The following is a 72,089-nucleotide window of genomic DNA, read 5'->3' as shown; positions in this document are numbered from 1 at the left end:
GTTGTGCCCCTATTACCCCCATATTGTTATTTCTGTGCCCCATAGAATCCCTCTATGGTTATTTTTGTGGCTTTATATTATTATTGTTAGGTCGGCTGGATTATATTGTGACTCCTTAGACTCCTATATATAGAAAGGAGGTTTTGTCATTTGTATCATCCAAGAATTGTTCATTTATGTAATGTAAAGGAGGTTTCCCCCTCGAAGAGGCTGAATTCTAAGGCGCTGATCTATCTTTTCTATCTTTTCTTGAGCTGGTTTCATAACATTTGGTATCAAAGCTTTGGATTCTAGGGTTTCGCTGCTCCAAACAGGCCATCGTGGCATTTTCGCTATAACTTTTTTTCTGTGATGTTTCAGAAGTTGCAAAAAAATTCCATTTGAGAAGAAATCGCACTGAACCTTGGGTCTGAATTTCAGAGCTTTTCACACGATATTTACGGAGATATGATCTGAGGAAGTTGGTCTTTTTGCAGACTCCTGAATTACATTCAAAACAGGTGACCTGGGGAAAATCGTCATAACTTTCTCTCTGGGGATCGGATTGAAATTTCGTAAGAAGGTATAGAAAGAGGATGGACTGTAGTTTCTTGTATGTGTGTTTCAGATTCAAAGGTTGAAACAGTGACTCGTGGCACGTTGTACAAGTTTGCTCTACTGAATCAGTCTAAAAGCAAGTCACTATGGGAGATTTCACATAACTCTTCCTTGGAGAATCCAATTTGGCTCAGACTTGTGGCATTGGAAAGAGGACATAGAAGGCTACTGCAGATAGAAATTTCAGAACTGGATGATCCGAAATTACAGAGATACATCAGATTCAATATCAGGCTTCTATAAAGTGAAAAAAGGTGTGTAGTTTTTTTTTAAATTTTTGTGTAAGCTTGGTTTAACGGAATTCAAAGGGCATAGTAAAGCATTATTATCGGTAACTGATGCCCCGAGGAAAGAAAATGCAAACACCTAGTAAGGAACCTGAAAGCTCTAGCATGACTCATGAAGAAGAGGAAGAAATGCTACATGATATATCAAAATTACAAGAACAAGTGCAACAAATGTCACGCTCACAAAAGCTAACAGAAGCTAAGATAAGTGGCGTGGAATCTAAGATAAATGGCATGGAAGCTAAGATGGATGATTCGAAGATAGATTTGAAGAGAAAAATGGCAGATTTGAAGATAGATTTGAAGACAGACATGGAAGAATTGAAGAAGTTGCTACAAGAAAGGGTCACTAATGGTGAAAAGGTAGTAAAGGAAACTCATGATGAGAACAAAAGAAATGTTAATCATGATTCCATAGATGCTAATGTTGGATCGAAGAATCACCATATTCCAAAAATCGATATGAGGAAGTTTGATGGCAAGGATCCCACCACATGGATATTACAGATGGAGCAATTCTTCGATCTCAATAATGTGCAAAACGCACAAAAGGTACGTATGGAAACTGTATATTTGGAACCAAATCAGTTTGTATGGTATCAATGGCTTTGCTCTCGTAAACAATTTATCACTTGGGCAATTTTTACGGAAGAATTGATAGCACATTATGAAGATACAAAAAGCAACACTTTTTTTAGCCAATTGATAAGTCTCAAACAAAAGGGTTCAGTAATGGAGCACATTGAGGAGTTCCAAAAATTGAACATAAGGGTAAAAGATATTCCAGAGGAGCATAGGATTGATGTGTTCATAGGGTCTTTAAAGGATAATATCCAACATGATGTTCGCCTTTGGGAACCTGATTCATTAGAGAAGGCATTCAGGTTAGCAAGAAAAATGGAAAGCAAAATTATGGCAACCAGGAAGCATACCACTCACAACTATAAAGACGGAAGTGTTGTTGCCCCTAGTCTTCCACAACCTATAAGGTTGACACCACAACAATTGGAAGAAAAAAGAGCAAAAGGGCTTTGTTACAGTTGTGATAGCAAATACACTAAAGGTCATAAGTGTGCTGAGAAGAAATTATTCTACATAGATTGTGAAGAGGAAGAAGAAAAGGAGCAAGAAAGGTCAAAAGAAGAAGATATACTCCAGGAACAAAGCCTAGATGAAGAACAAATAAATCCGACCATATCTTGTAATGCATTGGCGGGAATTACCACTCCTCAAACCATCAAGATAGAAGGACAAATCAAGAAGAAAAAGGTAATAGTGTTGATTGATTCAGGAAGCACCCACAATTTTATTCATTGTAGGGTAGCAAAAGAATTGAATTGCTTCCTATATCCAGCACCAGAGTGTCAAGTGATGATTGCAAATGGAGGAACAATAAATTGCTCTGGAAAGTGCCATAATATCAAGCTATCCATGGGAGAATATGTATTGACTAGCCCAATGCTTTCCATTCCAATGGGAGGTGCTGATGTTGTACTAGGAGTCCAATGGCTACAATCCTTGGGTACAATAGCTTTTAATTTTCAAGAACTTTTCATCAAATTTTCTACAGAAGGAAAGGAAGTTGAATTAAGGGGTATTGCAGGGAAACCAGGAAAGATAATCAGCTCTAATGGCATGACAAAGCTTCTAAAAAGGGAGCAAAGAGGTGTAATTGCACAATTATGTTCGCTAGATGTTTCCACATTGGAATCATCTATTTCTCCAGATCTCCAAAAAGTCCTGGACAATCATTCCAAGGTATTTGAGACTCCAAAAGGTCTCCCACCTATGCGTGATCATGATCATGCTATTCATCTGATTCCAGGAAGTGTTCCTCCAAACATCAGGCCGTACAGATATCCCTATGTCCAAAAAAGTGAAATTGAACGTATGGTTGCAGAAATGCTAGAGGCTGGTATAATTCAACCGAGTCAAAGTTCTTTCTCAGCTCCAGTAGTATTGGTGCACAAGAAGGATGGATCATGGCGCATGTGTCCGGATTATAGGGAGCTCAACAAGCTCACTATTAAAGATAAGTTCCCCATTCCTGTTATTGATGAATTACTGGATGAATTGCATGGATCAATTTACTTCACCAAGTTGGATCTTCGTTCGGGATATCATCAAATCAGAATGAAGATTGAAGACATTCCGAAAACGGCATTTAGAACTCATGAGGGTCATTATGAATTTTTGGTCATGCCTTTTGGCCTTACCAATGCACCTTCAACATTTCAAGGTTTGATGAATTCAATTTTCAAACCATTCCTTAGAAAATTTGTGTTAGTATTTTTTGATGATATACTAATCTACAGCAAGTCTTGGAAGGATCATGTTGAACATGTTGACAAGGTGCTACAACTATTGGAGGAGAAACAATTATATGCAAAAAGATCCAAATGTTTCTTTGGAGTCCAGGAGGTGGAATATTTGGGTCATATTGTATCTCATGAAGGAGTTAAGGTAGACCCTAGCAAAATTAAAGCCATTAAGGAATGGAAAATCCCCACATCCATAAAGCATCTGCGAGGATTTCTTGGTTTGACAGGGTTATTATCGCAAGTTTGTTAAGAATTATGGGAGAATAGCAGCACCTCTAACAACATTATTGAAGAAAGATTCATTTTCATGGACTCCGAAGCAACAAAGGCCTTTGAACATCTTAAAGAGGCAATGTGCCAAGCACCGGTCTTAGCTACACCGGACTTCACAAAAACCTTTATTGTGGAATGTGATGCTTCAGGAAATGGAATTGGTGTTGTTCTAATGCAAGATGAAAGACCCATTGCTTTTGAAAGTCGTCCAATCAAGGGAAAGTTTTTAAGCAAAGCTATTTATGAGAAGGAAATGTTGGCAATACTCCATGCACTTAAGAAATGGCGACCCTACCTAATGGGAAGACACTTCAAGGTAAAAACAGATCATGATAGCCTTAAATACTTTTTAGAACAAAGATTATCCTCTGAAGAGCAACAAAAGTGGGTCACAAAGATGTTGGGTTATGACTTTGAAATCATCTACAAAAAAGGGAAGCAAAATGTGGTGGCAGATGCACTCTCAAGAAAGGATGAGGATGTGGAAGCATTGTTGTGTGCCATTTCTATTATCCAACCAGATTGGATAAACGAAGCAAGGGAGGAATGGAAGAATGACGAAGAAGTGTGGGCACTTATTCGAAAGCTACAACAAGATTCCAGTACTTCTGATACATTTAGCTGGCAAAATGATTCGTTATGGTACAAAGATCGCTTATACCTCTGTAAGAATTCCCAGCTAAAACAAAAGATTCTTATGGAATTGCACACTTCTCCCTTAGGAGGGCACTCAGGATTTTTAAAAACTTACCACAGGGTTAAGAAGGAATTTTTTTGGGATGGCCTTAAATCAGATATTCAAAAGTTTGTGGCGGAATGTTTGGTTTGCCAGCAAAATAAAGTTGAAACAATTAAGACACCGGGTCTATTACAACCTTTATCCATTCCAAGCCAACGTTGGGAGGAGGTTTCAATGGATTTTATCACAGGTTTACCCAAGTCTGAGGGAAAGAGTGTCATCATGGTGGTAGTTGACAGACTTACCAAGTATGCACACTTTTGTGCATTATCACATCCATTTAAAGCCAGTACAGTTTCTACTGCATTTATGGAAACAGTTCAAAAGCTACATGGAAACCCAAAGATTATTGTAAGTGACAGAGATCCCATTTTCACTGGAAATTTTTGGACAGAATTATTTTCTTGTCTTGGTACTCAGTTAGCTCATAGCTCATCTTATCATCCTCAATCTGATGGGCAAACTGAGATAGTAAACAAATGTTTGGAAGGATATCTTCGTTGCTTTGTATCTGATAAACAGACACAATGGGTCAAATGGTTGCCTCTGGCTGAATGGTGGTATAACACTTCCTTCCATACAGCAACAAAAATGACCCCATTTATGGCACTTTATGGGTATCAACCACCATCCATCACATCATATTTAAGAGAAAATTCTAAGGTTCAGGCAGTGGAACATCACATCGAACATCAACAACAAGTCCTCCAACTCTTAAAGGATAACCTCGTGTTGGCACAAAATAGAATGAAACAACAGGCAGATCAACATCGCAGTGAAAGAAGTTTTGATGTAGGTGATTGGGTATTCCTACGGCTACAACCATATAAGCAAATGTCCCTAAAGCAAGCTAAGAAGGATAATAAATTATCACCAAAGTATTATGGTCCGTACAAGGTGTTGCAAAAGATTGGTACTATGGCATACAAATTGGAGCTTCCTGCAGCTTCTCGATTGCACCCAGTTTTCCATGTTTCATGTTTAAAGAAGGTTATAGGTGACAAGCTCCCAATTCAAACAATATTGCCAGAACTTGACGAGGAAGGAAAAATTATATTGGAAACGGAAGCAGTCACAGAAACAAGAACTCGACAGCTACGAAATCGATCAATTTCAGAGTATCTTATCAAGTGGAAGAACTTATCTACTGAAGATTCCACATGGGAGGATGAGAATTTTATGCAGAAGTATCCAGAACTACTCAAGCATTGAGGACAACACTTTTTTGAAGGAGAGGGGCATGTTGGGTCCCTATAATAATAGTGATTACCCCATTACTATTGTAGTTATACCCCTTATTTATATTGTTGTGCCCCTATTACCCCCATATTGTTATTTTTGTGCCCCATAGAATCCCTCTATTGTTATTTTTGTGGCTTTATATTATTATTGTTAGGTCGGCTGGATTATATTGTGACTCCTTAGACTCCTATATATAGAAAGGAGGTTTTGTCATTTGTATCATCCAAGAATTGTTCATTTATGTAATGTAAAGGAGGTTGCCCCCTCGAAGAGGCTGAATTCTAAGGTTTTGATCTATCTTTTCTATCTTTTCTTGAGCTGGTTTCATAACAATGATGGTGTACTTACTTGTTCCTTGGCTTAGAAGGCAATTAAACCAAGCTTGCAAGCGAAAATTTGAAGTTTGGGAGAATTTTTGTGAGTTTCGGGGCACTCTATCCTGCACACATTGTAGTGTTCCTACGCACATCGGCAAAGCACAACATGGTTCATGGAAGCGCAGCGCCTACCTCCTAAGCGTAGCATAGTGTATCTACATGCAAAGCCTCCAAATTTTGGCTATTTTCTCCTAGGGAAACAAGTTTTTTTCTTTTTTGGGCGAGTGAGCTCGATGATAAGGAGTGAATAGGATATGAATGAAAGAGTTATGAGGCTTTTTGAGTTTATATAGGGAAAATTTCCTCACTTTTTCAAAAAGAAAAAGAAACCTACCCTCCTTTAGGAACTGATTTCACTTTATGAAGACAGATTTTACCTTTACCACTGCAAATGTGCTTTTTCTTTCCTGAGTGTTGGAGCTTCCTCTTCTGAAACCTTTGATATCATGAGAATATGAAGAGTGTGTGAAAATCATGATCAATTCTTCAACAGTTGCTTTGTCATGTTTGACTTATTGCTGGTTTTTTATAGAAATGATGGACCTTGGAGACCCTTGTGACCTAATGGATGGCCTAAGACCTAATGGAATGATGATGATGACTAACCCATTTTCATTGTGAAACCTTCATAAAGTGTGATAAGCAACCAACATGAGTGAAACTTCAAACGATGACTTCATCTTTGGACTGACCACACAATGACCAAATTTGTTGTGTAAACCTAGTAACAGAAAAATTTGATGGTGAAAGCCTAAAAAAAACATCGTAAAAGCATTTTTGATCCAGGTGACAGGCTAACAAGGCTGACACTAACAAGGTCCATAGGTGCCACAATGAAGAATAGGACCCTTAAAAGAAGTGGACAAGGGGTTGGCCCCTTGCAATAACCTGTGATGCTCCAAATGACATGTGGGGCCACACAAGTGTCCTCATGGGTCTCCAAGCAAATCGAAGATTCATGTGGGTTGCCTACAAGGGCTAGGATGATAGTATAGGTGATGTCACATTATCGTACAAGTCTTGGATCACTGTATGGTGTAGATTTGAGGCCAGCTGGGCATGATAGATCAGGTGCATCCTTCTCGTCAAATAAGTGAACCACGAGCAATCTCTAAATGGTTGTGGGGATCCCTAGGAGTGAAATATGTTGCTATGGGGGCCCATGGATCTCAATTCTCACCCTACATGTGTCAATGTAGTCCTCTACAGGATTAGGACCCTGTATAGGGAGACCAAACCCAAGTAGAAACCATCTGCAATTCTGCATAAAATCCAATGTGTCCCCTAGCCCTTTAGTACAACAAGTCCATAGAGAAATCGAGTAAATGAGCTTACCTAATCATGGACCACAAGTGGGAACTTCATAATAGCCTTCCCTTCCATAATGGGTTTTAGGGTGTGCTAATATCTCCTAAACTCCAAATGGGGTTAACCAAGTGCCCTATTAGGTGGTTTCTACCTCTAAAGGGGATAATATAGTCTAGGGACATCCATCAAAAGGTGGTGGCATGTGAAAAATAGGTGAATGAAGTAGGGGATGAGAAGGGGCAACCCGGGTCACATGCTGGGGTACAAGAGTAGCTAATAAGTGTTGAAAATGGCAACAATAAATGCTAAAAATAGAAGTGCTAAAAATAGCACTACTATAAATAGAAGTTCGGGTACCAATGTTGGACATAGAAGCAAGGAATGAAAATGGAAGTGCTATAAATAGAATTGCTAAAAATAGCAATTCGAGATAGATTCCTATTTTAGTTAGTCCCTGAACTAAAATAGTGAAGTAAAATTCGAATTTGATCTTAGCAGCTATTTGTAAAATAATTAATTAATTCATATTGAGTTAATTAGTTAAGGAAAATCAAATATGAAGTCTATGTGAAGACATGCAACAGTTTCTCCATTAATTGAGGAATTTATCCATCAGTTAAAAAGATAAGGATGAGTTGTAATTAGTTGGCTCAGTTAACTGAGTCAAGTCCAATTAGATTAATTCAGATAGTTTGTTGAATTAATTGTGAGTTCAGTTAGTTAGTGCTTGCATGCATGTAACTTTTGCACTTCAGATAACTGAATATTCTCTCATAAATAACTCATGCATGTCAGTTCAGAAAGAGACCTAGTTGAGATCAGAGAAGGGACATTGTACTATCAGTTGGATGAATTTTTCCTATAAAGGAAACTCATCCATGCAGAAGGATTCATCTCCTTCAGGTTTGTGTAGTTATTTCTGAGCCAAGTGAGCAGTGTGAGGTGGGAATTCACACAAGTGGAATCACTGGACCCCAGGAAAAACTACACAAGTTAACAAGAGGCTTGGAGGGCAGAGGAGAAGTTTGTGAGAGCCTTTGACTGTCTATGAGTAGCATTGTTTGATCACAGAGAGAGCATGATAGCTTGTGAGTTGATTCTTTTTGTAACTTGAACAAGATTTCCACTTGTATGATAATACAAAGATTGGGGTTTTAGGCTGAGGCTTTCCCCAGGTTATTTCTTCTATGTTATGTGTGATTGATTTCTCATTCTTAGTTATATGTGTTCTCTTGGTCTTGCTCAATTTGATTAAGCTTCCACAAAGTGTTGTAGAAGTAGATCTTGTATTGTGTTTTAGTATATTGCATAATCTGTTGATCTACAGTGGGAATTTCTACATGGTATCAGAGCAAAGGTGATCAAGGTGAAGAACAGTATACAAGAAGGAGAAGTTCGAAGTTTGTGGTTCTTGAATATAGAAATCGAGTTCTTATCACATCTCAATTTCACCAATGGCGTTCAGTGGTTTAAGACTCGAGTATGCCCTTGATGGCAGCTTGAATTATATAGCCTAGAAGGATTGCATGGAAGCAGTATTAGAGGATAACGGTCTAAAGGACTTCATTGATCAAGAAGTCCCCAAGCCAACTGATGCTACTCAACTGGCGGAATGGAAGAAATGTGTGGCTAGAGCAAGGAGAATCCTCCTAGAGGGAGTTCGATACCACATTATCTCGAGCCTCCATGGGAAGGAGACATCATTTTCGATGTGGAAAACATTGAAAGATCTATATCATAATAGCAGCAATCAAAGGAAGCTTGCACTGAAAGACAAGCTTCATAAGATCAAGTGTGAAAAGGGCAACTTGATCTCTACATATCTGAACAAGCTCACCACCTGGAGGGATGAGCTTGGAAGTGTAGGGATCATGACCACTGATGATGACATGGTGAGTCTTGCTCTCCTCAGTCTTCCTAAGAGCTAGCATAGCTACCAAGAATCGGTTAATGGAAGATAAAAACTGCCAGATTGGGAACAAATTTGGTTGGATCTGATGCAGGAGGAGATAAGAAGAAGCACCAGAGATGGATCTTCATTATTCAAGGAGGATGAAGAAAACTGTGCCTTGGCGAGTAAGGAAAAGAAATGGAAGGAGAAGGATTCTCATTCCAATTTGAGTTCTTCCCATGGTGGGAAGAAGTTTGACAAATCGAAAGTGTGATGCTTTTGTTGTCATGAGATGGGCCATTTTGCTACAAATTATCCACTAAGGAAATCCAAGAAGGGATTTGTGGAAGGATCAGAAGGTGAGGCACTGGTCTCACAGTTCGAGTTCAATTTCACACTTTTCACATGCATGGTTTCATCCATGGTGGGAAGTGGTTGGTTTCTTGATAGTGGAGCTTCTTTCCACATGACCGGTGACAAGAGTTTGTTCAATACCTTGGAGGAGAAGGATCTCCAGATGCGGATCGGAATGGGTAATGATGAAAATTATAGTGTCTCAGGTGTAGGCACAGTTGTTTTTCAGAGGGAGCATGGAGCTCACATTACCTTAACCGATGTCAAGCATGTACCAGGACTGACGAAAAATTTGGTGTCAATCGCCATGCTGGAAGACAAGGGCTATGATGTAGTCTTCAGTAAGGGAAAGGTCTTCCTTCAACACATCACCACGAGATAGGTGAAGCAGATTGGTTCATGAGTCAAGAACCTGTATGCTCTTGAGGTTCAAGATGCATACAAAGCCTTGAGGAGCAAGGAAACTAATGGAGACTTGGTGGTTGAGAGGGAGAGTACATTACCTCTCAACATGCAGCCATAAGAGAAGTCTCAGATGATTGTGGAGGAGCCACGATTGGTGAAGCAACTTCAGGAGGTTGTGGAGCAGCCACAACTGGAGAAGCTGAGAGGAGATAGAGTGGAGGCATCCACTCATGCAGAGACCTCTAGTAGGGGGAAATTTTGAGCCCGGTGGGCAAAGGGATCACATGCATCCATACCTCCAGGTCGGAGGTGGGGCGATGTGGAGTGACAGTCCCAAGAAGGCTAGAATAGGGGCATGATCCTTGAGGTACCCAACCTCTTTGATTCGACTTTGCTACAAGAGCCTCGATGAGGAGTGGCAAGACTGAATGATTAGGTAGAGACAGATGTAGATGGAGCGGCAAAGAGAGCTACAGTGCAGGAGTCCCAAGACTGTGTAGAGCTAGTAGGCTATGCCAATGCGAGAGGCACAGGAGTGTTGCACCTGTGCAGGATGGCATAGAGAGGTGTGCAATGGTGCGAGATGCATGGAGACATTGCAACAACTTAGAGGTCAGAGAGGGAACACTTGTCAGTGGTAGAGGGAGCTTCAGCATCATAGTATGTTTCTAGCCCAACGGAGAGGTCAGTTGGGAGTTTTTTTTTGTTTCTAGAGTTGCTAGAGCATCCACACTTGGAAGAAGTGTTGCATGCAAAACATTCCAAAGGTTCAGGATCAGGTTCGATTTGAAGCCTTTCTTGTTGAGAGGGAGTGTTGAAAATGGCAACAAGAAATGCTAAAAATAGAAGTGCTAAAAATAGCACTGTTATAAATAGAATTTCGAGTACCAGTGTTGGACATAGCAGCAAGGAATGAAAAATGGAAGTGCTATAAATAACATTGCTAAAAATAGCAGTTCTAGATAGATTCTTATTTTAGTTAGTCCCTAAACTAAAATAGTGAAGTAAAATTTGAATTTGATCTTAGCAGCTATTTGTAAAATAATTAATTAATTCATCTTGAGTTAATTATTTAAGGAAAGTCAAACATGAAATCTATGTGGGGACATGCAATAGTTTCTCCATTAATTGATGAATTTATCCATCAGTTAAAGAGATAAGGATGAGTTGTAATATTGGGTTGTAATGAGTTGGCTCAGTTAACTGAGTCAAGTCCAGTTAGATTAATTCAAACAGTTTGTTGAATCAATTTTGAGTTTAGTTGGTTAATGCTTGCATGCATGTAATTGTTGCACTTTAGATAATTGAATATTCTCTCATAAATAACTCATACATGTCAGTTCAGACAGAGACCCAGTTGAGATCAGAGAAGGGACAGTGTACTGTCAGTTGGATGAATTTTTCCTATAAAGGAAACTCATCCATGCAGAAGGATTCATCTCCTTCAGGTTTGTGCAGTTATTTCTGAGCCAAGTGAGTAGTGTGAGGTGGGAATTCACACAAGTGGATGCACTAGACCCCAGGAAAAAATGCACAAGGAAATAAGAGGCTTGGAGGGCAGAGGAGAAGGTTGTGAGAGCCTTTGACTATCTATGAGCAGCATTGTTTGATTGTTGAGAGAGCAAGATAGCTTGTGAGTTGACTCTTTTTGTAACTTGAACAAGATTTCTAGTTGTATGATAATATAGAGATTGGGGTTTTGGGCTAAGGATTTCCCTGGGTTATTTCTTCTATGTTATGTGTGATTGATTTCTCATTCTCAGTTATATGTGTTCTCTTGATCTTGCTCAATTCGATTAAGCTTCCACAAAGTGTTGTAGAAGTAGATCTTGTATTTTGTTTTAGTGTATTGCATAATCTGTTGATCTACAGTGGGAATTTCTACAATAAGAGGGAATCCCACACTTGGGTTTATAATGTGTAGGAGGGATCAATCGTGGTACATGAAGTGCCCCAGCCTTGGTATTTCCACCCTTCTTTATATGCCTTTTTCCTTTTTATGATTTTCTTTGATTAACTGCTTCGGGCTCAAGGGGTTGGAGCATGATGTATAAGATATAGCAGTGAATTCCCCCCTTTTTAAGGTGAGACGGTTCATCATCCACCAGGGGTTGGGATAATCATGGGTTCATATATGATGAAGAAGGCTCATAGAACCTATAGGAACCAGGGTGATGGCTACGATGATGGGGTAGAGTTCATGTATTGGCCTTTCCCCACGTGCTAAACGTTTTTGTCCCAACAATATTTTGTATTTTGTGGTACTTTTCTTGTTGAATGTGACCATATATGATTTTGGATTTCTTTTCAGCTACATCAATCTTCGGGCTTCATTCCAGGCCATGACCCAAGGTGTGGGCAAGGGGAAGGGGTGAACTGACCCTATGTGGACCTAATAGAGGAATGTGGACCCAAGTGGGAGAAATGATGGATGGGGTAGTAATGAATGGAAAGAGGGTAATATGATCGAATAAGGGAGCGAGACCACACAACCAAAATTGGGGTTTCCCATGAAATACCATCCTTGGAACCAAATGGTCAGTAAAAGAGGTCCCACAGGACTAGAATCCAAGGTTAATTCCTAAAAGGGGAATAAGGGACAGAAGCACAGACCTGGCCCATTCTTTTTGTTGAATCCCCCCATTAATCCATACCCATAAGTGTCCATGATAATCAAACTACAATACTCAATGTCCAAATGGAAAGGCATACCTTTAGATTCGTGAGACCCACCTTCAAACATATAATCATGGTAAATGGACAAGGGACCACACAGTTGGCTCAGGTGGCAAAGAAATAGCACAATGAGCTAGCTAATGGTTGTAAGGGGTTGTTGGCTATCAGCTGAGGACCATCTTGGAGAAAACATTTCTCCTAGGGATATTACCCACAAAGTGGTGGGTAACATCTGGCTCCAATTGGGACATGATCTCTCGAAGAAGTGAGTAAAGCTGCTTGAACGGGAGGTCATGAGAACTCTAGCAATATCTTGGTTGTCATAGACCTATCACCTGCACATACAATTTATGGAAAAAAAATGGGGTAACATGCTTTTGCAATGTCTCACGATCGCATATGCTAATATGTTAGGCCATAAAATCAACCAAAAATGAATATATGCAAATTTTAATATAAATGTAGCTAATCTACCATGAGAAATATCATATGGCGTTATTTCTAATGAAAACATCAGCATGAAATGCATCCTTCTCTACCATGCATATAATACAATGTCAAGTCTCAAGGAAGGAGGTGATATGACTTAATTTGACCAGCTCGGGCCAAAGTTCATCGTTAAGCTTAGAAATGTAGTAATAGTGATCCCCAACCCTTCCATGAATCTTAACAAGTATGGGATCCTTATCTACCAAGACTAAATCCCAAACCTTGTATTCTCTCTTAGGCTTCCACTTTTTTCTTGTTTGATAGATTTATCGCTTAAGGATTTAAATTTCCTTGGTAGGGAGGATATGAGAATGTTTCTCACCCTTGCATGTCTCATAATATAGTCCCGGATTGATCATATGCGGCAAATAAGCAGGCTCCCTATAAAGGATAAAAGGGGTGCCATCGAATTGGGGGATGGTTGCGTATGATAAATCCATTTGAACATGTCCCCCAACGGTAGCTCCCCATTTTACGGGATAACAACATCCCCCACACATCAAGTATATCAATTACAATAACATCCATGAGGAGGGATATCTCGGATTCCTAACTAAATAGACCTTAAGATCTTTGATGATTCCTTCAACTTCCACAGGTTTGTAATTAAAACCTCACACCCTTTTATATGGTCGAGTGATGTTGAGACCCAATTTCTTCATAACAGTCAAAGGCATGATATTGGCGAAAGCACCAGAATCTAACATACAATTGTGTAAGAAGAGGTCATTGACGACCAAAGTGAGCAAGAAAGGTTTATACCCCGAGTTTCGATAAGGTATGTGAATTTTTTTCATTTCTTCAATTATTTCTTCATATTGAATCCCGAGGGATGTCTTAAGTTGTTGTTGTTTCTCGAGAAGCTTAAAAATTTCCTTTAGGGGAACAAGTATAGTCATATTTCCCATGGAATCCCCTATGTGGATGTCAAGTTTAACTTCCTTCCCATTTTCCTTCTTCTTGTATTCTTTCCTAGGAGGATCCTTTTTTTATTGACCTTTGTTGGTGGATTCTTCTTGGGAGGAACTTTGGGGATGGATTATTTAAGAGGGGCTTTCTTAGGTGATGGATCTTCCTTAGGTGATTCCTTAGGAGGTGAGGGGTCTTTGTCCTTTTCCTTTCAGGAATATTGGACCCCTTTGAATCTTCCATGGTTATCAACATTAAGAATAGATTATTCCTTTTCTTCCTTAAGGGTGACCTCACTAATGGGAGGATGTGTGTATGATCCTCCTAGAAATATGTTGAAGACATCAGCTTCCACAAGATTGGATTTCTCATCTGTTTTTTCATCCTCACTTTCATCCTCTTCACTCTCCTCATCATCAGATGAAGAATTTGGCTCAATAACATTAGTTGGGGCCAATGTGTTTGGGATTTGAGAAGAGCTTAGCCTATCTTCTTCATTTTTATTTTTGGGAAAAGGCTTTCCTTTAGGGATGTAACTTGGTTTTAGGGCCCTTTCTAAGGTGGTGATTGTATTCATGATAACCCTGTCATGTGCATTGGCTTCTTCGGTGAATATTTCCACCTTTTCGAGAATAGCAAGGAGATTTTCTTTGTGTTGATATTTGGACTTCACCTTCTTGGTTTCAAATTTGGCTCTAGGGTGGCCATTGATATCAACCTTGAAATTCGTAAGTTTTCTTTAACTTCCATTTCCATTTCCATAGCCTCGACTAAAGTGGATGGTTTCTTATCCCTCAACACATAGGTGAGGTGGCCACCCACAACCTTTATAAATTTGTCAATAATGTTGGCTTCATATGGCTTTAAACAATTATGTATATCTTTGAGTACCCTATCAAACTTTTGAATGAATTCCCACACATCTTCCCTTCCCTTGGTTGTTTGGTAGAACTTTTCAATGTTGAATGTCCCTTGGGCATTGCATGACCACCTTTTCATGAATAGTTCCTTAAATTCATCAGAGTCCTTTATGCACCCAGGGGGAAGGCTAAGATACCAATCTCTTTCTTGTCCCTCAAGTGATAAGGAAAAAATCATCATGATCCTATCTTCATCAAATATCAATCTACGAGACAACTTCTAGTAGAATTCTTCAATAAACCATGGGCAGTGCAAGTAGCATCCCCTTTGAATTTGTGCAACCATCAATTAAATTTTTTAGGTAATGGTTTGGGATCATTCCTCAATTTCAAAGGGGCAAAGATTCTAACCAAGTGTCTTTCGCTCTTGGTCATCTTGGGTTGATCCCTTTGGGAGTCAGTGCTTGAAGTTGATCCCTTAGTTTGTTCACCAGAGACTTAGATTGGTACAAAGTCCCTAACTTGTCCCACAAATCCTTAATCGTAGCTCCACCTGATACATTCAACAATATTAAATATGAGAGACACAATAATATTTTTCTCTTTACATTCCGATCTAACTTCGCCCAGTCTTTTGTCGACATTCTGGCTAGTGTCGTTCTTGGATCTACAAGAATCCACTGATTTGGGTCCACCAAAAGATGCTCCTTCTTGAGCTTCCACAACTCAAAACTCTGACCATTAAATTTATTGAACTCTCTCTTTCCATTGCTCGCCATCTTCTTTCAGCGCAAGAATCGATCCTGCAGATCTCCGACTGAACAGGGTCTACCACAGGCCCGAGAAAAACCCCTCAGCAACAAAGGCATACCCTTGAAGCTGAAACATATCTAATACCAAATGTAGGTTTAAATCCTATACGAAAATTACCCACAAATGAATTCTTAAAACAAAAAAATATACAATGGCGAGAACATAAAATAAATATATATATAGATATTTTTCTCTGGATCCCAAAATCGAGAGTACCAGATTGATTTTTCATTATCTTCCTTTCGATGTTACAATACATATATATACATGTCGGAGCATTCATAAACCCCGATCCATTAACCATGAATTATAACATAATCATAGTTACCTTGACTAGATCTACAAAATACCCTGGGCAGAGAACCAGCATGCCCAAAACCATATGCAAAACCCATGCACAAAACCATGGGTAGGTCCGCCCACCATCTTTGGGTCTGCCCCCCATCCTTGGGTCCCTTCAACTATTATTGGGTCCACATAAAAAAATAAATCAGGGCACTTCCCTGGATCTACCACCCCCTACTAACCCCCCAACAAGGGGCTACGACTCCCCTGTGACTCCCCTATTGTGCCTGACACAACATATAGGAGGGGTTATTGTCCCCCTGTGCATGAGACTAGTCATGGAAAGAATATAACACACACCCAACAAGGAAAAGGCCAAGGTACAACATTTTATGTGCAACTTACTAGCATTTATGAAAGAAGCACCTAGAATTCAATAATCTTAAGGCCATGGATGAGGCTATTCAAAAGGCATAGACATTTTATCAGTAGATGAAATAGAAAGGAGAGGATGATAAGGGTTGGATTGATAAAAAGGACAAAAAAACTCTCTAAACATAAAAAATACAAAAGTGGTATATATTAGAAATGCATTCTGAAACCAACATAACAAATTTGTTGGAAGGAATCAACAAAATAATAAGTCTCAAAATGAAACTAAATTGATGGAAGTAACTAGCAAACCAAATGTTATCACCTAAAAATGATCACCTAGCCATTTCTTTCTAGTTCGATCAAAATACACCATGTAGGATTAATTTTACCATAGTAAATTCACTTTCACAATGGGAAATAATTTAGTAAACCATTTTTCCTAAATTATTTCTCATTAAAATCCAAAAACCCCATGAGAATAATTAAATAAATTATTATTTATTCAATTTTCTCTAAAAATAATTATTAATTCATTATTTGATAATTATTTATGGTCACCTTTGACTTAATCACCTTGGAATAATTAAATAAATCACTAGTTATTTATTATTGCTTAATTTTATTTTTGGAATAATTGTTAAACCGCTATTTAATAATTATTTCGAACTCACATTTTAGTTCTCACAAAATAATTAATAAATTATTTTTATTTGTTAATTACTTGATTTTCTAAATAAAGATATTTGACCATTTTGAATATCTTTTCCCTCTCGAAGAAATGTGATAAAGTATTCTCAATGGCTAGATTTTAATTTGGTCAATAATATTTTATTATTTTCCAATTCCTAATTTGGCTCAATACTTTGTTATAAATAGAGGTGTTTTCCATTCATTCTTCACCATCATCATTATCATTGTGAACACTATCGTTTTATCACATTTGAGCTCCCACTTAAATTCCATCTTGGTTTTGGGTTTTCTACATACTGAAAGAGAGAAACAGATCGATGAAACACAAGGAGATCAAAAGGACCCATCCCATGGAGGGGGATCTATAGACCCATGTTGTAAATATACCTCAGAAGATGTTTTAATAAAAATATTATTCATTTGAAGTCCTCCATTGGGTACTACATTGTTTATCTTTTGTTGTTATATGTAGAAAATTGGCCACTAGGGAAAAAAGAAGAGTGGAGGCAAAATTAGATAATTGCCCTGTTCAGATAGTTGGCCAACAAATTAGCCTATATATGAATGTATTACCCTTAGAATCTTATGATATCTTAATTTGTATGGATTAGTTATAAGGGCATTGGTCCTTAGTAAACTGCAAGGATAAAACTATCAGTTATCTCACTAAGGAGGGTTTCAAACAAGAGATCCAAGGGGTAAGGAGACTCATTAAGTTGCGACCAATCACTACCTCCCAGGTGGGAAAATGTATTAGGAAAGGATGTCAAATATATGTTGTGCAAGTAGTATATTCCAATTCAAAAGATAAGATTGTCACCTTAGAAAATCTGTTGGTTGTTCAAGATTTTGTGGATGTGTTCCCAGAGGAAATTTGTGGATTACCTCCCAAGCGGGACATAGACCTTACCATAGAATTAATTCTGGGGGTTTCACCTATGTCAAAAACCCCTTCTCGAATGAGCATACCTAAACTAAGTGAGCTAAAGATGCGGCTACAGGAACTGATTGATAAGAGATACATTTGCCCAGGTGTATCACCTTAGGGAGCTCTTGTGTTGTTCGTGAGGAAAAATGATGGTACTATGAGACTATGAATTGATTATAGGCAACTTAAAAAGTTGACCATTAAGACCAAGTACCCATTACCCAGGATTGACGATTTATTCGATCAAGTTAAAGGATCTACGGTATTCTCTAAGATTTATCTACAATTAGGTTACCATCAAATAAGCATAAGGGAAGAAGACATTCCTAAAACAACTTTTGGGACCTAATATGGACATTACGAGTTTTTGGTTTTTCCCTTTGGGTTTACCAATGACCCAACAACATTTATGAGCTTTAAGAATGGTATCTTCCACCCTTATCTTGATAAGTTTGTTTTAATTTTTATTGATGATATTATTACATATTCAAAAAATTTGGAAGAACACAAGGAGCATCTGCAGATAGTTTTACAGACACTGCGAGAGAACCAACTGTACGCTAAATACAATAAGTGTGAGCTTTATAAGAATCAAATACAATACTTAGGACATAATTTATATTGAAGGCATAGTTGTTGACCCTAAGAAAACCAAAACCGTCATGGAGTTCCCTATTCCTTGTAACGTTGCTGGTATTCAATCTTTTATGGGTTTAGATGGTTATTATCATCATTTTATCGTGGGGCTCTCTAGAATAGCCTATCGTATAACTTCCTTGTAGGAAAAAGGAAGAGCTTTTAAGTGGATTGCTGAATGTCAGCGCAACTTTGAACAATTAAAACATTTGTTGACTTCAACTGTGGTGCTAAAGATAGTAGTTCCAGAGAAGGAGTTCGTCGTCTGCAATGATGTGTGTCAGGAAGGAGTGGGAGGAGTGTTGATGCAAGATGACAATTAATTGCTTATGAATCTCGAAATTAAAAGAACATGAAAAAAGGTACTCTTATGATTTGGAATTAATTGTTGTGGTACATGCTTTAAAAGTATGGAGACATTATTTATTGGGTAAAAAGTTTGTGTTGATGACTGACCATATCAGTATAACCAGTTTCTTTAAGTAGACTAATCTCAATGTACAATAAGCCAAATGGACAACTTTTTTAAGTGAATTCGATTTTGATATCATACATGAAAGGAAAGGAAAACTATGTGGTTGATGCATTAAGTAGGAAAGTACACTATATATACGAAATTTCTTATAGTAAGGTAGAGTTTGAATTCTCAAATCAGATCAAGGAGGTTGTGAATAAAGATCGAGAATATATGTTCTTATGGAAGAAAATTAAACAATTAAACAACTCTAAAAATCAAAAGGAATATGAATCAAAAGGACTATGACATAAATAAATACAGTTTGTTGACCTTTAGGGGAAGGGTATATATCCCTAATCAAATGGCTGTTAGGAAACTAATTTTGGATGAGTATCATAGAATCCCTATGTTGCCCACCTTGGGTATCAGAAATTATTTTCTACTATAAAGAGAAATTATTTTTGGCCTAGAATGAGAAAAGACATTAGTGAATATTTAGTTAAATGCCTGGAATGCCAACAATTTAAGGTTGAGCACCAACATCCAGTTGCTTTACTCCGCCCTGGAGTGGAAATGGGAAGTTATTACATTAGACTTTATAATTGGGTTGCTAAAAACTAAGAAACAAAATGACTCAATCGTGGTAGTAGTTGATAAACTAAGTAAGCGAGACGAATGCAATTCATTTGGTGGAGTTCACTTATAATAATAGTTATCAAGAATCTCTTAAGATGATCACTTTTGAAGTTCTCTACGGGAGAAGGTGCAAAACATGGGTCAATTGGAACAGCCCAGAGGACAAGCTACTTTTAGGACCAGAAACGCTGGTGGAAATGGAACAAACCGTGAGAAAAGTCTGGCAGAATTTGAAAGATGCCCAAGATAGGCAAAAAATATATGCAGATAGAAAAAGGTCCTACAAAGAATATCAAGTAAGGACCGTGTATAAAATTGAGTGAAGCCCAGGAAAAACACTCTACGATGGGGTGGGTGTGCAAAGTTATCCCCTCAGTATTGTGGACCCTTCCAAATATTGGAAAGAATTGGACTTGTTTCATATTAACTTGGATTACCCAACAATATGCGAACACATAATGTATTTCTTGTCGCTTTGTTAAAAAAATATGTGTATGAATCTAGACATATTATTAACTAGCAAGATGTATAGGTGAGAAGGAATAATTAATTTTCTTTGTTTTTTTGTTAATTAATGGTACTTGTTTATAACTGTTATGAATTAATAACATTTGTATAATGTGAACCATGTCAAACTGGACAAAGAATACCTGATAGAACCCCTATGCATTCTTGATCAGAGAGAAACAACATTATGGAGGAGAGTTATCACCCAGGTTAAAGTGCAGTGGAGGACACCTTAGCCCTGAAGAGACCACCTGGGAGGTTGAAAGATTCAAGTGGGAAACATACCCAGACGTATTCCAAGGGCAAGGATGAACACCAAGGATGGTGTTTCTCTCAAGGGGGGAGGGAATGTAACACCCTCCCTGGCTGTGTAAATATTTTTCATTTACTTTACTATGGAAAGACATGGTGAATTCTAGATTAGGTAAAAGTTTAAAAATAACTCTAGAAGTTAAAACTTATTATTTTTTTTCTTTAAAAAAAAAAAAAAAACATGCTAAATAATGGAATTACGGGAGAATATCTTAAAAGAAAGTCTTTAATTTTCCAAGCAGTTTGGATAGTTACATCCTCCTCCCTTAGAGATGAAAACATCTCAGTTTTGGAAAATCTAAGGGAGGTAGAGAGGAGGGAGAGGTCGAAGGTGAAAAGGGAGAGAGAGGAAAGACATTGAGAAGGATGTTACCAAGGTGAAAACACTACTAGGGTGTTCTTGATTTGGTCAGGAGCTAGTGGAAACCTTGAAGCTAGAGAGTTCTTGGCTGGACTAAGAGTCTTGAGGTCCAAGAACCAGTATTGTCTGCTAAACAACTCTGGAAAATTACAAGAGGCTCAGGAGGGGGAGAATTGGACATAATCGCCAATCTCACTGGTTGGGTGGAAGAGTCTTCTATCCTAGTTAATTCCCTGATAGGGTTAAGTTTGTAGATAAGTACCTTGAATTTTCATATTAAAATTATTATTATAATCTTGTTCAAGTAACAATGTATTTATATGTTCCTCTGAATTGAAGAACTGGAATACTAGGTCTTGAATTAACTATTCTGTAGAGAAATTGTTTTGAGTACTTTTTAAAATAATCCTACTTTGTTTTAGATCATTTATCTGTGTAAGAAATGAGGTAGAAAAGTTTGACCTGAAAGAATATGTTCTAGGAAGGCTTCTGGTGCAAGTTCCCCCTATTTTAAAAGAGAAGGTAATTTTATGTGTTAAAGGAACAAACATGTTAAGAACTAGAGGTATAGTAAACGTGGTCCCTCTTGAAAATAGAATAGGAACCATGTACATTAATTACCAACCCCACAATTTAAGTGGTATGAACAGAGATAACGAACTCGGAAGAGATAAAAGACCCAAGTTTAAAAGGGAATAGTTATTTCTCTTTAAAAAAAGGGAACTTGAAAATGAAACTAATTTACAGCAAGGATTAGCACTTAATGTCATCGAGGTATTTCTAGTAATAAATTCTTGATGTAGTTAAGGTAAACTGGGAGTAGGTTAGTCCCATACTTGGAACCAAGGGGGTCTATTTTGAGGACACCCCCACTCCCAAATAAGTGCATAAATTCTAGATGCGGTATGGACAAATCCTGACAGGGGTCCGGCTCCATCTATCTTACTAGGACTTGTAGTAACTACCACAATAAAATAAAGAAATATATATGCACAACTCACATATCATTTCCAGCATTGCAACAAGTCATGAATGAACTTGTTATCACTTACTACAAAATTGTTTGAATGGTGCCAAATGATGTCAAAAGAATGAAAAATAGCATAGAAGCTTGCAGTCATCTTCCAAGACAAAGAAGGACTCAACCCCTACATCAGGCCCTCTCTAGTAGAAAGTTCTTTGAACAAGCTTTCTAATGACACGTGGAAGTCTGAAAATGGACTCCTGGATTAGAATACTGCACCACTATGAATATTACGATATGGAATTCCTCCAATAAGCATGATACAGAGAGTTAAAGGCGTATGGGTCAGCATATGCAAGATTGAATGTAGGAACAACGGAGTTGGTCTCAAGAGTAATGGAAACTTTGAAAGATCATTTTGTCAAGGAAGCAAGAACCACGATCCATACAAAATAGTGTTGGGTCTTCTTCGAAGTGGTACAAGCCATATTTGTGCTTCGATGCACATCTTCAGTGAGATAAATGGAGGTATGGGACTTAGGAAGTAGTGTGCAGGTCACCTGAGAATTAATTTCTTAGCATGGATATCCACGCTACCAGGCAATGAAAGACTTCCGGTTGATCTTTGTTTCTGCATTGTGACAAGAAACTGACAGTTGATCTCTCCTAGCTCCAGAAAGTGGGGAATTCAAGTAGTTAAGGTGAAAATGACATATGAACTTGTCAAGTAATAGAGGAGGTACATCATGGCAAAGGCATGTCCTAATCAGAGGCGATCACAGGAATTAGCATGGAGATATTTTGCTATGGTTATCATTCAATTTTCCCATGTTTTGTTATTTTGTACTTTGTTTCATTTTAAAGAAGCATCCAAATCTATTGTAATCATTTTTGGCAGCGGAGCCATCACATGCCGAGACATCTAGTCGATCAGATAGCTGGAGCTGGACTAAGATATTTTGTAACCATTGTTCAAAGCTCCCCTCTCCTTATAAATAGAGGGAAGAAACACGTAAACAAGGTTCATAATTTTTGGAAAGAACTCTTGGAAAGGGCCTTTTCCTGTTTTCATGAAGGCAGTGTTATGAATCTTGATGTATGCACATTTCTTAGAAGATTAATACAATATTTTTGGTGATTACAACTTATTGGTTTGCATCATATTCATCTCCCATTATGTTTTCATATATGTTAAATATTCTTCTCATATTTCATCTCACGTGGCTGCTAGACATATTTCTCATTAGATACAGATTCATTTCGATCAAGTTATTAATGGAAACTACCTGTATAAGATTCATTTTGATCTAGTTATTGATGGATAATGCCTGTATTGATGAGGAAACTAAGTCTTTAAAAATCTCTCCACGTATCTTAGCATTCCATAAACATTCCCTTTCTCTCGTTTCTCTCTAAATCCTTATATATAAAATTCTTAAAGTTTAAGCTCTATATGATGGATTTCTCCTCTATTATCTTCTACCATTACATTTATCTTAACATATGATTTGCTGCAAGATCTCAATATGATTTGGCCACCACTAACTGAGGATCATTTCCTGTGTATTCCTACGTGTACATTGGTTCATACATCATATCTTTATGAATGGTTATAAATCAACCTTATTTGAATTACATGTAAAAACTATGGTGCTATAAGTCTTTAAGATAAATTTGACAGCACTAATTAATATGTCCAAGGCACTAGTCCCCTATCAACCTAGAGTCTATCTCTAGGAGTGACAACATCTTTCTGGCACCATTGTCGAGGAACGAATTAGAATGTTTTTCCCTAGGTATGACAATTTTTACATTCCCTCAATCGGGTGAGCAAGGGAATTTTGGGTTGAAGATGTCTCACCATGGTGACTCTACTATTTGAATCTTATTGTAAACACCCTAGAAACTCCACTATCTATATCCTTATTTTTTAATCATGGCTTTCAAGAGGCCTCATACTTGCTCTAATGCTAAACAATAGAAAATTTCCCCTACATCTGAACTTGAGATCACTCACCTAAAGGGGTTTTCAAAATGTCCATTCCTACATTCTTGGCAAACAAATTTTCCCCACTAGATGTTTCTTTTGATGTTTGTTATCCCCATCATGTCCCTTTAGTTCATGAATGGTATACCTATTTGCCTAGATTTAGTGGAAACACAAATAGAAGGTCGGACCAACACCTCAAGGATTTTCATGAATGCATGGAACAACTGGGTATTGTTTTTGAAGATGTGAAAATGAAATTGTTCATGTATTCTTTAGCTGAAGATGCTAGAGTTTGGTACAGAACAATACCTCATGGCAGCATATCTTCCTTAAAGAGCTTTCACATAGCATTTAATTTTTTTTTCAAAAGATTATATCCACTGGGTGCTCTGTTTGAAGATTGTTGTGCACATTTTAATGTTGAAAATATTTCTAAGGTTAATCATCCTGTTGAATATTTTTGTGAGGCTAACCTCCAAGAAAACATATACTTTCATCAAGAAACATCACCCAGCGATCAAGAAAGCGAAGAAGGAGACATTATCAAGCTATAAATAGACCCTCAGAGATCTTATTCTGCCGAATTTGATGATTCTCCTTCTTATGATTCATATGACTCCGATGGGATGTTGAGCAATAAAAGAATACAACAGTCCTAGTCATGGGAAGTTGCACAAAAAGAGAAGGCCCCAAAAGAGGTTAATAAATAGGCTTCAGTTTATGATCAGCATCCTTCAAATGGAGAACAAGTTCAATGAACTGATATTAAAGTCGATAAAGATTCTAAGATCTATACTTCAGATGAGGATGAGATTGTTGCAGACTGTCAAAGGGATCTGCTTACAAACAAGTGGGGAGAAGATTACAAACAACAACTCCCTCAAGAGGAGCCCAAATTTGAAGAGCCCAAAAATGTTGGTGGTTCCTTGTTATAGAAAGATTCCTCCCTGGAAACTGTTCAAGAAAGGGAGACAACCATCAATTTTTCTCATCAGTTCCATGATCCAGTAGGTGACTATATGTCATCTTTCTTTTCTCAACAGTCGATCTCAATTATGAGGTTCATGGAAGAGATTAAAATAACTGAGCATCAAATATCAGTTTAGGGTAGTAGTGCATGCCTATTTTAGTTGCTCACTTTCAGGAGAACAATGGCATAAGGTCTAGTACTCAGATGTTGGGCTGGTGTCATTGGAAGGTTGACATCACTTGGGTGAATTGAGACCTATGCATAAGCAGGAGTTGTATATAAATAAGCCCACTATGTGAGTGTTTAATTTCCAATTTTTAGAGTTTGTAGTTCTGCATTTAAGTTTTATGAGGAAAGGACTCCCAAAAAATAAAGTTCCATAGAGATTTTTTGCTTTTGTAGGTTCATTATATTTTTGACTCCATGCAGGCTACTAGTCTGCAGGTTCTCAGCACCTTTCTAGCAAGCAATTGTCCCCAACTGGAGCCAATGTTATCACTTACTGCAAAATTGTTCGAATGGTGCCAAATGATGTTAAAATAATGAAAAATAGCATAGAAGCTTGAAATCATCTTTCAAGCCGCAAGACTCAATGGCTACATGAGACCCTCTCTAGTAGAAATTTCTCTAAACAAGCTTTTTAATGACATGTGGAAATCCAAAAATGGACTCCTGGATCAAAATATATGGTCTGCTAAACTTTCAAGGATTAAAGCCTTAGGAAGGAAAGAATATTGATGATCGCATATCACAGGTCCAGAATATCGGAGATTGCATATCGGAGGTCCAGAGATATTGACGATCCTAACATCAGAGCATCAGAGATATCAATGATCGCATATCGGAGGTCGGGAAAACCAGTGTATCACAACATCAAGCATATTGGCATATCGCATATCAGATGTCCAGAGACATCGGAGATTGGTAGTCGCAACATCGTAGCTTAGTGGAGATCAACGCATCGAAGCATCAAGCATTTCGGCAATCCTAGAATCAGAACTTCTGAACGTGAGAACCTTTTAAAATTTGTGACATGGGTAAAGCATTTATAGTGTTAAAAACTGTTGGGAACGCCGATAAAGGATTAACAAATGATTTCATTGCAAAACTAAAGGTGGGCAAACCCTTTTCTCTCTAATATAGCAGGACACATGGCTGCATATGATTAGTATTGATAAAGCTACAATGGTATCTGATGTCAACATGATGTGGTGGTATGGAAGGATAGGTGGCAAGAAGTTTTGGCATTTTGAGGTGGCCTAAGGAGACAAATATGGGTGACACGTGTCACCACTCATGAGGTTCCACATGGAGTGATGACATCATATCGAAGATCTCATATTGAAGGTTGAGGATGTCGGCACTTTGTAACACTTGATACTTTAAAAATTTCCAATAAGGGGGCTTCGATATTGGGTTGGCACGACGGTCACAAAGACTCAAAGAACCAAGGGCGCTAAGCACTTAACAAAGGAAAAATAGCCCTCGATGGGAACAAAATCGCTCTAGCACCTCAAGTATAAGTGGTAGGTCACGACAATTGGTCCTATTGTGAGAAATGTGGGAAGGGCTAAGTGAAAGGAGTTGGTCATATCGGAGGTCGACAATTGAAAAATTAGAATACTACACCAAAATGAAGATTGCGATATGGAATTCCTTCTATAAGAACGGTATAGAGAGTTAAATGTGTATGGGTTGGAAACTGCAAGATTGAATGCAGTAACATAGGAGTTGGTCTCAGGAGTAATGTTGAATATCAAATATCATTGGGTCAATGCAACAAGGAACACGATCTATAGGAAAGGGTGTTGGGTCTACCAGAAAGTTATACAAGCCATATTTATGCTCCGATGCATATATTCACTGAGATAAATGGAGGTATGGGACTCAGGAAGCAATGTGCAGGTCACCTAAGAATTAATTTCTCAGCATGGAGCTCCACACAGTCAGGAATTGAAAGAATGCCAAGTCGATCTTTTTTTCTGCACTATGACAAGAAACAGACAGTTGATCTCTCCTAGCTCCAGAAAGTGGGGAATTCAAGTTGTAAAGGTGAAAATGATAGGTGAACCTTCCGAGTAACAGAGAAGGAACATCATGGAAAAGGCATGGCCTAATCAGAGGCGATCACAGGAATTGGCATGGAGATATTTTTCTATGGTCGTCATTCAGTTTTCCCATGTTTTGTTATTTTTTACTTTGTTGCATTTTAAATAAGAAATCAAATATGTTGTAATAATGTTGGGCAGCAAAGAAATCACACGCCGAGACAGCTATTCGATCAAACAATTGGAGCTCGGCTGAAATTTTGTAATTGTTGTTCAAAGATCCTCTCTCCTTATAAATAGACAGAAGACACACTTAAATAGGGTTCAGAATTTTTAAAAGAACTCTTGGAAAGGGACTTTTTCCTATTTTCATGAGGCCAGTGTTATGAATCTTGATGTATGCACATTTCTCAGAATATTAATACAAGATTTCTGGTGATTCCAACTTATTGGATTGTAGTATGTTCATTTCCCTTTGTGTTTCATATATGTTAAATATTATTCTCATATTTCATCTCACGTAGCTGCTAGACATATTTCTCAATATATGCAGATTCATTTCGATCAAGTTATTGATGGATAATTCTTGTATTGATGAGGAAATTAAGTCTTTAAAAAGCACTCCATGTATCTTAGCATTCCATAAACATTCCCTTTCTCTTGTTTATCTCTAAATCCTGATATATAGAATTCTTAAACTTTAATCTCTTTATGATGGATTTCTCCTCTACTGTCTTCCACCATTACAATTATCTTAACAAATAATTTTCTGCAAGCTCTCAATCTGATTTGGTCAGCACTGACCGAGGATCATCTCCTGTGTATTCCTGCGTGTACGTTGGTTCATACATTATATCTTTATGAATGGTTATGAATCAACCTTATTTGAATTACATGTAAAAACTATGGTGCTATAAGTCTTTAAAATAAATTTGACAGCACTAAGTAAGATGTCCTAGGCACTAGTATCCTATCAACCCAGAGGTTGTCTCTAGGAGTGACAACATATTTCTAGCATCATTTTCGGGGAACGAATCAAAATATTTCTCCCTGGGTATGACAATTTTTACATTCCCTCTGTCGGGTGAGCAAGGGAAGTGTGGGTTGAATATCTCGCACCTTGGTGACTCCACTATTTGAATCTTATTGTAAACACCCTGGAAACTCCACTGTTGTTTGGATATTCTGACACATAGGAAATAGTTAAGTATAACTTGCTCTAGTATAGAGTTAGGTAAAGTGTGTTTCTTTACTATGTACATTTTGTAACTTACAATCCGACGGTCACAATATGTAGTGATCCAACGGTTCATTCTCTCCTCAGTATTACCGACACTTGATCTATGGCTTAACACCTGATTGGTCCATGATCTCCAATTAAAGAGCATGGAGGGTCATTTGTAGGTTAACCGTTCATGAGAGAAGCTTATGTAAATTTTCATTCTTTTATTAATAAATTGCCTGAAGTGGCCGCGTTGGCTCAGGCCGTGGACTGTTTCCCTCTTTGAGGGTTTTAACCACGTCAAAAGTACTGGTGTATTGATCTATGATCTGTTTGTGAGTGGTGTCCTTTGGTGTTCTGTCTGAAGAACTTACCCTGTAAATTCCTACATGGTATCAGAGCTATTTGAGGGCCGCGTCCGTTGGTGATCCAAATCTGAAGCCGGTAGAACTGCATCCGCATAACGTTTCCTAGATATATTGTTTCTGACTGCTTTCAGGTCGAGAGGACTGCTCTGTTTTGTTGGGAGCATTTGTTCCAGTGAGGAACCCCTTTCGTTTCATGCGAAAAGGTTTCTGGTAGCCCTAGCTGCATCATTTTTAAGATCTAGAGGTATACAGTGTTTATTTGCAGTTTACAGTCATTTTCTCTCTGTTTATTTCGGTTTCGATTTATTTAGTTTTTTTTATTACCGTATCTATACCTTTCATTTCTGCGTATGCTCTTTGCCCCGCGACTCTGTGCGATCTGGGCAAATCAGAAACAGAAAGGAAGGATTTTTCTCATGTGTAAGCTCTTTTCCGTTGCGCCTTAGTGTGATCTCGGAAAATCAGAAACATTGAGGAAAATATTTAGTTTCTGGCTAAAGCTAACTTCGAGCCGTAAGGTTCATTTTCTTTTGTATGTCTGTGTTGGGTTTTGTGTTTTTTGTTTTGTAGGGAAAAGGAGGTTTCTCAAAGCAAGCACGCAACCCAAAGCTTCAACCCCCCCCCTCTCTCTCTCTCAAACTTTTTGTATAGCTCACTTGGTCCAAAGCTAATTTATGAGAGTAGAGGTCTTGAGTTCAAGTCTCCTTTTTGTGGGGGTGGATTTTTCATTTCCGCACATTCCCGCACTTCGTCGACGACTTCATCAAATTTTCTTCAAAAATCCATAACTTCTTCATCCAGAAGCCGTTTTCAGAACCGTTTTTTTGAAACAGCCTAATTTTTCAAGATCTTTCCATTGAAACACTTAGTTTCAGCATCTATAGCTTCAGTTTCTGTTAAAATGGAAAGTCCATGCCAAGTTATTCTTGACAGCACCAACTACTTCCAATGGTGGTCCTACATTGTGGATTTACTTAGAAGTAAAGGTCTCTACAGAATAGCCACAGGCCAAGAAACCAAACCGAAAGATGAAGATAAGGCAGCTAAATGGGAAAATAGGCAAGATCAAGCACGTGGATTGATAGGGATGTCTATTTCTCCAGATCTTAGATTCCATATTACAGAACTTGATGCTCCTGATGAAGCAATGAAACAGATTACTAAAGTCTTTGGAATTAAAAATGAACTTAGAGCCCATCAACTTGAAAATGAGTTGCTTACATTGGACCCCAATAATTTTTCTTGCATTGAAGATTTTTTGTCCAAGTTCAAGACCCTTAGACTTCTCTTGGAAGGTGTTAAGGTTAAGAAAGAAGATAGTAACCTTATCTATTCCATTCTTACTAAGTTGGGACCAGCCTACTCTGTGTTTGTTTCCACCTTCCATTCTACAAGAGAAGCCTTCATTTCTCAAGGACAAGACTACAAGTCCCCTTCCTTTGATTCTTTTTGTGATTCTTTAATAAGAGAACAAGAAAAACTCTTACACCTTGGTCTTCTTAATCTTGGAAACTCTTCTAAGAAAGTGTTAGCCGCCCAGCAGCAACCAAATCCAAAGAATCCTAAGAAGTTGTATCCTAAAAGGAATGGTCCTAAACCAAACAAGGGTCCTAAGCAATTTTAGCCTCAAAATGAAAAATCATTTCAACAAAATGATAAGACAAATAAAAACAAAGGGAAGAAGACTGATAGACATTGTAAACTTTTGTAATCGAGATGGCCACTTAGAATCCAAATGCTTTAAGAAGATGGAAGTCCTGGAAGCAGCAATGAAGAAGCATAACATCCACTTGGAGCACTCTTCAACATCAACTTCATCTTCAGGAATGGCACTTTCTGCATGTGGTTGTCAAGCATCTCGATCTGGCTATGCACTAAATGTATCTTCTTCTTCTCATTCTCATGAGTGGCTCATTGATTCTGGAGCTTCTTATCACATGGCCAAAAACAAAGTCATGTTTTCTTCTTTAAATTATTGTAACACCAAAAATATATATGTTGGTGATGATAGATCTCTTAGTGTTGTAGGGACTGGAACTATTCATCTAGACAATGGTCAGTTTAATGATGTATTATGTGTTCCAACCTTATCCTGCAACCTTCTATCTGTATATCAGATAACTCATTCAGGTGAAGGTAAAATCATTGAATTCTCACCTCACGATGTTGTAATTAAGGACCTAAGAGATCCTAGACAGATTTTAGCTACTGGCATTGCTGATGATTCTACAAGGTTGTATAAGTTTCACAACTTTGGGTCATCAAATATTCCCTCAATGTTTGTTGCTCATAATGATGAAGTGAGCAAACTTTGGCATGCGCAATTTGGTCACTTAAACTATCTCTCTCTTCAGAATCTATGTAAATAAAATATGGTGACAAGTCTTCCAATGGTATCTTGCAGAGATGGTGTTTGTTCCAGATGTGTACTCGAAAAACATCATCGGGACAGTTTTGAAAAACGTGCCTCTTGGCATGCCTCAGCCCCTTTATAGCTCGTGCATAGTGATTTATGTGGTCCACTTCCCGTTGTTTCATTCTCTGGCTACAAGTATTTCTTAACTTTCATTGATGATTTCTCCAGACGCACTTGGGTATACTTTTTAAAACTCAAGAGTGAAGTATTTAACATGTTCTTGGCCTTTAAGGCCTTTGTTGAAAAACAATCTGGACATCAAATTCTTAAGCTAAGATCTGATAATGGCGGAGAATATGTTAACAACAAATTCATCAACTTTTGCACTGAGAATGGAATTCAAATGCAACATACTGTTCCATATACTCCACAACAAAATGGTGTAGCTGAAAGGAAGAATCGCACCTTAAAGGAAATGGCTAATTGTATGCTTCAATATAAAGGACTTAGTCTTAATTATTGGGCAGAAGCAATTAACTGTGCAAATTACATAATAAATCGCACTCCTACTAAGGTTTTAAAGGATATCACTCTAGAAGAAGCATGGAGCTCAATCAAACCAGATGTAAGTCACTTTCGTGTTTTTGGAAGTGAAGCATGGGCCCATATTCCAGATGAGAAACATAAAGCTTTAGAACCTAAGAGTGAAAAATGTATTTTTGTTGGATATTCTGAAGATGTTAAAGGATATAGACTTATTCCACTTCAGTCCAAAAATGTTATCATTAGAAGAGATGTAAAGTTTGCTGAAAATATATCGGCCTGCGAGCCTAGTTCGGCGGATGTGCCACCTCTCCCTATCTCTTCTACTTTTGAAAATATTTCTTCTTCAGATGATGAAAGCGAGGATGAAAATCCTCCCCCACCTTCTCAGGATCCTCCTTCAGCTCCTCAGCTTCCAAAATGGGTCCGTGCTACTTGGGATGAAGCAGGTGATCTTGCCGGTGATCCTACAGATCAGCGACGTACACGTTCTCAGTTTGATAGAGCCTCTTCTTTATTGGCTTAAACTTCAGTGAATTATGATCTTGACACCTTTGCAGAAGCTTTAGGCCATCCAGATTGGGAAGCAGCTATGAATGAAGAATATCATTCATTATTGGCAAATGATACATGGGATCTTGTTCCTCTACCAAAGGGACAAAAACTTGTTAGATGCAAATGGGTTTATAGAACCAAGTATGGACCAGATGGGAAAGTTGATAAACATAAAGCTCGTCTTGTTGCTAAGGGTTTTTCACAAGTTGAAGGCATTGACTATACTGAAACCTTCTCCCTTGTTGCCAAAATGAACTCTATCCGCCTTGTTCTTTCCCTTGCTGCCTCTTTCAAATGGGAAGTCCATCAGATGGATGTTAAATCTGCCTTCTTGCATGGGGACTTGCATGAAGAAATCTATATGTAACAACCTATTGGCTTTATATAAACAGACTCCAGCCTTGTATGTCAGCTTAAGAAATCCCTTTATGGTCTCAAGCAAGCTCCTCGAGCTTGGTATGCCAAAATGGATAACTTTCTTTTAGAAAATGGCTTTTGTAGGTGTCATTCTGACAATACTGTCTACACCAAGAAAGTGGGCAAGTCTCTTATCATTCTTGTTCTTTATGTTGATGATCTTATCCTGACTGGTAGTGATCCCAACCTTATAAACCATGTGAAGTCTAGCCTTAAAATGAATTTTGAAATGATAGACTTAGGACACTTACATTATTTTCTTGGTCTTCAAGTCTTGCAAACCAAGGAAGGTATTTCCCTTTCCCAGTCCAAGTATGCCTGTGATATTCTACGCCATTTTCACATGGAAGACTGTAAGCCAGCCCCTTCTCCCTTTCAGTCTGGAGTCAAACTTTCAGTCACTTGTACTTCTCCTGAAGTTGATGCTACCTTATATCGTCAATTGTAGGAAAACTTTTGTATCTAACCCATACTCGTCCTGACCTTTCCTTTGTCGTTGGCCTTGTTGCTCGGTTTATGCAAAACCCACGTGAAAGTCATTGGAAAACAGCTAAAAGAATACTTTGTTATGTTCGAGGTACAGTTCAGTTTGGGATTCATTACAGTGCCGAAGCATCTCCTCTATTGGTTGGTTTCACTGATTCCGATTAGGGTGGTGACCTTGATGATCGGAAGTCTACTGCAGGTTATGTGTTCACTCTTGGTTCAGGACCTATTACATGGGCTTGCAAGAAACAAGGTGCCATTTCTCTTTCTTCAGCAAAAGCAGATTATCGTGGTGCCGTAGAAGCTAGTAAGGAAGCCTTGTGGCTTCGTCAGATCCTATCAAAGTTTGGCTTTCAGTAGCAACATCTGACTACACTTTGGTGTGATAATCAAAGTGCCATTCAACTATGCAAAGATCCAATCCAACATCAGCACAACAAACACATTGAAGTGCACATGCACTTCATCAGAAAGCTCATCCACGACTGTGTTCTTGAAGTGCAATATTGTTCAACAGATGATCAAGTTGCAAACATCTTTACAAAGGCTCTCACAGAGGCGAAGTTCACTAAACTTCGATTTATGGTTTGAGTTTAGGAAGTTGTCACTAAGGGGGGATAGGCTCTAGTGCCTCCTTCCTTCTCCTATTGTGTCATATTTGTAAATCCTTCAATCCTATCCCAAGTTTTTCTTAAGGGGGGATGTTAGGATATTCCGACACATAGGAAATAGTTAAGTATAACTTGGTCTAGTCTAGAGTTAGGTAAAGTGTGTTTGTTTACTATGTACATTTTGTAACTTACAATCCGACGGTCACAATATGTAGTGATCCGACGGTTCATTCTCTCCTCGGTATTACCGACACTTGATCCATGGCTTAACACCCAATTGGTCCATGATCTCTATTTAAAGAGCATGGAGGGTCATTTGTAGGTTAACCGTTCATGAGAGAAGCTTATGTAAATTTTCATTCTTTTATTAATAAATTGCCTGAAGTGGCCGTGTTGGCTCAGGTTGTGGACTGTTTCCCTCTTTGAGGGTTTTAACCACGTCAAAAATATTGGTGTATTGATCTGTGATCTGTTTGTGAGCGGTGTCCTTTGGTGTTCTGTCTGAGGAACTTACCCTGTAAATTCCTACAACTGTTTATATCCTTATTTGGTCATCATCACTTTTAAGAGCCCTCATACTCACTCTGATGCTAAACAACAAAAAAATTGCCCTACGTCTAAACTTGAGATCACTCACCTAAACGAGTTTTCAAAATGGCCATTCCTTCATTCCTAGCGAACAAATTTTCCCCATTTGATTTTTCTTCTATTGCTAGTTATCCCCATCATGTCCCTTCAATTCATGAATGGTATACCTATTTTCCTAGATTCAACGGAAACACGGGCCGGACCAACAACTCAAGGATTTTCATGAATGCATGTAACAACTAGGTATTTTTTTTAAGATGTGAAAATGAAATTGTTCATGTATTCTTTAGCTAAAGATGCTAGAGTTTGGTACAAAAAAATACCTCATGGTAGCATATCTTCCTTAAAGATATTTCACATAGCATTTAATTTTTTTGAAAAGATTATATCCACTGGGTGCTTTGTTTGAAGATTGTTATGTACATTTTAATGTTGAAAATATTTTTGTGTTTAATGATCCTGCTGAAGATGTTTGCAAGGCTCAACTCCAAGAAAACATATACTTGCATCAAGAAGCATCACCCAGTGATCAATAAAGGGAAGAAGGAGACATTATCAAGCTGCAAATAGACCCTTAGTGATCTTATTTTGCCGAATTTGATGATTCTCCTTCTTATGATTCATATGACTTCAATGGGATGTTGAGAAATGAAAGAATAAATAGTCCTAGTCATGGGAAGATGCAAAAAATGAGGAGGCCCACCAGGAGGTTAATAAATAGGCTCCAGTTTACAATCCACATCCTTCTAATGGAGAACAAGTTCAAGAAGCTAATATTAAAGTCGATAAAGATTCTTCGATCTATGATTCAGATGATTCAAAGGAGGATGAGATTGTTGTAAACTATCAAAAGGATATGCTTACAAATAAGTGGGGAGAATATTACCAACAACAACTCTTTCAAGAGGAGCCCAAAATTGAAGAGCCCAAAAATGTTGGTGGTTGTCTGCTACAGAAAGATTCCTCCTTGGAAACTGTTCAAGAAAGGGAGACAACCATAAATTTTACTCATCAGTTCCACGATCCATTACTTGACTATATGGCATCTTTCTTTGGTTAGCAGTCGATCTCAATTATGAGGTTCACGGAAGAGATTAAAAGAACTGAGCATCAAATATCTGTTTGGGGGAAGTGGTGCATGCATGTTTTAGTTGTTGACGTTTAGGAGAATAATGGCATAAGTTCTAGTAGTCATACATTGGGTTGGTATCATTGGAAGGTTGACCTCACTTGGATGAATTGAGCCCAATGCATAAGTAGGAGTTGTATATAAATAAGCTCACAATGTGAGTGTTTAATTTCTAGTTTTCAGAGTTTGTAGTTCGGCATTTCAGTTTTATGAGGAAAGGACTCCCAAAAAATAAAGTTCCATGGAGATTTTATGGTTTTATAGGTTCATTATATCTTTTACTCCATGCCCAATCGTGAAGGCTACTAGTCTATAGGTTCTTAGCACCTTGCTAGCAAGGCATTGTCCCTAATTGGAGCCAATGTTATCACTTACTGCAAAATTGTTCGAATGGTTCCAAATGATGTCAAAAGAATGCAAAATGATAGAGAATATTGCAGTCATCTTCCAAGCCACAGAAGGACTCATCGCCTACATCAAACCCTCTCTAGTAGAAATTTCTTTGAACAATCTTTCCAACGACACATTGAAGTCCAAAAATGGACTCCTGGATCAAAAGATATGTTCTGCTGAAGTTTCCAGGATTAAAGCCTCAGGAAGGAAAGAATATTGATGATCACATATCGGAGGGCTAGAATATTGAAGATCGCATATCAAAGGTTCAGAGATATCACCGATCACAACATCATAGCATCAAAGATATTGGTGATCACATATCGGAGGTTGGGAAAACCAGTGCATCGCAACATCATAACATCAAGCATATCAATGCATCTCATATCGGATGTCCAAAGACATCGGAGATCGACAGTCACAACATCGAAGGTTGGAGGAGATTAGCACATCGGAGCATCAGGCATATCGACTATCAGAAAATCAAAATTTCTGAATGTGAGAACCTTTTAAAAGTTGCGAGATGGGTAAAGCACCGATAGTGTTAAAAACCGTTGGGAACATCAATAAAGGATTAACAAAGGATTTCATCTTAAAACCAAAGGCGGGCGAGCTCTTTTCTCTCTAATATAGCTAGACACATGGCCGCATATGATTGGTTCTGATAAAGCTACATTGGCATTTGATGTCAGCATGATGTGGCAGTATGGAAGGACACATGGCAGACAATTTTTGTGTTTTGAGGGGGCCTAAGGGGACAAGTTTGGGTGACACGTGTCATCACTCATGAGGTGCCATGTGGAGTGATGACATCATTTAGAAGATCACATATCGGAGGTTGAGGATGTCAGCACTTTATAACACTTGATACTTGAAAAAGTTCCAATAAGGGGGCTTCGATATTGGGCTGCCAGCATGGTCGCAAAGAGTAAAAGAACCAAGGGTGCTAAGCACTTAACAAAGGAAAAATAGCCCTCGGTGGGAACAAAAACGCTCTAACACCTCAAGCTAAAGTGGCAGGTCACGAACCTCGGTCCTATGGTGATAAATGTGGGAAGGGCTAAGCAGAAGGAGCTCATCATATCAGAGGTCGACAATCGGAAGATTATAATACTACACCACTGTGAAGATTGTGATATGGAATTCCTCTGATAAGCAAGTTACAGAGAGTTAAAGGAGTATGGGTCGGAAGCTGCAAGATTGCATGCAGGAATAGAGGAGTTGGTCTCTGTAGGAATTTACAAGGTAAATTCCTTAGATAGAAAACCAAAGGACACTGCTCACAAACAGATCATAGATCAGTACACTAGTATTATTGACGTGGTTAAAACCCTCAAAGAGTCAAAAAATCCATGACCTGAGCCAACATGGCCAATTTAGGCAATTTATTAATGTAAAAGAAAGAAAATTTACATAAGCTTCTCTCATGAACAGTCACATAACAAATGAACGTCCATGCTCTTTAAATAGATATTGTGGGCCAATCAGGTGTTAAGCCACAGATCAAGTGTCGGCAATACCGAGAAGAGAATGAACTGTCGGATCACTTCATGTCTAGAAAATATTGTGACTGTCGGATTGTAAGTTACAAAAATTATGTACTAAAGAAATACACTTTACTTAACTATATAATAGACCAAGCTATACTTAATTATTTCCTATATGTGGGAATATCATAACATCCCCCCTTAAGAAAAACTTGGGATAGGATTGAAGGATGTACAAAGATGATACAATAAGAGAAGGAGGCATTAGAGCCTATCCCCCCTTAGTGACAACTTCCTGAACTCCAACCATAAATAGAAGTTTAGTAAACTTCGCCTCTATAAGAGACTTAAGATGTCTGCAACTTGATCATCGGTTGAACAATATTGCACTTCAAGAACATGGTCATGAATGAGCTTTCTGATGAAGCGCATGTGTAGTTCAATGTGTTTGATGCGCTGATGTTGGACTCGATCTTTGCATAGTTGAATGGCACTTTGATTATCACACCAAAGTGTAGTCAGATGCTGCTACTGAAAACCAAACTCTGATAGGATCTGATGAAGCCACATGGCTTCCTTACTAGCTTCAATGGAACCATGATACTCTGCTTCTGCTGAAGAGAGATAAATGGCACTTTGTTTCTTGCAAGCCCATGTAATAGGTCCAGAACCAAGAGTGAAGACATAACCTGCAGTAGACTTCCGATCATCAGGGTCACCAGCCTAATTAGAATCAATGAAACCAACCAATAGAGAAGATGCTTCTGGAATGTAATGAATCCAAAACTTAATTGTACCTCAAAAATAACGAAGTATTATTTTAGCTTCTTTCCAATGACTTTCATGTGGGTTTTTCATAAACCGAGCAACAAGGCCAACAACAAAGGAAAGGTCAAGATGGGTATGGGTCAGATACAAAATTTTTCCAACAAGCTGATGGTATAAGGTAGCATCAACTTCAGGGGAAGCACAAGTGACTGAAAGTTTGGCTCCATACTAAAAATGAGAAGGGGATGGCTTACAGTCTTCCATGCGAAAGTGGCATAGAAGATCACAAGCATACTTGGAATGGGAAAGGGAAATACCTTCTTTGGATTACAAGACTTGAAGACCAAGAAAATAATACAAGTGTCTTAGGTTTGTCATTTCAAACTAATTTTTAAGATTGGACTTCACATGGTTTATAAGGTTAAGATCACTACCAGTAAGGATAAGATCATCAACATAAAGAACAAGAATGATAAGAGATTTACCAACTTTCTTGGTGTAGATAGTATTGTCAGAATGACACCTAGACAAGACAATATCTAAAAGAAAGCTATCCATTTTGGCATACCAAGGTCAAGGGGCTTGCTTGAGACCATAAAGGGATTTCTTAATCCGACATACAAGGATGGCGTATGTTTGTATAAAGCCAAGAGGTTGTTCCATATATATTTATTCATGCAAGTGCCCATGCAAGAAGGTGTATTTAACATTTATTTGATGGACTTCTCATTTGAAAGAGGCAACAAGGAAAATAACAAGGTGGATATAGTTAATTTTGGCAATAGGGGATAAGGTTTCAGTAGAGTCAATGCCTTCAACTTGTGAAAAACCCTTAGCAACAAAAAGAGCTTTATGTTTATCAACTTTTCCATCTGGTCCAAACTTGGTTCTGTAAACCCATTTGCATCTAACAAGTTTTTGTTCCTTTGGAAGAGGAATAAGGTCCCATGTATCATTTGCCAATAATGAATGATATTCTTCATTCATAGTTCCATCCCAATCTAGATGGCATGAAGCTTCTGCAAAGGTGTTAGGATCATAATTCGCTGAAGCTTGAGCCAGTAAAGAAGAGGCTCTATCAATATGAGAACATTGATTTGTAGGATCACCTGCAAGAGCACTTGCTGCATCCCGAGTAGTGCAGACCGATTTGGGAAGATGAGGAGCTGAAGGAGGATATTGAGAAGCTGGGGGATGATTGTCATCCTTGTTGTCATCATCTGAAGAAAGAGTATTTTCAAAAGTAGAAGGGATAGGGAGAGGTGGCACATCCACCGAACTAGGCTCGTAGGCCGATATATCTTCAGCAAAATTTACATCTCTTCTAATGATAACATTTTTGGATTTAGGTTGAAGAAGTCTATATCCTTTAACATCTTTAGAATATCCAACAAAAATATATTTTTTACTCTTAGGTTGTAAGGCTTTATGTTTCTCTTCCAGAATATGGGCACATTCTTCACTTCCAAAAACATGAAAGTGACTTACATCTGGTTTAATTGAGCTCCATGCTTCTTTTAGAGTGATATTCTTTAAAACCTTAGTAGGAGTGTGATTCACTTTGTAGTTTGCATAGTTAATTGCTTCTGCCCAAAAATTAAGACTAAGTCCTTTAGATTGAAGCCTAAAATTAGCCATTCCCTTTAAGGTGAGATTCTTCCTTTCAACTACACCATTTTGCTGTGGAGTATATGGAACACTATGTTGCAATTGAATTTCATGCTTAGTGCAAAAGTTGATGAATTTTTTGTTAACATATTCTCCGCCATTATCAGATCTTAGCTTAAAAATTTGATTTCCAGATTATTTCTCAACAAAGTCTTTAAAGGCCAAGAACATGTTAAAGACCTCACTCTTGAGTTTTAAGAAGTATACCCAAGTGCGTCTAGAGAAATCATCAATGAAAGTCAAGAATACTGGTGTACTAATCTGTAATCTGTTTATGAGCAACGTCCTTTGGTGTTCTATCTAAAGAACTTACCTTGTAAATTCCTACAGTCTCAGGAGTAATGGCAACTATCAAAGATCGTTGGGTCAAGGCAACAAGGACCACGATCCACAAGAAAGAGTGTTGGGTCTACCTGGAAGTGATACAAGCCATCTTTGTGCTTCGACACACGTCTTTAGTGAGATAAATGGAGGTATGGGACTCGGGAAGCAGTGTGCAGGTCACCTGAGAAGTAATTTCTCAACATGGAGCTCCATGCAGTCAGGAATTAAAAGACTGCCAAGTCAATCTCTGTTTCTGCACTGTGACAAGAGAGCACCAGTCGATCGCTCCCAGCTCCACAAAGTGGGGAATTAAAGCAGTTAAGGCAAAAATGACAAGTGAACCTGCCGAGTAATAAAGGAGGAACATCATGGCAAAGGCATGGTCTGATCAGAGGCGATCGCAAGAATTGGCCTAGAGATATTTTGCTATGGTCGTCATTTAGTTTCCCCATGTTTTGTTATTTTATACTTTGTTGCATTTTAAAGAAGCAATCAAATCTATTGTAATCATTTTGGGCAGCAGAGCCATCTCACGCCAAGACAGCCAGTCGATCAGACAGCTGGAGCTCAGTTGAGATATTTTGTAATTGTTGTTCAAAGCTCCCCTCTCCTTATAAATAGAGGGAAGAAATACTTAAACATGGTTCAAAATTTTTGGAAAGAATTCTTGGAAAGGGCCTTTTCCTGTTTTCATGAGTGCAATGTTATTAATCTTGATGTATGAACATTTCTTAGAAGATTAATACGAGATTTCTGGTGGTTCCAACTTATTGGATTGTAGTATGTTCATCTCCCTTTGTGTTTTCATATATGTTAAATATTCTTCTCAGATTTCATCTGACATAGCTGCTAGACATATTTCTCATTAGATGCAGATTCATTTCAATAAAGTTATTGATGGAAAATGCTTGTATAAGATTCATTTCGATCAAGTTATTGATGGATAATTCCTGTATTGATGAGGAAATCAAGTCTTTAAAAAGTGCTCCATGTATCTTAGCATTCCATAAAGATTCATTTGCTCTCATTTCTCTCTAAATCCCGATATATAGAATTCTTAAAGTTTAAGCTTTGTATGGTGGATTTCTCCTCTACTGTCATCTACCATTACATTTGTCTTAGCAACTGATTTGCTGCAAGCCCTCAATATTTATGACCGAGGATCATTTCCTATGTATTCCTGTGCGTACGTTGGTTGATACATTGTATATTTATGAATGGTTCTGAATCAACCTTATTTGAATTACATGTGAAAACTATGGTGCTATAAGTCTTTAAGATAAATTTGACAACACTAATTAAGATGTCCTAGGCACTAGTCTCCTATCAACCCAGAGGCTATCTCTAGGAGTGACAACAAAACTAATCAAATAAGCTATCAGACAAACAACCACCAAACCACTCTTTTTAAAGAAAAGAACAGTTTACTAATTCTAGATTTCGAACAAGGCAAACAAATGAGAAGTTGAGACCCGAATAAGAATCCACATTGTATTTACCAAACTTAGATTTAAAAGTGATAAACAATAACCATTGTAAACCAACTCAAAATATAGGAATCACAGGAAACAAACATTTTAACAACCGGAAAAATTATATCGCTAATGAAAGAGTAGCATGGTAAATATAACAATCCTCAACAAAATAAATATTTACAAGAATTATCAAATAAAGGGTTAACCCATAAGGCTAAGCAGAACCCTTTTATCATCTGGAATAAGAAAAAACTATCAAGGCATTATAACTACATATTCGAGTATTGTTCTCTAAATTTGTACAAAAGAGAACATAAACCCTTTAGGGTAAACCTAAGTTCATAATAAAAACGGGCTAACCTATAGTCCAAACATTCAACCCTGACACGAGCCTTGAAGTAAAGAAACCAAACATTTGCGCTGGAAACTATGAGGCTCGCGACCCTTAAGAAAACTAAACAATGTGGAATAGTCCAGTTAAGAAAACGACACCTAGAAGATAAAAAGGAGTCAGAGTAAGAGTCAATTGCTTCTCAACCACATGCCAACAACCCCATAGTGACAGTAAAGTTAAGGAAAAACAAGAACCATTTACCTATAGGCAACATGTTGCAACATTTCCTATAGTTAACCATCTATATATTTATATAAAAGAAACAAAGCAGGAGGTAAAGAAAACTATCCTAAGGAAGGGGAGTTTTCAATCTAAGGAGGTAAAGAAAACTATCTCAAGGAAGGAGAGTTTTCAATCTAAGGAAATACTTACCTGACATGGCGCGATGGGTTATGGCGCCGCTAAGTCGAACCCCAGTTACAAAAAAGAAAATATATAACTTGGACCATTTAGGAATAGTTGAACACTTGAAAAGAGTAAAGAAAATCAAAATGAAAACTTTAATCTTTAGTGTTACTTGGAAGGTTGCTAGCCAGCCTAGCTTGAGAGGAATAGTGGAGCTCTTCAATATACAAACCCTCAATTAAACCCCGAGAAGAAAAAAAATAAATTACTGCGAGGAATAAACAAAAGCTATAATGATAGCATAACCGAAGGAGGAATTTTACCTGGACTGGCCTCAGATTACAGTGGTGATTCCGAACCAAAACCCTTGCTACTGCATGACTTGGTTGTAGAGTTGTGGTGGCGAAAGGGTGGAATGACAATGCAGACAGGGAGACTTCTAGAGGGTGGTTATCCTTAACCGTCCCTGTAAGGCTTAGGCTATCTAATTGTTACCTAGAGCGATCAAGAGCAACCAAGAAACCAAGTGTCGCTTACATAGTGAACTAGAATTAATGTTTAAATATTTTAAATGAAATAATTTTATTTTAAAAGAATTATGTAAATATTTCTATTTATATTTAATAGGAATATAAATTATAAAAATATTTTTTTTATAATAAAAAATATTCAAATTTTTATGAGAAGATTAAAACGAAATTTTTTAATATTTATAAATTATTTATTTTTGATATGTTAAACAATATTTAAAATTCTATTAATATTTGAGGCTATATAAATAATTTAAATAATATTTTCATATATGTATTAATCTAATTTGTATTGAATGGTTAAGTGGAATGATTGGTATCTCTTTATGTAAATTCAAATTTTAATTTCAATAAGTAATATGTTGAATTCATATCTAATATATTATTGGAATGTCATTTTAAAAATCCAAATTTATAAATATATAAAAACAGAAAAATATAAATAATCGAAATTCACAATTCATATAATGATTAGTAATTTTTTATTTATTAATATTAATAAATAATCTTATATAAAATTATACACTTGATAAAAATACATAAATTGGAATTTTTTATTTTAATTAATTGAATTTTTAAAAGTACAATTTTTATGGATTTTATAAAAAAATTAGTTGGAAATTAAGAAATTATAATTTTAAAAGGTGTAATTTAACTTATAGATAAAATAGCTTTTTTTCAAGGCACTTTTTAAAAGCTTAAGTTTAAATTATTTAATGTATAAAATTCAAAGTGTTGGATTTATTTATACATTAAAAAAAATATTTTGACCAACAAAAATCACAATCTTAAAATTCCCATAAAAAAATTATTTCATCTATAAATTAAACTACACCATTATTTTAAAATACTAAATCTTATACTTAAACCCCTAATACTTAAATTCAAAAAGAGTGAAGGGATCTCTACTTAAATGGTTCATGAGGCACAATACTTGTTAAGGTTTTGCAAATGGGGTAGCAAGCTAAGTGGGCTTGATTGTGGGGAAAACTCCACAGTTAAGCGCGCTTGAGCCAAAGGAGATCCGAGATGGGTGACCTCCCGGGAAGTCCTGGTTACCGGGTGCAAGTCCCGGAAGTGACAATTGACGCTATGTGATTCATTTCACTAGTTTCAATCCCACTTCTTCACCCCTATGAGCATCACCCGATGCTATGAGTGCTAAGTGAACAATTCAAAAATCACCCGATGTTATGAGTGCTAAGTGAACAATTCAAAATCATGAGAAATTAATCAGTTACTACTTCCTCTCATGAAAATGGTCATACGTTAATGACTTACTCAACGCAATTGAATCCCAAAAAACAATATCAAATATAATATACTGCGTAAACCCCTAATACTTAAATCTTATATCCTATAGTTTTAATATTTTAAATTTTCAAAAAATTAAATATTTTCTATTTAAAAATATAATTTAAATAATAAATCATTAAATAATTAAATAATAATTCGTTAAAACCTTAAGGAAAAGATCATATCACCATATTTCATACAAATAATAAATCATTAAAATTTCACCAAAAGCGTCTCTTTTATTAAAAAAAAAAAACCGTAAGAGTGTGCCCAAAAGGCTGCTCGACAAATAAACCTCGTGAGTATGTTAAAAAAAAGCTGCTGGTCAATACCGTATGGGTAATAATTAATATGTCAATCATAAATCATTAAAATTTCACCAAAAGCGTCTCTTTTATTAAAAAAAAAAAAACCGTAAGAGTGTGCCCAAAAGGCTGCTCGACAAATAAACCTCGTGAGTATGTTAAAAAAAAGCTGCTGGTCAATACCGTATGGGTAATAATTAATATGTCAATCACATCGAAAAAAAATTGACAGGATGGGAATTTGAGAATACAGGTGTCTGTACTTTCTTTAAATAACACTTATAAACCACAAATTTATCAAAACTTTATAAGGTAAAGGCACATAATAATATAAATTTAATATTGTAGTTTAGTACATGATCTTATAAACTACAAGTGTTTTCGGCCCAAATACGCTGCAGCTCCGCAGGACTCGATGCTGGTCAGGGGCGTATAAACCAGTCGCTCCGATCATTATATCATGTACTCACCTTTAAAATTACAAATTTATATAAATCTCTCCTCAACTCTATAGGGTAAAAAGTACATAACAATATAAATTTGATACCACAAATTTATATAAATCTCTCATGAACTTTATAGGGTAAAAGGTACATAATAATATAAATTTAATACTATAAATTTATGTATAGGGTAAAAGGTTCATAATAATATAAATTTAATAATGTAATTCAGTATATAAATTTTATAGGGTAAAAGGTACATAATAATATAAATTTAATAATGTAATTCAGTATATAATATTAACGGATGAGAGTTAATAAATTTGAGATAATTTTATGGTTAATTTTAAGAAGTTGTTTTATCATAGGAGTAATTTTTTATTTTTTTTAATTTAATGATAATAATGTTTGAATTTTGTTTTAACAACAACTTTTTCTCACATCCACATTTTAAAGTAGACATATCTATCAACATTAGGATTACACACCATGATCAGAAAATTTCCCATATACAAACAACACCTTCCACAACAACCTTTTCTCACATCCACATTTAAAAAAATGCCTTGGAATGATTGGAATATCTCATATTGCCTTTTTCATTATGTAGATAAATCTTCCATATTACTATTTTCATCATGAAGATTGTTAGTTCATTGTTGTAAAGTGTTAGTGTGTTAAATTCAATACTACAAGTTCAACAAGTGAAAAGCATTCCTTAATTAGCATAATATGCATTTTTCTCTCACCTTGTATTTTTCAGTCATTCATTACAAAACTTCCATCAAAGAACACAAGTAACAGAGTAACATGTATTTTGTCTTCATTATTTTCATCATGGAGCCAAGAAACACAAAATCCTAGAGTGGGCGTTCGTTATGTCCAAATTGTTGCAATGGATGTGACCTGCCATCAAGAAGAGCATTCCTATCCTCAGATGAACCCCATTCTTCTTCAGTTTACCACTTGATTTTATTCAATTCCCATCATTTTTGCTCCATTCATTTGCCCCATCTTGTTGTCTGTCAAAGGACTGCCCTTGTCCTTCGAAGCATTACCACTAGTAACAAGGAGATCATTAGAAAACACACTTTACAACTTTGAATAAGGCTGAGACATATCACATGCAAGAGTCTTCAAGCTGCAATGTTTTGTTCAAATAATGCATGCTAAGATCATTTTTCTTAAATTTCAATTTATAATAAGTTGAATTTTAATATTTAAAATAATTATTTTTAAAAAATGTAGTAAACTAACGAAAAAAACATATGCAATAATGTGCCAAATTATATAGAGTAAGTTATGTATGAGTGGGTACTATGAGATATTAAGTGTAATAAAAAGTAACTGAATGGCGTTTCTGCTAACTTTGGAAATTATAATAATTGTTATTTTATTTTTTAATTGTTAATAATTATAATACATTTAATATAGATGAAATATTATTAATTAAACAAAAATCTAAATAAACAACTTTTAAAAACACCATTTTGCACTTTCAATTATATTTAGGCCGATAGAGCTTCCTATACATCAACACAGTCATCAACACTTTCATTCTCGTTGAGACATCTGGCATGGTATGAACCTGACATTTGTTCAATTTAGTTCTGACATTTCGCTCTTCCTGTTACGCTTGTGTTACTCTTGCCAGAGTCGATCCCTGCACCTTTCAAGCAGATCCCTACACGTTTCAAACACATTTCAATTGGGATAAGTGGAGCAATCACTACTTAAACATCATCATCCTTCGTAGTACCGATTGGCAGAAGTAGAGCATGCCACTTTCAAACACCCTCGTCCTCGTTAGACCTTTCAATTGGCAGAAGCGATGTAGGGTCTTCGTCTTCGCTAGAAGGACTGATCCCTATATCCTTAACCAAGATGGAGATTGGGAGAGTCTAGCAAGGCCGCAAGCCCTATAATTGCACGTATTTTGTTTGAAGGCTTCTCTGACTGGTTCATATGCGTACTATTGCTCGATGGTGGTCCTGAAATAGGCACCTTATTAGCTGGCGCTTCCACAGGGGAGGCTGAAGCCGCAGGGGAATCAAAGAAACTATATGTTTCATAGCAAACTTTGCAGCTTCCAAGATAAGCCTCAACTCCTTCACATCCAGCATAAGTTGTGACTATATCATTGATTGTGGATGATAGGCATCTTGTGCAGTTGTCAGCAGATATATCTTTCCAGCACTGGACCGTACCATACATCTCTCGAGACAGGGAATCTATAGTTGTTCCTGAAGCATATAATCCAGAGCCAGATGTTGCTTCACCTGACAATTTGTCAAGTAGCCTCTCAAGAGCCGCGTTAAAGACACCAGGGCTTGAAACATTCTGTTGAGTGTAACGATATTTTACAGAAATATAATCGAGTCGACCGATGAAATTACCTCTTTCATAACGTAAGTAGCAGACTTGTAACCAAACTCTACCCCCAATGGCATTCCCACAAACTTGTCGAAGGGCAGCGATTGCTTTTTGCGAGCAATTGTAGCATTGTTGGGCTGTTGCGTCTCCATCACACTGGAGAAGGCCATATATTTGGTCAGGGCTTTGGCCATATACAGAAATGTTAAACCCTGTTTGGGAAGTGTGTTGAACAAGATTATTCAACACTGTATTCAGATTGCTCTCAAATTTACTCCCTTTTGTATAGTTATGGCCACGGTTGCACATATATGGTGGTGTCTCTGCGCCTATGTTACCAGAAACGGGACGGTTGTCACCGTTCCCGGTAAAAAACGTGTAAGAAACGAGACCAGATGGAAACGCCATTTTCTACGGTCGTTTTAGTTAACCAGTGCATATATTTTACGGGAAATCTTTTACAAGTCGTAGTTGGCTCTTTTGCAGGTCGTTCTCAGCTCTATATTTTCACTCTTTATTGTAGATTTCATGCATGTATTCATTCAATAACCTAGAGGCCTATGCGAAGTATACAGAAAGTTGATTATTTTTGTACTATTGTCCCTTTTTTAGTTGATTTGTTTTCCTTTAACATGTATAGTGTTAAAATTCATAGTTTAAACACTATTCTATATGTGGCTCAAGAAGTTCACATTTAATTGCAAATCTATTTATTGTTTATATATATATATATATATGATTTGGTTTTTTTTAAGGAAACAATAATTAGCCGAAGGCCCAAAATGCATAAGAATGTATATATTTAATAGTCAATTTGCTAAGCATAAGTTTGGTATTCAAATTATTTAGTTTTTAAATAAAATTTGGGCTAGAAAATTAGTTGAAACTATATTGAAAATTGAAACTAACTCTGCATTTTTCATTTTTATTTTCATTTTCTCTCTCCTCGTTTCTTGAGTGCGAAACCTCCAAACTCTGTTTCTCGTACCGTTGTCATTTCTCGTCTTGTTTCCCGTTTCTCATTTCTGGTAACATAGCTCTGCGCTGCAAATTTGTCGAGGAAGAGTAATGATGAAGGCCGACGCAACAATTATGTAGAATAGCGTAATAGCTTGCCTGGTCAAGAAGAGGAGAGAGCATCTAGAATCCCTTGCGCGGAAGATCATGATATTCATAGGAATGGCCATGGTTATTGGACAATGGCAGAGAACCTCGAGTGCCTGGACATAATAGCAGCCCCCAGGGATGGTTATGTAGTTTTGGGGCTTACCTCTGGTGGTTATGATCTCAATCTATAGCAAGGTTTAGAAATCAGTACCTACAGAAAAATGTCTGAAAGTCAAGTCCGAAGCATTGAAATGGCTAAGGGCATGAATTGTCTCTCGTGTTATTGAATGAAAGAAAAATTCAGTCATATGACCGAAGCCAACCCACCACACCCTGTTGCTTCTGGGCCTCTCTATCATTTATCCCATTTGAATTTTGAATGGTAAATCTTATACCTCACAAAGTGATGCACATTGTGACATATGAAGCATCAATTTGTGACATATGAACTGATATGTACATCCAAATTTAAATTTAATTATATATAAGTTTTAAATTTAAATATTTAATTTTTTTTATCTTATATGATTTTTAATTATTTGATATTTTTAATTTTAATAATTTAGATTAAATATATCTTAAATTTGATTTGTTATATTTGACTAGTAGAATTTTACGATAGAGCTAATCAATTAATGGGCTGAGATTGCACCTTTCGTTTACTAGTGGAAGTAGTTTGAGCAGTTTAATTGTTTTTTTATTAATTGGTGTTGTATCCCCCCTTGAAACGCTGCTAATATTTGGATGCTGAAATTTAAAAATATTGGATCAAATGTACATGTCTTTGAAATTATTACAATTTAATAATCTTATCGGCCTCTCTTTACACCTTTTGGGGCAATTGCTAGTTTAAATTATCCCACGTGGATGTCAACCATATGTCATGTGCTTGTTCACTATTTTTTTATTGATATCATTAATAAACAACTTTTAAAAACACCATTTAGCACTTTCAATTATATTTTAAATTATCCCACATGGATGTCAACGATATCTCATGTACTTGTTTTGGTTTTTTAATTATAATGACCATAAAAGTACATCGAAACATATTCAATGCACCTTAGTTGCAACTTGCAAATTGTGATAGTTGTCCAGATTTCAAAGATACAGAATATACGGATATACGAAATGTAATGCAGGGCATCTTGTCACGCTTGGACAATATTTAACCAGTGCTCTATTTTATTATGTTCATTTTTAACATACTATCTGCACACGCAAAAGGGAAAACTTGACAAACAAGATGCCAAGATAAGATTATGGCATACACAGTTCTGGTATTGAAATAAATTGCTCCCATGAATACCATTGCTCTCCGCCAGCATGACCTCTCCCCGCATCAATCGTGATGTAATACAAGACTACGTGTATCTCGAAAGTCATTAAATTATTCCTTACGTCTGCCGCTATCCCAAAATTGCTAACGAATTTGATTAGTGTTGATCCACTCTAAAATATAACCTCCAACTCCTCTTTTCTTCTTTCCGTTTTTATCAAACTGATTGATGCGCACATTTATGCCAGAATTACACGCATCTAATAGAATGGATCCGCACTGGTTGCTAAATGTATTCCATATAGAGGCAACTGACTACATACGAGAAAGATTAAAAGGGAGATTACAGTTTAAAGAACCTTCTCCCTAAAGAGTACTTTTCGTTCAACTGTCTGGACTTCTAGTAAGATTGAAAGAAATGGTCTCACAAGATGCAGCACATGAAACCCACCGCTTAGCATTTTTCCTTCTCCAAAGAACTGATGTCATGTAATAACATAGTTACCATGCGATGCCAGATCCCTCTCAAAAAATTATGCAAGGAGATTACATTCTATAACCATTGCAATATTTACTATTAATAAAAGCAACTACAAGAATATAAACCCCAGTTGATTTATGCTAAAAAGAGCTGTCATACCCCAAACAATAGCTAGACTACTACGACCCCCAGAAACAAAAAATCCAGTGATATCTACCATACCCAGAAAAAAACCTCAGCCATCTCAGAGAGGCACTTTCAATCAAACGGAAAACGCTCAAGAAAACAAAACTCTCATTACCAGCGCGAAAATCGCCATCGAAATCCTCTCTCAGGCATTAGCAAGTAATGCACATGCAAGGGGGCTAAGAGTAAAATAATACGATACATACCTTACAAATTTGAGCCCGGAAAACTACTGATCCGTTGCAGGGGATTAATGATCTACAATAGATGTGCCTTTGCCTTTGAAATACCAACTGCCTAACCTGAAAATCTGAAGAAAAACCTTGTTCATGGAGCAAAATATTATAGATATCAGTGTAAATCAAAACTTACAATGCAATATCAAGTTACAGACTGGAAAAATTAACGAAAGAAGCATACCTGAAAATCTGAAGAAAAAAAAAAAAAAAAAATTAACGAAAGAAGCATACCTGAAAATCTGAAGAAAAGCCTTGTTCATGGAGCAAAATATTATCGATATAATAAGTTAAGTCAGTTGACGGTTCGTAAGGAAGATAGTTGATAGTTATTGCAGGATCCAACGACCCAATAACAACCGTGGCGGCTGGCATTGCTCAATTCAAATCAACGGGTAATGATTACCCAATCGTCTAAAAACAAAATCGAATGGCACATATTTTGACACGAAAGCAATTTAGGGAGTTCATTTCAGAGGCATTGCTCAATTCAAATCAATGGGTAATGATTACCCAATCGTCTAACAAAAAAATCGAATGGCACGTATTTTGACACGAAAGAAGTTTGGGGAGTTCATTTCAGAGGGAAACACCTTACGGCGTAATTACAATTAACATGTCTCATCCGTATCACTGGTATTCCTCAACACTTATCCCCACTCTGAATGAGACAATGCTCTTTTCACCACCACAATATTCGAACTCCCCATTCAACTCATTTAAGACATAATCACCTCTAACCATCTTTGATGAACTTTGCAAGATCAACAATATTGACAACTCCGCTCGTTGGGGCTTCCGCGATAAGAGTTGTCAAGTAATGAACCATCCTTTGGACCAATCACCATCTGTAGGATATTTTGTTTTCGGCTATCCATCAGTTGCTAGGCAGACAGTCTGAACACTGAATGTGTTCAAAAATTGATCAAACAACTTAACCTGTTTTACACACATAGATCTCATATTGTAGTCGTTGTTCAGGGGTTTCCAAGCACCAAGAACAACAAACCATAACCGTATGTAAACACTCAGACACACCTCCACACTCATTTATCTACTCTAATTTATGTACAGATAATCAAATCTTACATCTTTTCCATTTTTCTAGGTGGTTTTTTGAGGGAGTCAAACCTATACAGGCTCTGATACCAACATGAAAAATGGAAGAGAAAACATGGTGCACATATTATACACTGATCTACCAATAAGAAAAATGGAGGAGAAAACATGGTGGACATATTATACACACAAATAATTAGTGTATTACAATCAAAGCCAAATACAAGCCACATAAATAGTGTTCATGAGATCTAACAGATTCCAAACAAGGAATTGCTTGTTCAGAAAATCTCTCAACAAATTCTAGGAACCAACCAAACTAATCTATCAATTTACTAATGTAAGCATTATTTCCAAGTCCAACTATGTTCAATTAGAAAATGCCACTACACCAATTTGTATTCATTTTTGTGTTTATAAGAATCTCATTTCCAGTAGATCTAGCAAAGAATCATGACAAGAAATAGGTGTTGCAACCAAGCAAATTGGCTAGGTAACTTAATGTGTGTCTAAATCACTCATTAAGATTTAAATGACTTATTAGAATTAATGACAAGCAATTTATATTATACAAATATATAATTTTTGTATGTAAATATATTTTTAAAAATTCCAATTATAAAAATTTCAACTAGTTATGTCCTTAGGGTGCAATTCAGTTGACCATCACATCACAGTTAAATGAAGTATTATGCAAAACAAAAATTCCAAGATTCAAATCCTTGGAAAATAACGTGTTTTATGGAGAAAAGGATATGTCCTAGGCCTCCTAGGAAAAGGTATACTATAGAGCTAGATATGGACCCTTGTTAAGGGAATATAAGATGGAAATCAACCTTGAAAGTATTTTTTCGCATTTTTTTAGTAAAATTATAAATAAAAGTAATTAAAATAAGAAATCAACTAGAAATATTTAGGATCTCATTATTTAGAAAAGTGTAGTGCCAGCTTTGAAGCTATCAATTGTAAAGAGTTGCAACCAAGAATTGAGATCAATTCTCCGATGCGACAGCCTTTGGAGCACAGTCTCAACATCGATCATCTTCCAGCAATTCTACCATGACTCTGCATTAACTCGTCTGTAATGTCTGCAGCATTTTATTTGATTGATGAAGTTTGGAACTTGTAGCAAAATTCATCTGAAAGCATTGTTGGTGGTGATCTTGGTGTTGTTAACAGATCAATACTTGGTGAAACATTCATTTTGTATGATCAGGCATAAGTGGTAGGACCAGCTTGCTGCCCCGGTCATGTTATGGTGTACACTGCACACTAGTCATTGTATAATAAAGAGGGGATTATAATTGAACCACAATGCACATACATTCATTCTATTGCGAATTTGATTAAAAAATAATTGGGATGCAGTTAATTTGATTACATATATGTGATTTATAATTTTTGGAACTAGGTCTATAGGGTTTTGGATAGATGGTAATTGGGTGTTATGTTGAAGTATTTTTTAATGTAAAGTTATTGGTTCAATTTCTCTTCTTGATTAAGGTGATATATTAGACATGGGTGAATTTTAGAAATTTTTCCAAAACATACCATATAAATCACAGAGCCTTATATCTGTAAATAATCCTTTTACTCAATTGTTAATTGAAAAATGAAAACCATGAAAACACAGTTACCACTATATCAAAATGTAAATGATCCTTTTACTTAACTGAAAGATAAAAACACATATGCACTGAAAAATGAAAACACATATGCTCAACACCTCCTCTTCAGATTCAAAACTATTTTGCCTTTTTTTGTTTTCCACATCCATCCCTCAATTAAATTATCATCAACCCTTTCTTCCACCATCATGTTGGGATTTAACCAAGATCAATACATTCCACCATCAAGTTGGGATTTAACCAATAATAATTCTAATTTTGCAGATTGACTTCTCACTTCTCTGTTTAGTTTCCTACAATCTAGGTACAAGATGAAAGAGTTCTGAATGAAAACATCTAATTTTTTGTTTATTATTAAATTTATTCATTTAATTATCTATTTTTTTTTGTTTATTATTAAATTCATTTATTTATTTGTGTGAACTTTGGCAGAGCTACTATCTATGTTATGAAATCAAAATTTACATCCATCCTTCATATGTTCCAGGTGGTTAACCTGCCCGAAGGAAACTAGGCAACCACCTGTCTGCATTATATCCCAACAAAAATTTGAAAATGTTCATCTCCTTGGTTTTATCATATCTGCTCTTTTGACTTCTACTAATAATTCTATGATAATACATCCGAAAAACAGTTCTTTTACTTCAAAAACTTAAAGAAACTATCCAAAAAACCTGCTTCATCAGTCCTCATCTAAGGAAATAATCGGGGTAGTGTTATAGACATTTTTGTGCCTTACAGCATTGAGCATGAAATGTCCATAATCTAAGGGATCCAAAGTCCCTAAACATGTTGTTCCTACCCCTAGAGGAACAAGGCTAACAAACCACAGCAATTCACAGAAGTTCTCCACCAGAAACTGCTCAAAAACAAGTCAATTCAGGATCATTTTAGTGGCTACACTAGCTGTTTGCGCTGAATGTCAAAGCCAACACTGGCTACCTGCGTTGAATGTCAACTGGAACACTGGCTACCTGCGCTGAACGAGAGTGGACAAGTGGCAGGCTCATTTCTCAAGGTGTCAAAACCCAGGAAGCTTCCAAAATGACACTTGCCTCAAGGAATTCAACTGGTGATGAGTAAGAGGTTCCAAATCTTCAAGTGGAAGCAAGAACCTCCAAGTGGACTCAAGAACTGACAGAGGGAGAGGACACTAGTTAGATCTCAAGTTGACTCATCCTCTCTCCAAACATCTATATATGGATCTCTCCTCCATGAGATCTAGGGGGCTGGAATTTTCTTATTGCAAAGAATTGCTGTTGGTTTGAGATTGGAATCATTGGGTGCTTAATGCTTTGAAAGGGGTGAAGATAGGAATTCCATTTGTTGGGAAGGAGATGCTGGATTGGAGCCCTCTGGGTTGTATCTCTTCCTGAACCTTGTTATTCATCAATAAAGCTATCTTGGTTTCTCCTATATGCTGATGTATTTTTGATGTATGAATGCATTAGTGTATTTAGTTTATTTCTAATCCTAAACTAGTTATGAATGTGAATATCTGTCTTTGTGTAGTGTTCTTCTCTTGTCGCAAGTAGCTGTTCTCTTGTGATCTTGCAGGAACCCGTTGGAGCTGGGCGAGTGAGAAGGCAAGTAGCTGTGAACACCCAAAGAGGAGAGAGACCAGATCGAGGGACAAACGAAAGACACCGGTAAGTCCATTCATCTCTCTTCTTTCACATTTCATAAAGGAAGAAATCAGAATAGCTGTATTCGTTTGTTGCTAAGGCACTGTCACACCTTAGGTGGATAGGATCGTCCTGCATAGGCATTTTTCCCCACAACAAATTGGCGACTCCACTGGGGAGAATTGTTTAGTCATTTTATTTGTGTTTCTATCATTGTTTGCTTCATAGACTTGACAGCAACAATCGAACTGCATCTTTCCGGGATGCAAAGTAGACAGTTGCTGCTTTGATCCAGTCACTGGACTTGTCTATGATCTGAACAATGGATTCACAAATGATTTGATGATCCTTGTGATAGATCTTAGTACCCCTTCAAAGCATCCCTTTGATTGCACCTTGCTTGTTGCTTTTATTTGGCCTGAAACAGTGAATTAAATAACAATCTGTGACCCAGAACCTGTGGGAAACGAGAGTTTCTCCTTCAGCGCAGACCCAGTGAAGGGATTCTGCATTTCAACGCAGTTCCCGTGAAGGCTACCTGCGCTGAATGTCAAAACCCCTGTGTTGAGGTTGCGCTGAACCAGTTTGTCCTTGTGCAACTGGGGTTCTCTGCTCTGTTTTGCCTTGTTTTGATCTCTGATTTTTGCAGCCTGTAACCAGCATAGGTACCAGTCTGATAACTCCTTTTCTCTGCTTAGATTCCGCCTCCTTTTGTACAAAAAGACTGTGAGTGTTTTTATGTGTTTGTGGCATCATTTACAGTTTTCCTTTGCATGAGTGAAATAGTCATCCTGTAGCCCTTGATTCAGATCTGTTGATTGTGATCTTAGAAGAGAGTTCATTGGCTGTTTGCAGTTGATTATACATTTACTCTTGCTTATTGGTTTGAATTTGTCTCTTTTAAGTGTCGAAACAAGTCTTTATTTCGAAAATCGTTAAGTGTTGTAATCTCTTCTACCCTCTCTGATTTCGAAAAAGTAAACTTGTTTGTATTGATCATTTAAAAGCAAATTCAAAGTTGTACAAAAAGCTTTCTTTGTAGGCATCAATACTAAGAAAGCGGAAAACAAACACTTGCATTGTGCATTTGCATTTGATAGTTTGCATGATTGATTTAGGAAAAGTGCATTAGAGTGTGTTGATTGCTTTTTGAGAAAAGATGGTGTCTTTCTTTTCCCTTAGTAGCTAGGATTTTCAAAGTTGAAAAGATATAAAGCTTGCTTATCATCTTTAGACTGCATTTAGGAATTGTATCATACATCTCGTGGTGAACCTTGAAAGGCAAACTTCTAAAAAGATCAACCTAAAATAAATTGAATGAACTTAACAACGCTTTGCAACATAACGCACAACATAGAGGTCTAGGCTAGAGACGTGTTCCGGCGTCGTTAAGCCTAGTGACTGTCGATCTCGTGGATGGTGGGTGATTCCTCCTGAGGGACGATAGCGCCAGTACGGATTGTGCTCCCATGTACCGTCGCGTATATATTGGGAGACCGCTATAGGCATAAAACCTTTATCCTTAGGAAGCCGTGTCGGTCGCCCTACTGATCGCAATGCACTGAACACAGCATTCAGGAAGATCGACTGCTCGTACCCTAAAAAGTATTCTGCGGTTTTGCGAAAAGTTTGGCACACCCTCTGCCTAGAACTCCAGAGCAGTTCCTTTTGGCCTTTTTCAGACTCTATAACGGAAAAAGTCCATCCGAGCATTTGTCACTTCAGGCTCGTTAAAACATCGAAGGAGACTAGAGTCATCTTTAGCTTTTTCTCGACTCTTTAAAATTGAAAAAGCAAGTTGTGTCTAAAAGCGTCTAAAAATTCATTTAATTCGGAAACACACTTTCCCCTTTTATATTTTGGTTGATCGAGTAATCCGCAATCGTGGAAGAAAGTCAATTGAAACCCCGTCATTCGCGGAGGCTTACGAGTCAACCGTCTTTGTCTCCGGAATCGAAAACAGTACGGACAAAGTGAACTCGTTTAATCGGTTCGAAATCTCCTATCAAAGTTAGAACAAGTGTTCCAACGACATCTGAGATTTCGGTTACTCCAAACATTTCTGGAAACCCTACCTCTATAGAAGAAGTTCAACAGCCACAGAGGGACAATAACACTGATCCTAGTCTGGGAGCAAATACTTGTGTTACTGAACCAGTTCCATCTGTAACTGGTTCAGAGAGTCTTTCTCCTCGAACAAATGTCGCTGTCGATTCAACCCCTTCTTCGGCACCAGAAATATTTTACGGACCTAACGGTCTTCCTCTTCCACTTGGTTTGATTGCGATAGAGGAAATTGTAGAGGATCCGCAAGCAAGTACTCCAACCCATTTTGGAGTCGGGGTCACTCTATTTCCTTCATCAGAAGTTAATCCACCACAAGTGGAAGTTCCTGTAGAATCGCTAGGCAATCTATTGGATAGACTCAAAATTTCTGAACAACCGTCAACATCTAGGACTGTGTCGAACGACACAGCGACAGCAGAAGCCCCTGCCGTCACTCCGACAATGTTTGTCGGCATACCATCTGTCTCGACTAGCTCGCAACCGCTAGAAGGAGTTCACCGAGGGACTATTTCGACAGTGTGGTTTGTTCCAGTTTGTTCATCCGGAATAATATCCGGCAACTCTTATGTTGAGACTCGCTAGATTGATCCATTTGGAGGTCAATTTGGGCAATCCAGTCCACAAGGACAAACAATCCCCTTGAGTTCCGGATTGCTACCGTATGGGGGGCAGTATGCCCTTTCATTACCCCCTCCGGGAGGGTATCCATACGGGAGTTCACAACAGTATTCAGGTTACACTGGAGTTACATCAAGTGGTTGGATACCTATGCTATCTCAACAACCGAGGGTTGTATATTCTATGCAACAGTGTGTACCTATGTCGAACATCCCGACCACACCGGCTATTGTGACAGTGTCGCAAGTTCAAACGTTGCCTGTTGTATGTCAACCTCAAATTTCTCAGGTTGTAATGCAACAGCCCCTTGACCCTGTGACGCAACCACAATCGCCAACTGGTGGGGTGACATAGGTCCAAACGGGTACAATTACCCCACACCTTGGTCCAACAGTTAGTATAGCACAACAGAACATGGCCTCACAACCATGGCTGGTGCAATACCAACAACCACAATTCTAGCAAGTGTACCAAGGTTCTGAGCAGCAGATCTTTGCGAATAGTGGACAACCGTATATTCAAAACGGTCAAAACCAACTGCTTTACAGTGGTCAAGTCCACCAACCGTATCAGTCATACCAACATCAATTACATTATGCTGGTATGCAAAGGCCCACTGCTCAGGCAATTCCATCGTACCCTGGGTATGCTTCATCTAACCTGAATCAACAGTTACCATTCGTGGAAACTTTAGAGTTACCCGATCTACACCGGTTAACCAACGATCCGATTTCTTATGCCCCTTGGTGGCCAGCGATTCCTCACAAACTTCCATCTGACATTCCTAAATTCAATGGAAATCCAGGTGAAGACCCATCGAATCACGTGATGACTTTTCATCTGTGGTGTTCATCAAACACCCTAAATGATGATTCGATAAGGCTTCGCCTTTTCCAGAGGATGTTAACGGGTCCAGCGGAAAAATGGTATATTGAATTACCTAGAGCCTCGTTCGACAATTTCAGCTCCCTAGCCACGACTTTCTTAACCCACTTTCAATTACCGATAAGGTATGAAACGGGAACCGAAATCTTAACCAACTTCAAGCAGACAACGGCCACTCATATATCCGATCATATACATGAGTGGCGTCATCGTCGTAGGATGGTGAAAACATACGTTCCCGATCAGCTGTTAGCTGAATGGTTTATAAAGTCGTTACTTCCTGCTATAACAGAAGATGTGGCAAAGGGGGGAGTCGTAACAGAGGAGCAAGTTATTGCTCGTGCACAATATCTAGACTTAGTTTATACTCAGTCTGGTACACTCTACGACAAAATACCTGACGCCCCTAGACCGGAATTCTCAATTCCTCCTCCTCCTAAATCAAATAGTGACTCTCATGCTGGTGATGGTGTGATTGGCACGGAAAACGCGAAATCGACAAAGGCTTCGTCTAAGAAAGCCTGTAAGAATTCGGATCAAAATGCAAAAAACGAAATTCTTGCTTCGGAAGTAAATGCCGTATCAGCAGATAAAGGCAAAGAAAACAATCAACCAGGAAGCAAGAAGAAGCAAAACAAAGGGAAGAAGAAGAAACAGGGTGAGTCATCACCCGGAAAAACTTCTTCAAACCCTCCTGGGAAAGGGAAACAAAAAATTCAATGCATGATATGTGACGAGGATCATTGGACAGGCAATTGTCCATACAGAGCTGAGCTTAAAAGATTCTTTAAGAGTTCGCAAACCTCAGCTGTGTTAACTGATCCGTTTCCCAATCCAGGTCAAAATCTGGTTGGTAGTGGAAATGCTTCCCCGTCGCAAGTGCTCATGTTGTCGATTTCAAAACAGCAGAATGATGCTTTGATTTCGACAAGGAACAAAGATTACAGGAATCTGCAGCTGTCGAACGACAAAGGTAAAGATCAACCAAGTAGTTCGACAACAACTTCGACAGAAGTTGTACCGCCCATCATTCCTGAATTAACGATAAAACCGCCAAAGGGAGTAGTACACAAGTCGACATTTAATCCTCACGCCAGAGCAGCGCAGCATTATAACATAGTGGAAGATTTGGCCCAATCGCCATCCGCTATGTCGACTCTTGAAGTACTACAAAATTTCCCATCCCAAAGGCAGGCTTTGTTATCGGCTATTGGTGGGGTTGATCCTAAAGATTCCAATCTTGTATCCTTTGACCACAAAGGATACGATCCTCAGTTACCAGCTCAACTAGCTTTCCTTATTCAAGTGAAAGCCCTCAACAAAACTGTTCACCAGACAATTATTGATGAGGGGGCATCTACATGTATTATGTCGATGAGTTGCTGGAAAACTTTAGGATCTCCAACCTTGTCGCGATCTTCGACGACATTGAAAGCATTCGACGGAAGGACCTATACCCCATGCGGTATCCTTAATAACTTGAAGGTTGAACTGGGAGGAAAAACAGTAGAAATAGATGTTGAAGTCATCGATGGGAATCTTGATTACAACATCCTACTAGGAAGACCATGGATCTATGCCATGGCAGCTGTTGTGTCGACTTATTTTAGGAAGATCGCATTCCCTTTTCAAGGAGGGATTACGATCGTTGACCAACAAGACTTCCTCCCTAATGGTTCACAAGTTACAGGAAGCATTCCCATGATCCATGGAAGCAACCACTCGCTTCAAGACATCAGAGTAGGCCTACTGAAAGACCCCACGTTAATGGGAACTTTCGCACTTCCACCTCCAATCTATATAGGAGAAGTAGCAATGGTAAGAGCCTGTAACATGATATCTTCCACAGAGATCTCACAAGACGATGTCGACATGGATCATGCAATGGTTTTGCCCCCAAGCCCTATAGAAATATTGTAGCAATCAATGTTTCGGGCATGGGAGGCGAACCCAAATCAACGCTCGTCAAGTGTTTGGGTAGATAGGTCTAGAGAATATGGTACCCCATTAGATCCTTGGTCGAAAGTACATGGGACTGACGAAGGAATTCTACAATCAATGTTGATTGAGGGGGCACCATGGAATGATTGCCACCATCGTTCCCTTCTTCCAGAATATGAAAAAGATACTCAACATGACCTTTATCACCCTTCAGTTTTTGAATTCCTATCAAATACTATAAATACGGTGGATTCTGAGCGAAACTTATCCAATATTGAAGAGACTATAGCCATAAATATCTCGACTAAGACAAATGTTGTAGAGAATATTTATTTCGGCAAAGGATGTTCTCCTTCAGAACTGGAAATATATAACGCTCTTTTTCACGAGTTCAGAGATGTCTTTTCTTGGTCATATGATGAAATGCCAGGCATTGAATCGAGCATCGTTGAACATGAAATCAAGATGTATCCTGATGTCAAACCAGTAAGACAACAGCTTCGGCAGGTGCACCCCAAGAAAGCCGCTACCATTAAAGCAGAAGTTGAAAAGCTCCTCCATGCTGGTTTCATCTACCCAGTTCCTCTGACCGATTGGGTATCGAATATTGTCCCTGTTATGAAGAAACAAGGGACAATTAGAGTGTGTGTCTATTATAGGGATGTAAACCAAGCTTGTACGAAGGACAACTACCCTACACCCTTCATCGACCAGATAATTGACGAATGCGCCGGATGTGAAATATTTTCATTTATGGATGGATTTTCCGGGTATAATCAAATAAATATCCGCCCACAGGACCAGTCAAAGACTGCATTCATCTGTCCGTGGGGCACATTCGCTTATCGAAAATTACCCTTTGGTTTAAAGAACGCAGGGGCGAATTTTCAGAGGGCAATGAATTATGCCTTCCATGACATCAAGAACATCGTTCAACCATATCTCGACGACCTTCTGGCTCATTCGCGAAAGCGGACTGATCATACGCAGCATTTAAGAGCGATATTTCTACGTTGCCGACACTACAAGATAAGACTCAATCCGCACAAATGTGTGTTTTGCGTCAGTTCTGGTCGATTACTTGGCTTTGTAGTCTCTAAGGATGGGATTCGACTCGACCCTTGCTAGGTTCAAGCAATCATTAATTGGCCTCCACCTTCAAATTTGCTTCAGATTCAAAACTCCAAGGGAAAGCAAACTTTCTGAGGAGGTTCATTCCAAATTACGCAGAACTTGCTAAAGGTTATACTCCTGTTTTGAAAAAGGATGTACCTTTTGTCTGGGATCAGGTGGCGCAAGCTTCCTTTGATGCTCTGAAAGATTCTCTAGTAAAAGCATCATTAATGTATGCCCCAGACTATCAAAGAGATTTTAACCTGTATCTGGCTGCAACAGATACGACCATTGCGATGGTTTTAGTTCAAGAAGTCGATGGAATTGAACATCCTATATATTATTTAAGTAAAAACTTGAATGATACAGAAAGCAAATATTCTTATGTTGAAAAGCTAGCACTCGCTGCTGTTCAAGCGATACAAAGATTTCGACATTATGTCCTCTTTCGGAAAACTACCATTCTATCATATTGCAACCCCATGACTTATATATTGTTGCGACAGTTGCTGGGGGGAAAATATTCAAAATGGATAGCGATCCTTCAAGAGTTTGATCTGGAATTTGTCAAATCCAAATCAAAGAAAGCTTTAGTTTCGTGGAATTATTGTGCGATCTCCCATCGTCGTCCAACGATGAAACATCAGAAGAGTCAATCGTGGACGAAAGTTTGTTTCTGATATCTACAAGCAATGAGTGGTATGGAGATATAATAATTTATCTCCAAACCCAAAAATTCAGGCCTGAAACCTCTCACTTAGAACAGAAACGTATACGATACCAAGCGAAAGACTACATGATCGTCGGTGATACACTTTACCATCGTGGTATCGATACAGTTCTGAGGAGGTGCCTCACCCATGAAGAGGCTGAAAAAGCCCTGAATGAGTGTCATTCAGGCGCGTGTGGGGGGCATCAATCTGGATATGCTACAGCACAAAAAATCTTACGAGCAGGATACTTCTGGCCAACCATGTTCAAAGATTGCATAACCGCAGTCAGAAGTTGCCATGCTTGTCAAATTTTTGATAGCAAAACCAGAAGACCACCCGCACCTTTACAGCCAATAGTTGCTGTTGGGCCTTTCGCCAAATGGGGCATTGATTTCATGACATGTAACCCCACCTCGACCGGGGGGCATGGGTATATTATAGTCTTCGTTGACTATTTTACCAAATGGGCCAAGGCGATGCCTACATTAGATAACACTGGTGAAACAGCTGCCCTTTTCTTTTTCAATCATGTAGTCGCCAGGTTCGGCGTACCACAGGCTATAGTTACAGATCATGGGTTGCATTTTCGCAATCACATGATGGTTGAATTAGCTGCCAAGCTAGGGCTATCTCATGACAGCTCTACCCCGTATTATCCGCAAGCCAACAGACAAGTTGAAGCAATCAACAAGGTCCTGAAGCGTATGTTGCAAAGGATGATCGGGGTTCACAAAAGAAGGTGGCACCTAATCCTGTACTCAGCCTTGTGGGCTTACTGAACATCGGTAAAGAACGCGATTGGGTTCACACCTTTCCAACTGGTGTATGGCCTGGAAGCAGTCTTGCCAATCCAATGTGAAATCTCGTCTCTTAAACTCGCAATTGATCTCCTCCCCGGAACCTCGGAAGAAGAGGCCCGTTTCTTGGAATTAATCCAATTGGATGAAACCCTTCGTGACGCCACTTTGGCTAACGAAGCCCATAAGAAACGAGTCAAGGCGCAGTTCGACAAAAATGTCAAACCCCGTGTCTTCTCAGAAGGTGACTTGGTCTTGCTTTATGACCAAGAATCCGATAAATTGGGAGTAGGTAAATTTAATTCTTTATGGATGGGCCCCTATATTGTTAAACGAGTGTTAGCAAAAGGAGCCTACGAGTTAATGGATTATGACGGAATTCCACTGGCGCAACCCCGTAATGGGTTGTACCTCAAGCGTTACTATGCTTAAATAGTAACATGTATGCTTTTGTTGTATTTTGTTTTCGTAAAGTATTTGTTTTGGTCGAGTAATCCACCTTTTTACATTTGTTGCAAATGTCAAACCTTCTGGAGACATGTGTTGGATATGCCGACGGAGTGAGTCGTAGTTCGCGGAACCTATCCTTCGCAGCCTGGGCCATTTTTTATCCAAGCGGCGAGTTAGTAAGTTTCAGAGGTGTATGTATTGGGCAAATCAACGAATAACATCGCTGAGTATAGTGCGTTGATAGAACTACTCTCTGATGCCATCACCCATGGTATACGCCGATTAATTGTCAGGCTAGACTCACAACTCGTAATACTACAACTCAATGGTATATATTCCGTTCGCAATCCAGCCATTTATCGCATGTTCCTAAGGGTTAAGATTTTGGAAAGACAATTTGATTCGATTCAATACCAACATATTTCCAGAAACTTAAACACATTAACCGACTCATTAGCAAACTATGTGTTAGATAGACATTTGCGACATTTATAAAAAGAGACACATCATCAATGTTGTACATATGGATCATATAACTCAACCGAAATAAACCTTGAAAATCAAAATATATATATAAGCTGTTTATGGTTCATACATAATGTTCTGTAACCAAGACAAAATCGATCGCATGACCTAAAAACTCAAAAATGCTAGGGGGCACCCTAGTCTAGTGATGCTCATGATAGCACGTCACGGCCTGTGCAATCATGCGCAAGAGACGAGTCCATCGTCTAGGCACACCAGTAGTATGCCGCTGCAACTGTAAAGGTAACTCATCAATCCTCACATCGGGAATGCCGAGAGTAAGGCTCTCAACCTGCTCCTGCACAGCTGTAAGGGTCTCGGCTACGTCAAGGTCGCGGAGAATAACTCTCCCAGCAGTCTCCCCTGCTGGGGCAGCGACTGGCGCTCTCGGGCGAACTACTGGACGAACAGGACCAACATCTACATGCACACATGGGTTTGATTAAAGTCTTGATAGAATAAAGCACAAGGAAATTATAAATAAAGAACAATAAACAGTAATATGGTCAAAGATTTTACCAATAGTGCCCCACTGTTCGCCGTCCGGCAATACCAAGTCCGGATCACCTCGGAAATCCATACCAACATATGGATACTCGGAATAGACCATCTCCTGACGCTCGAACCACCTGAAGAAGGTATCAGTGAAAGAAATCTGAGATTGACTAGCATGCCTAGACATGTGATCAACCCATCTCTGCATGCGTGGCTCGGTAGGAGAAGGCAAGTCGAGTGTGATATACTGAGGCTGCATCAGTGGAATTTTCTCCAAGGAAAAGGCAGTCAGAATAGAACCATATCCAAAGTTCTTCAGCTTCCCGTCCTTTACCTTGTTCAACTGACTTTTCATCTGAAGAAGTACTGCATCACACCAGTTGAATACTTTCGGTTGGAGACACTCCAAGGCGTGTTGCACATAAGATCTGTTGGCAACATGAAGAGATGCGCTACCGGCCATCCTACCAATAGTATACAGAATGGACCTGAGAGACCTGTGAGTAATCTCACGGATAACAACCTTGCCGTCTCTGCTCGGCTGGGATCCCTCCCTGCAATACTGGTGGACATAATCTCTCACGGAGTCATTCCCTCGGGCCGAACCTGACAAAGAAATGGGGGCACCCCACCTCGACAAACCAGTCAAGAATTAAATGTCTACCACGGTCAAAGGGATGGATTTGCTCCTGATCTGAAATACTTGGTTAATAGGATTCCAAGCATCAAGCATATATTGCAGTAAAGAGATCTGTGCTCTCATACTAGAGATACAGAAGAACTTCAGCAGGCCACAGTTCCGCAGCGCGTTCACCGTGACAGGGTCATGGAGGGCAATCATGTCCTCTTCTTCATGTTCTCGTTCTCGCCATGTGAGGGTCATTTTGCTCAAAAGTCCCTGCAAAACAAATAAGAGAAAGAGTAAGATCCTGGATTTGATGAGAAACTGGCAAAATTTCATCAAAAACTGTGCATAGAACTGTTTTTCTGTGATCAACGCAACTGACTAGTGTCCCACCTGCGTTGAAGGTCAAACTGCCTTCATGCAGCTTGACATTCAACGCAGGTTTCGAATGGACTGCCTACGCTGATGGCAGAGCGCCCTAGAAAAACCCTAGGGGCTCATGGGAACAGGAAAACAGGCACAGAATGGAAAAAGGAAACCATGAAAAGAAAGAGCTAGAGTTTAGCTCCTACCTGGTCCAAACGGCGCCGAAAATCGTCCACAGAATCTTCCGGAATCAGCTGGTGAAAATCAAGGGGGAAGAGGCACCTCCAAAGCTCCAACAAACCAAGTTCAAATGAAATGGTAAAATGAGAGGTAAAAACACCTTTTAATTGCTTTTTACGTAGTTCAAAGTGAAATATTAGGGTTATAATCTCATTTTCAAGCAAATGTTATTCATTTCTAACTAGTTTGATGTAGCAAATGAGGATACAGTACTATCTTTGAAAAGGGAAAAGCTAGTTATGGTAAAAATCAAAAAATTTGACAATATAATACCGAGCAGTTTTAGCACATAGTTCATGCTCGTTAAAAAATAAACATAAGACCGAGCAAATGTTTCCACCGTCATTTAAGCTCGTTAAAAAATGAACTATCCCGGTAAATAACCACTGTGAATGTAATATCATCAGCCATTAAAGCCTTGGTCGTGTTTGCACGGTCACCTCCACTTTTCATTTGGCCGATCGTTCACCTCCATATGATTGTTTACCCATTTTGAGGAACAGTTGCGAAGAGTGATTTCACCTAGCCATCCTTGTGACACTGCAGTGATTGGAAAATTCCAACCTGTACCTGGAATCAGCTGCTAACCCTGTTTATCACTCGTTCCTCAAAAGACGAGTCTTCTTTAAGCTCTTTTCAACTGACTCGTAAAATATGAAAAGATTGCCGAGTCCTTGGCCTTCCAGCTCGTTAAAGGGACAGGAAGAGCTATCCCTCCTCTAGATTTTAATCTTTTTGGACCTGAGGGATTATTGCACAAAAAGATCGAGCGCTTGTTTTGTTCGGCTCGTTAAAACTATCGAAAACTCATCCCTTCTGTATTGTTTTATACTTTTTCGGACTTAAGGGATTAGATGAGGAAAAAGGACTTTTGGAGTTAACTTTATGTACCTTTTCAGACTCTCTAAAAATGAAAAGGACCGAGTTATCCTCGTCGTTAGACTCGTTAAAATCATTAAATAGCGACAAACTTGTCTTTAGACGAGAACGAGTTTCACTATCACTAGGCTCGTTAAAACATAGCGATGGGCTTGCCCGAAGGGCAGGTTATAGAACAAGCATATGTTATCCTCCTCAAGCTTGACAAAAATAAAGAGGTACTGGTCAGAAATGACTGGGGAAATATTGGGAGAAACTAAAGAAAACTTTGATGGTAGCAAGTCGCTCTTGAACATGACACTTTTCCTCCGTACCACAATCGGGTTGGGTTGTTTCATTCACCGGTCACATCTATGGTCTCGCCATACCATCCATATTTGGGGTAATGCTACCGATCCATCGTATCAGTGTCGCCATATGTTCAAGAGAAGTCGTTCAGAAAAGTCAACCGTGTCCCATCCACTGCCATACATTATCCTTCATCCTTTCATGACCGCCACCCTGAATCATATGTCACAAATCGTTTTCACCTCCATTAAAATCATTAGCTCCATTCCGTGTCACTGATGTGGGATTCATTAAGGCCCTCCTTTGACGGATCGCTTCTTGTCGACATCAGCTCATTATCCAAGAAGTCGATCTAGGAACAACCCCTTCAGTACTATGAAGCTTGCATGCCACAATGGCAAGTTTCTCACTTCCGGCGACAGGTATACATCAATGACCTTCGACCGAAAGATTTTGCGTGGTGTTCGACGCCAAGTCCTTTATTCACACCACGTGAATTGTACTGCAGTACCTTGAGGGTCATTATCATTATCGGTGATTCCTCTCGCGCTTGTTAACGGTTTACATCATTGACCGGTAATCAAGCGATGTCTTTCCATGTTCGACTTCAGAACATTTCTCACATGGATCGACTTGTACTTAGAGTGAAGATCGAACGAGTTTGAAGACCCCGGATCTAGTTTCATCCATCCGGGCTGCGATATATATTCAGGAAAGATAAAGACATTTGACATGTACATCATTGCAGCAGATAATCATCCTACTCAAAGGATGATAATTTCATCAAAATTGTCAGTCTACCTTCAGACGATTGTCTGTTCTATGTACAGAAAAATGAATTTATAAAGCTGAGCATGGGAATTCCCGCCTCAGCTAGATCATGAAAGTAGTATGAAAAATAATGTATTGTATTGTATCTTATTACAGGTCTCCTCTCAGCATTGGATGAACTTCGGATCCCCCTGATAAAGCATTTCGCCCAATAAACAACCTCATACTTTAGGGGGCAACTGTTATAGACATTTTTGTGCCTTACAGCATTGACCATGAAATTTCCATAATCTAAGGGATCCAAAGTCCCTAAACATGTTGTTCCTACCCCTAGAGGAACAAGGCTAACAAACCACAGCAATTCACAGAAGTTCTCCACCAGAAACTGCTCAAAAACAAGTCAATTCAGGATCATTTCAGTGGCTACACTAGCTGTTTGCGCTGAATGTCAAAGCCAACACTGGCTACCTGCGTTGAATGTCAACTGGAACACTGGCCACCTGCGCTGAACGAGAGTGGACAAGTGGCAGGCTCATTTCTCAAGGTGTCAAAACCCAGGAAGCTTCCAAAATGACACTTGCCTCAGGGAATTCGACTGGTGATGAGTAAGAGGTTCCAAATCTCCAAGTGGAAGCAAGAACCTCCAAGTGTACTCAAGAACTGACAGAGGGAGAGGACACTAGTCAGATCTCAAGCTGACTCATCCTCTCTCCAAACATCTATATATGGATCTCTCCTCCATGAGATATAGGGGGTTGGAATTTTGTTATTGCAAAGAATTGCTGTTGGTTTGAGATTGGAATCATTGGGTGCTTAATGCTTTGAAAGGGGTGAAGATAGGAATTCCATTTGCTGGGAAGGAGATGCTGGATTGGAGCCCTCTGGGTTGTATCTCTTCCTGAACCTTGTTATTCATCAATAAAGCTATCTTGGTTTCTCCTATATGCTGATGTATTTTTGATGTATGAATGCATTAGTGTATTTAGTTTATTTCTAATCCTAAACTAGTTATGAATGTGAATATCTGTCTTTGTGTAGTGTTCTTCTCTTGTCGCAAGTAGCTGTTCTCTTGTGATCTTGCAGGAACCCGTTGAAGCTGGGCGAGTGAGAAGGCAAGTAGCTGTGAACACCCAAAGAGGAGAGAGACCGGATCGAGGGACAAACGGAAGACACCGGTAAGTCCATTCATCTCTCTTCTTTCACATTTCATAAAGGAAGAAATCAGAATAGCTGTATTCGTTTGTTGCTAAGGCACTGTCACACCTTAGGTGGATAGGATCGTCCTGCATAGGCATTTTTCCCCACAACAGGCAGGCTCCATGGCGCTTGTACCAGGAGTCTCGTTTTTCTACTCAATTACCCATTTCATCTCCCCCAACATCTGTTCCATGTTCCCAGTATGAGATTATTGCGAGAGGCCTGGACCTTAACCTCCGCGATTTCCTTAAGGAGTGTAGACTTTATGTTTTCCAATGCTTCTTGTGTCCGATTCCTTAACTGCTCCTCCCGCTGCCTCCTTTCCTCCTCTTCTTCCTCCCGAACTGCCTGATTCATTTCCATGGCTTGGGCTACCACATGCTTCATGATCCAATAATGTTGGATCGACTTATTGAACAGAGAATTGCGGCTACGTGTATTACCTGGATCTGGTACTAAGTCCGCCCATTCACCCCGGGGGATCTCCTGGTTCGAGCTGATGGATCTCAGCTCCCGTTCCCAACTATTTATCTATTCCCGGGTTTCGGGGGAATTCCCGGCCATGTAAGCATTTATCATATACATCCTTTTCTCGGCCTCTGATTTCCTTCCTCTCCGTTTCGGGTTTTTGCTCGATCCTTCTTCCTGGGTCCGAACTTGTTTCTCTTTCCTCAGAGCCATCTTTTTGCTTGCCTGGAAACTTTTCTTGATTGGGTCTTTCTTACCTATCAAGACATGAGACCACAAATCAGTAACTCTGTTGAGAATTTCTAATTTAAACCATTCACTTACCCCCCTTGCATAAATCTGGTTACCCCAGGTTTGCATATGGTGAGATGGCCCGGACCGCTCTGCGGCCTGACCTGAATTTCGGCCCCTTTCCTTTCCTCCACTCATTGTTTCTCTGTGCTTCCCTCGATGCCCCTCTTGTTGGGTTTCTATGTAATTCGGCAAATCAACTCTTCTCCCCGGCTGTCGGGGGGAACTGCTTTCACACCTCTTTTCCGGTGGATTTCTACTCTTGGCCTTCCTGGATTTTCCTATAAGACAGACAGGGGCAGGGTTCCTGCTACAAGCAAGTTTCCCTGTTCTTCCCAAGATTTTACCCTTCCCCACCCTGCATACTTTCCTGGGATTGGGTTTTTCCTTCCTCCTAGGGCCATAATTCTTTTTTCCCGGGGAACCAGCATATCTGGTGGAGTAGGGACGTTTCTTCCCATATCTGGGAATTCCTATTAACAGACTACGTCTGCCTTTCGACTTTGGTTTCATGGACACCTCTGAATAATTATAGAAACTCCTACGTCTATCTATCTCTAGAACAACAGAACAGGAGAATGAATCTACATACCACCTTTCCTCGCTGGTACCAGAGCTTTTTCCTGAACTCTGCGCCTTTCTACCACCTTTCGTTGTTCCCTCCTGCTTCATGCTCTGCTGCATGCAAATTCCTAATGCCACCTCAGGCCCTCATTTGTTTAATGCCCTCCGTCTTTCCTTCCTAACCTCCACCTATCCTTTTCCTTTCCCGATGCTCTTCCCTGGGTCCTTTTCTCAGGATTTGGCTCGACCGTTTTGTCTGCCTTTACTCGTCATAACTCCTACATTCTCCCGGCTACTCCTGCCATACCCTTTCTGTCCTACTGCTGCCACTTGGCATCCCTTCTTGGCCTCTTGTCCCGTCTGCCCATTTTCCTCCCATCTCCATTCTTAATTGCGCCTCTGTTTTCTTCTCTGCCCCTTCGGGTGATCCTACCCTGCCCTGCCCCGTCAGCTGCCCTGCTTCGTCATCTGCACCGCCCCTGTCCTTTCTCATGAGTATCCTATCTGTCATCACCTGCTGTGTCCTTTCCCCGCGTCTACCACTTACTAACTTTTCCTGACCATTCTCCTCGGGGTTGCTATTACCACCATTATCAACGTCGAGAAGTTTCTGCAATTGCTCTCTCTCCTCCAGGAGCAGGAGCTCCATTCCTCCACTGTCCATCGACTTTCCCCTGTTTCGGCTTCCCCAGTTCGCTAACCAGTCTGCCGATTGATTTCCTGATCGTCTTACATGGGTGGGGATCAGATAGTCTATTCTAGTGATTAGTTTCCCTATTTCGCTGATTAGCCATGCTGTTCGCCAACTCCTGCTTATTTTTTCCGCTGGTTTCTTCTGTTGTAATTGCTTTACCATATCCACCACCAGTTTCAAGTCACCTTCAATTTGGAGGCTCAGAATCTTTTCCTGAATCGTGATTTCAAGGCCGCACTTCAGCGCATGTAGTTCCACTTCATTATTGGTTGCCTCCCCACAGTTCATCGAGAAAATTCTCAAAGTTTTTCCTCTGTCGTTCCTAAAGACCCCCCTATTCCTGCTTCGCCTGGGTTGCCTTTTGCAGCCCCGTCGAAGTTTAATTTTGCGAATCCTTGTGGTGGATGCCTGTACTGTTTTATTTCTTCAACCTCTCTGTATTGGTTTTTACTTTGGTGACTGTCCAGCATGCTTTGTGTTAATTGTAGCCGCTGCAAAATCTTCTCCTCTGTTTGTATGACCTTCCAGTCCTCTTCCTTCCATCTTTCCATTACAATTGTTTCTCTCATATTCTTGATTGTTTGTTTCCATATTTTTGCCGGGGTTCGCTTCTCTTCTTTGAAGATCACACTATTCCTTTCCTTCCATATGTTTCAAAGCAGGAACCCAACTGACAGTATCCATGCCCGGTTTAACACCGGGTTTTGGTAAGGTTTTTTCAGCTAGTTTTCCAAGGTGTTTTTGATATTTTGGAAGTTTCTATAGCATCGTTTGAATAGCTGGTGATGACTGCTCCACAGGGTGTTGCTGACAGTGCATTTGTTCATGAGGTGTTCCATCGTCTCCTCCTGTTCATTGCAGAGCACATAGCGTGAGGGTCCCTACCTTCCTTTTCTCTGCAGTTGATCCTAGGTAAGTGCCCGCCCATGATACAAGATCCATAAAGGGAAATATACTTTCAGCCAATGTTTTATTTTCCATAAATTTTTCCATTTTTTTTATTCTGTCTGTTGATTCTGTTTTGCCTTTAAGTAATACCCTTCTGCGATAGAAAAAGTTCCTTTTATTCGGGTTCCCCATCTTAGAATATCTTGCCCTGTTTTTACCGCGACTTTTCTGGATGCCATTTCTTTGTTGTAATCGCCCCATCTTTCAGTGTCGGGAGCTGCTACCCAGTCCTCCTTTTGCTTCCAATTGCACCAATATTCCCCTATACTTGGTTTCCAGAAGTTTCCAACCACATCCCCCTCTATCTGGGAGGTGAATGCTTGGATAACTTGAAGGCCTTCTTTATGGAGAAGCTTTTCTCGTTGTTGCCAGGATTCCTCCCAGAACTTGGCTGTGTCCCCCTCTCTTATCTCCCAGAAACTGTATTCTCTTATCAAATCTTTATTGCTCCTCGCCAAATTCCATATTGCTGATCCTTTTTCCTCTATCTGACTTCTCATCCTATCTTTGGGCTTCTCAGCGGCCTCATATTTCTTCTCCCAAATTTTCTTCCATAGGTCTTGGCCGCCTTGGGTCCACCTCCACCACAGTTTCGCACCCATCACTTGGTTGAGTATATAAGGGTCCTGCAAGCCTAATCCTCCATCTTTGATTGGTTTGCTTAGCCATTCCCAAGAGAGTAAAGCCCATTTTCTTGTTTTACTGGTTCCTTGCCATAAAAATTTCTTGAACATGGCTACTAATTTTTGACAAATAGATTTGGGGACGGCTTGGCTA

General features: G+C 38.6%; 1 protein-coding gene across 1 annotated transcript; it reads right to left on the bottom strand.

The window, feature by feature from the left end:
- Positions 1-46,278: 46,278 nt before the first annotated feature.
- Positions 46,279-47,184, bottom strand: LOC149171306 (cysteine-rich repeat secretory protein 38-like). The gene has a single exon (XM_089425923.1). The coding sequence runs from the start codon at positions 47,182-47,184 to the stop codon at positions 46,279-46,281; it is 906 nt and encodes a 301-aa protein (XP_089282049.1).
- Positions 47,185-72,089: the final 24,905 nt, after the last annotated feature.

Source organism: Pinus tabuliformis, chromosome 4_2 (assembly GCF_031772625.1).
Source record: "Pinus tabuliformis cultivar Carrire ecotype Pingquan chromosome 4_2, CPIR1, whole genome shotgun sequence".
In the NCBI taxonomy this organism is placed as follows: Eukaryota; Viridiplantae; Streptophyta; class Pinopsida; order Pinales; family Pinaceae; genus Pinus; species Pinus tabuliformis.
This window is presented reverse-complemented; position numbering and strand designations above follow the sequence as displayed.

What these genes read in the sequence shown, in the direction of transcription:
- LOC149171306 (XM_089425923.1), bottom strand. Translation starts at nt 47,184, where the DNA reads ATGGCGTTTCCATCTGGTCTCGTTTCTTACACGTTTTTTACCGGGAAC.